Here is a 68,107-nt window from a genome sequence, read left to right as displayed (position 1 = left end):
TAGTCTAAAGAAAAGAAGAAACAGCAGTATTCCAGTGTTTGAGGGGCTGTCACAAAGAAGAGAGAGTCAACTTATTTTCCAGAGTACCAGAAGCAACGGATGGAAATGTGAGATGGCCTCACGAGACCGATGGTTCGTTAAGGTAGCTTTCAAGTAAAAGGCAGCACGCAGGGATGCAATCAGATGAAGCTTTATTAACAATAGAGTAAAAAGAAAGAGTTCCCTGGCATGGAGGCATCCATGCCTGGATTGAGCTCATGGATCATTCCCACAAGAGAGAGCAAGCAAGCATAATAACAAGAGAGAGAGCAGCCCCAGAGCAGAGGTATTTATGGGGGTCCTCAGTCCCTCCCTTACCAATTAACTCTCTCCAATGGGGCTGCAGGGGCCATAGACCCCTGACCCATAAGTGGGAGCAAAGATGCCTCTTTGCTCCCATCTGATGACCTTTTTGGGGAACTGCCATGGCTGGCACAAAAACATCTAACAAATCCCCTTCTTGCCAGCCAATGACGGAGACCAGTGAATGTATGTGAGGGGGCGAGCAGGTGTCATAGGCATGCATATACACGTTCAGAAGACCAAACACAAACGCTTACACAGAAGTTTGTGCCGGTCAATGGGAACAGGTTTGGTGAACAGGTCAGCTATCTGGTCAGTTGTATTACAATGCTCAACATGTATAAACCCCATTTTGGCAAGCTGCCTGACATTTTTATAGCGTATGTCTATGTGGTGGGACCTAGAGCCAACTGCATATGCCCCCGAGATTGCAATTGCAGCCGTATTATCCTCTTGAATTTGGATGGGCAGAGGAGGAGGTGCCCAGATGCTCGTTATCAGAGCATTGAACCAAATCAAATCATTGGCCGTGTCTGACAGGCTGGCATATTCCGCCTCGGCCATGGAGCAAGAAACAAATTTTTGCTGCCTAACATGCCAATGGATAGGACAGCCATTTAGCAATATGAGGAAACCAGAGGTGCTCTGTCTACTCTTAGTGTCACCAGCCCAGTCTGCGTCCGAGTAAGCGGAGAGCTGGGCCGTCTTCCCTTTCTCTGGCTCCAGCACAAGGAGACCATCGATCGTGCCCCTGAGGTACCTAAGTACCCTCTTAACAGCAGTCCAGTGGAATTCCTTTGGGTGTTCCACATGCCTGGACAGTAGATTCACAGCTAAAGCTATGTCAGGCCTGCTCCAATTGCTGATATATAGCAAGAAGCCAATCACAGATCTGTAAAGCTTATTATCTGTGAACTCAGGACCGTCCTTGTGAGTGTGATTGTAATAGTCACTTTGTATTGGGCTATGCATTGGGTTAGATTCTGCCATTTTGCATTTGGCCAATAACTCCTCAATCCTTTCTTTCTGAGATAGGGCAAACCCCTCCTTAGTGGCCAAGATGTGCACACCCAAGTACCTGTCAACACGCCCCAAAGACTTCAGGGTAAACTTTTCCCCCAGGGCCTTGGGAAATTTATCACACCCTTCCTTGTCAGGCCCTACATATAGGAGGTCGTCCACATAAACTAACACCCATTCTGTGCTACCCTTGGAGTTGCGTATGAAAACACATTCATCTGCATGGGATGCATTGAAACCAACTCGTTCTAAACTTTTTCTAAGGCAGTCGTACCATAGTTTCCCCGACTGCTTGAGGCCATATAACCCTTTTCGGAGTAGCCATGTGTTTCCCCCTTCCTGCTGGTATCCAGGAGGGGCCCTCACGTAGATCTGCTGGTCCAGGTTGGCATGGAGGTAAGCCGTCTGGATGTCAAATTGGAAGACTTCCTCCCCCAGAGTGGCTGCAGCTATGAGGGCAGCCTTGACGCTCTCTGCCCGGATGGTTGGAGAGTAGGTCTCTACGTAGTCCTCCATGTAGCGCTGGGCGATCCCCTGAGCTACCAAACGGGCCTTATACAGGTAGAGGCCATTGGCAAGTGGTTTGGCCTTGAAAATCCACCATGTGCCAATGACTTTCCTCTCCTTTGGTGGTTGCTGGGGGATGAAGACCTTGAGCTTTTTCAGGCTCGCCATCTCCTGCTCCATAGCGAGCTACCATTTCTCCTGTTCTTTGATGGGCAGCTCCTGGATGTCAGAGAAGGATTTTGGGGTGACCACAACGCTGTTGACAGACGCGATGTGTCCAATGTCGATTCACTTTGGCGGAATCCCTTTGTTGGACCGCTTTGACCTCCTGACCTCCTGCCACTCACCGCCTTTTTGTTCTGTGGGTTCCTTGTTAGCCGGCATTTCACAACCGGGATGTGAAGACCCTCGGTCCCAGGTGCTGGGTATCGCGTGTCTCTGAGGCGTCACCTTGGGACTGGATGGTTCATCCTCCCCATCTGAACCAGGTAGGATGACATCTTCGTCTTGTTTCTCACTCTCGTCGGTGGCAGGGTATGTGGTCGTCTCAGGTGATGTCGTGGTCGGTGTGTCCTTGCTGGGTCGGTTGACATATGGGCTCAGATCATTTGAGTGAATCTGGGTCCAATTGGAGTCCTCTTCGAAGGAGGCAGATTGGGAAGTTACAATCCTGTCCCCTTCTCCCAGGAAACGGTAGGCCTTGGAGCCAGGAGCATACCCCAAGAACCTTAGTCTCTGGGAGACAGATCTCCCCTTCTTCCACAGTTGCTTGGGGATGTGCACCCAAGCGTAGGAGCCAAACACACGCAAGTGTCCCAGACTTGGCTTCCTACCGTGGACCAGGAAATATGGAGTCTGGTCCACAACACTGCTCCAGGTGCAATTTAAGGTGTAATTGGCGTATTTCACCACCTCTGCCCAGTATGATTCCGCGGCCCCAGCATCTGCAATCAGACTACACACCATAGTTTGCAGGATTCCATTTCTTTTCTCAGCTACGCCATTCTGAGCAGGAGTGAAGGACGCTGTAAGAAAATGGCGGATGCCCTTACGCCTTACCCAGTCCTGGAATTTTCAGGACATGAACTCAGCCCCGCGGTCGCTCTGCAGTTGTGCGATCTTGGTCTTATACTGGGTCTCTACAAAGTTGTACAGTGATCTTATGGCGTCAAAGGCTTCGGAATTTTCTGTGAGGGTATACACATGGCCTTACCGTGAAAAATCGTCAATGGCAGTGAGAAAATACTGTCTTTTCCCTAGGAATGGTGTGAATGGCCCAACCAAATCAACATGTACTAGTTGGTACGGGTATTGGGTCTTACACAGTGACACCTTAGGGATGGGGGCAGCCTTCCTCTTTGCCCTCTTACAGATGTCACTGTCCAGGAACACCTCACAATCCTTGAGCCGGACTCCCTCAGCAAACTCTCCCATCTTTTTAACCACAGGGAAGCTCGCATGGCCTAATCTTCGGTGTAGGAGATGGGCACACTTATCGTGGAGCGGCTTCCCCACTGACACCCTCTTGGCTCTGGTTGCCTTGAGCGGTGCTTTAGGTGCCTGCTGAGGTTCGGGTTTCTTGTCCACACTGCCCTTGGAAAGCCATGGGGCTGGCTGAGGTGGCTTGGGTGCAACCTCTGTGGCTGGGTTCTCAGGGGAGAAGTATGGCAAACCATTTATGATGGCAATACTTCCAATGACCCTCTGGTTCCAGGTGACATGACCTCCCCCTTTGTGAAATAAAACTTCCACCATGTCATCGTCACATAATTTGATAATGCTTAACAGATTGTTGGCAATGGAGGAAGCATGCAGTACCCCTTCAACATTTCCTAGTCTGGGTACAGAGACAGTGCCCTCCCCAACAACCAAAGCTTTATCACCATTGGCCACCTTGACAGAGGAGCTAATTTTCTTTAACCTTTTAAACCCTTGTTTCATATTGGTAATGTGAGATGAAGCTCCAGAGTCTAGTAACCATAAGCCAGTGTGGGTGAGAGCACAAGTACACACAAAATTGGCCTTGGCACTACCTTTGCCCCCGCCATGCCCCCTTCCTTGCCCGTTGCCGCTTCCTTGATTGGGACCATGCTTGGGGCCTTGTTGGTGATGGGGGCAGTCCTTCTTCAGATGCCCCTCAGAGCCACAGATGAAACACTTAAGTAGAGCATTAACCTGCTCTGAGTTGTGGTGCCTCCTGCTGGTTCGCTGGGTGGTGGCTCTGGCGTATTCTCCTGCATCTCTGTGCCTTCTGTCTTCCTCAATGAGCCTCCCTGTGAGGTAGGACAGAGTCATCGCTTCCATCCTGGTCCCCTCCAGTGAAAAAATGAAGCTGCTCCAATTTTTGTCCAGGGAAGCCAGAATGATGGCGACCATGTTCGCATCAGGTACGAGGTAGTCTCTGAATGTGAAGTGAAGTGGGCCTTAGAAAAGCTGAGCAACAACAAAGCTAGTGGAGGTGACAGTATTCCAGCTGAGCTATTCAAAATCTTAAAAGACAGTGCAGTAAAAGTGCTACACTCAATTTGCCAGCAAATTTGGAAAACTCAACAGTGGCCACAGGATTGGAAAAGATCAGTTTACATTCCAATTCCAAAGAAAGGCAGTGCCAAAGAATGTTCAAACTATCGCACCATTGCACTCATTTCTCATGCTAGTAAAGTCATGCTTAAAATCCTACAAGCTAGACTTCAGCAGTATGTGGATCGAGAACTACCAGAAGTACAGGCAGGATTTCGAAGAGGCAGAGGAACTAGAGATCAAATTGCCAACATACGCTGGATCATGGAGAAAGCTAGGGAGTTCCAGAAAAACATCTACTTCTGCTTCATTGACTATGCTAAAGCCTTTGATTGTGTGGATCATAACAAACTGTGGCAAGTTCTTAAAGAGATGGGAGTACCAGACCATCTTATTTGTCTCTTGAGAAACCTATATGCGGGTCAAGAAGCAACAGTGAGAACTGGACATGGAACCACTGATTGGTTCAAAATTGGGAAAGGAGTCCGGCAAGGCTGTATACTGTCGCCCTGCCTATTTAACTTATATGCAGAGCACATCATGAGAAAGGCAGGGCTAGATGAATCAAAAGTTGGAATTAAGATTGCCGGAAGAAATATCAACAACCTTAGATACGCAGATGATACCACTCTAATGGCAGAAAGTGAAGAAGAACTAAAGAGCCTCTTGTTGCGGGTGAAGAAGGAGAGTGCAAAAGTTGGGTTGAAACTTAACATTAAGAAAACCAAGATCATGGCATCTGGCCCTCTCAATTCCTGGCAAATAGATGGGGAAGAAATGGAGGTAGTGACAGATTTTATTTTCCTGGGCTCCAAGATCACTGCAGATGGGGACTGTAGCCAAGAAATTAAAAGACGCTTGCTCCTGGGGAGGAAAGCCATGGCAAATCTAGACAGCACACTAAAAAGCAGAGACATCACCCTGTCAACAAAAGTGCGTATAGTCAAGGCTATGGTCTTCCCAGTTGCAATGTATGGCAGTGAAAGTTGGACCATAAGAAAGGCTGAGCGCCAAAGAATTGAGGCCTTTGAACTATGGTGCTGGAGAAGACTCCTGCGAGTCCCTTGGACTGCAAGGCGATCAAACCGGTCAGTCCTAGAGGAGATCAATCCTGACTGCTCTTTAGAAGGCCAGATCCTGAAGCTAAAACTCAAATACTTTGGCCACCTAATGAGAAGGAAGGACTCACTGGAGAAGAGCCTAATGCTGGGAAAGATCGAGGGCAATAGAAGAAGGGGACGACAGAGAATGAGGTGGCTGGATGGAGTCACTGAAGCAGTAGGCGTGAGCTTAAATGGACTCCAGAAGATGGTAGAGGACAGGAAGGCCTGGAGGATTGTTGTCCATAGGGTCGCGATGGGTCGGACACGACTTCGCAGCTAACAACAACAACAGTCTCTGAACATCAGTTCTGCCCTGAGAGCCTTCAATTTTCCCAGGTGCTCAGCCATGTTAGCCCCAAACCTCAGTCTGGTGGTGTAAAATTCAGTTGTGAGTCTGGTGATCGAACCGATGCTGTCGCTGTTGAATAAATTGTATAATAACCGCCAAACTTCACCAGCTGTGAGCCCATCTGGAATGCTGGGGTACAAGTTAGCATCCAGTGAGCTCAGTAGAGTGGTATATGCTTTCCTATGATACCACTCTTCTTGGGGTCCCCAGGGAAGAGGTGCGGGGTCCAGAACCATCTCTAGAGTCCCTTGCTCTAATAGACATACCTGCACTTCTTTATTTCAACTGCTGAAATTTCCCCCCCCCCCCCAAGACGCAGTTTTTCAAATTTATTTGAGAGTGCAGAAGCAGAAGAGGTCTGGGAATGAAAGAGATTTTCCCCAGCTCTTTGTCCATTTCTATACATCTGAGAGCTCTCCATTGAGGTGAATGGAAGAGGGATCCCTCTGCTGGCAGGTGGTGGTATTTTTCTCTGATTTTTGGATGGCCCTGACTGGGCATGCTCAGGATTCATTTGAGCCCAGGAGGCGGAGAGAGTGGATGTATCTCTCTCTGCCTCTGGGCCTGGCTCAGGCCTAGGCTTGCAGGCCGGAATTTGGGCCCGAAGAGGGGCTGAAGGCCTCTGAAGCCCCGAAGATTCCTCCTGAAGCCCCCCCGGCACTGGAACACTCACCGGGGGGCGAAGGCCGCAGGATGGGGCCAGGATGGCATAGGGACGCCCAGGATTGCCCGGAGGGGCCCATCGCTGGTCCTGAAGACCCTGGAGGTGTCTGAAGATGGCGCTGGAGGAGGGGGCCTCGTCCGGAGGCCCCCCGAAGACCATCTGGCAAGCAGGGTGTCTGGGCAGCGGCAAAAAGTAGGCCGGAGGGCCCGGGGGTTCACTGGGGGCCCTCTGGGGTTGCAGGACGTAGCTGGGAGGCTCCAGGCCGGACGCCTCCCGGCAGTTAGGCCTCGGGGAGAGGATTGGAGGCCCTGGAGCTCCTCTGGGAGGCTCCTGGGTGTAGCAAGGGAGGCTGGCTACCCCCGATGTCGAGGCCTCGGTTGTCTTGGCCTCCAGGGCTGTAACCAGGACCTGGATGGCTGCTTTAAACCCTGCTGCAGTAGGATCGGTTGGGCAGGCTTCGATGCCATCATAGGCCTTGAGGCTTTCCGGTGGGGAAGACCATGGGCTGGATGCCACCGATTGCTGGGCCTCGAGGCTTGGCTGAGGCCTATCAAACCACGTTGGTGTCCTGGGGGCCGCCATCTTGCTTCCGGTTGGCCCTGGAAGCTGCAGATCACAGTTTGGCAGGAAACTTCCCACCAAAAGCTCTGGGGCCCCGGGGTTCCCCAGGGTGGCCGGTGCCATGTTAAGGGGCCTCATGGGTGCTGGGGAAGGACTTACCCGGTGTCCAGAGGCCCCCTGTGCTGGCATCTTTCGTGGTGAGGCTTGTGGCATCCTTTGAGATGCAAGGAGCATTCGGAGCAGCTCCCTGCATTCCCATTCAGTCATCTGGTCCACGTTGGGGGTGGCCTGGTCCCTGGCCGCTTCCCCGGTGTCTGGGCAGTCTTGGGAGGACTGTAAGCCTTCCATGCTTCCCTCTGTGGCTTGCAGCTGTGGGGAGGCATGCGAAGGGGTCCTTGGCGCTCCGCTGGGTCCTCTGGGGGAATAGAGGTCATCTGTGCTCTCACCTGGAGCGAAGCTTGCGTCAGGGGCTGGATGAAGGGCTGCCGTCCTTGATTGAAGACTCCTGGTCACAATCGGGGATCTCCTGCCATCCGTCTCAAATGGGTTCTTGCTGGAACCTCCAGGCATCTTGGTTCTGCTGCTGGCTTGGAAGCGTTGCCTTAAACCATTCTCTCTGCTACCAATTTGTGAGATGGCCTCACGAGACCGATGGTTCATTAAGGTAGCTTTCAAGTAAAAGGCAGCACGCAGGAATGCAATCAGATGAAGCTTTATTAATGACAGAGTAAAAAGAAAGAGTTCCCTGGCATGGAGGCATCCATGCCTGGATTGAGCTCATGGATCATTCCCACAAGAGAGAGCAAGCAAGCATAGTAACAAGAGAGAGAGCAGCCCCAGAGCAGAGGTATTTATGGGGGTCCTCAGTCCCTCCCTTACCAATTAACTCTCTCCAATGGGGCTGCAGGGGCCGTAGACCCCTGACCCATCAGTGGGAGCAAAGATGCCTCTTTGCTCCCATCTGATGACCTTTTTGGGGAACTGCCATGGCTGGCACAAAAACATGTAACAGGAAACTAATCAAGGAGAGAAGCAACCTGGAAATAAGGAGAAACTTCCTAATGGGAAGAACAATTAACCAGTGTTAACTGGAACCACTTGCCTTCAGAGGTTGTGGGTGCTCCATTGCTGGAGGTTTTCAAGAAGAGAGTGGACAGCCATGTCTCAAACTGTATAGCAGGGGGTTGGACTAGAAGACCTCCAAGGTCCCTTTCAGCTCCATTCTGTTTGATTGAAATACATGAGGAGATTATCGTAATCATCTCTCCAAGGTAAATCCTGCATGCTGTCCTCAGTAACAGCTTTACACTGATTTAGGTTCAGGATTCAATGTCCTGATTGTGAAGTCCTTGGGGCTCTCTGAACCTGGTATTTTTTTTCTTGCAGATGTTTCATTACCTGACTAGATAACATCATCAGTACTAAAAGGAGGGCATTTGTGGACTGTAGGAGAAAGAGAAGGGGAGGAGGAGGAGAGAATATTTAGAATATTTAGAATAACAGAGTTGGAAGGGACTGTGTAGGTCATCTAGTGGAACCCCCTGCCCAAGCAGGAGACCCTACACCAGGGGTGTCAAACTCAATTTCATTGAGGGCTGCATCAGCATTGCAGTTGCCCTCAGGGGGTCGGGTGGGTGTAGCCTGGGTGGGTGTGGCCTACTGGGTGGGCGTGGCTAGAGTGCATATGGCCTACTGGGTGGGCATGGCCAGCTCTACCTCATTCGCATCAAGGGTGCCTATGGGGGCCTGGGCAGGAGTGGGACAGATCTGAGGGTCTCTGGAAGGAGGAGGGTCTCTGGGCAGGGGCCAAGGCAGTGGGGGCCGTTCGCACACTGTTTCCAGGATGGTTTTGCGGGCCGCATGAAACCACTTCATGGGCCGGATCTGGCCCCCGGGCCTTGTGTTTGACATGTCAGCCCTACACCATTTGTAACAGATGGCAGTCCAGTCTCTTCTTGAAAGCTTCCAGTGATGAAATTCCCACATCTGAAGACAAGCCACAAAGTTGCCTCTTTGGGTGTCATTATGTTGACCCGGAATTAGGGGACAGTATAGGAAATATCAATTGGGAATGTGCAGATGGTCCTACTGTCTTTGGGCTCTTGCAAAGTCCTGGATGCAGGGTCATGAAAAGCCAGCAAGGAAAATACCCAAAGTCCTAACCCACCCAAGAACATAGGATATCTTTAGGGAAACACCCAAAAGGGAACATGTTTGTTACTTCTGCTCTCTTATCTACAGTATGCCAGACTCAGTGGGTGAAATCTTTATCATATGCTTGTCAGCTTTGCTGGATGGCCTGTATTGTGTAGTGGGTCCGACGCAAGAGAGACGCCAGCCGGTGTGTGAGTTCAGCTCTTTATTGGAAGGGGAAGTGAACTGAGGAATGAGGGCTACCTGGCCTCCTTATATACCTGGCCAGGTAAGCTAACAGCCAATGGGGTTGGCCCTAGGTTTCCCGCCGAAACTGTCCAGGCCAACGCCCCCTGAGGGCTGTTGCTATGCAGATGCCTGCATACATAACACCCCTCCCCCCTTAGAGAAGACCCACATAACAACAACAACATGCAACTACTATAACTATGAGTATATATATAAAAAAAACAGTGGTGTCCTTGTGTGAGGATCACTTGCACACATAGTCCGACAGGTAGGCTGGTGTCCTGTGTGGACGGGTGGATCGTCTGGGTGTGCTTGGCCCCTGGGCTTGGACCGTGGGTTCCTGAGGCCTTTGTGCAGGGCTGCAAGGAGCCGGCATCAGGAAGTCCTCCTCCTCTGGTCCCTGCCCTGTGACGTCCTCAGCTGGGTTGACCCCTCCTGGAGTGTGGTCCTCCTGTTGATCGTGTGCGTTGAGTTCAGGGACGTGTGTGACGCGCTCAGGGGCGTGTGTGACGTGCTCAGGGACTCTTCCTCTGAGCTGATCGATGTGTCGCCTTATGCGTCTGTCCCCCTCCACCCCTACAATGTACGAAAGGGGTCCTGTTTTCCCGACCACTGTCCCTGGAACCCAAAGATGTCCAGCCCCATAGTTCCTTGCCCAGACCAGGTCCCCCAGGTTGAGGACCTTGTGTGTGGATGATGATGGCAATGGTGATGGTAGTGATGCTGGTGGTGATGGTGATGATGGTGATGATGGTGATGATGGTGATGTTGCCCTACCGGTTTCGGCTGCTACCCGGTCTGGGTGTAGGCGGTCCAGCTTGGTGATGAGGCGCCGTCCCCATCGCAGTTCTGCTGGGCTCTTGCCGGTAGCCACGCATGGTGTTGTGTGTTGGGCTAGTAAAAATTTGGCCAGTCTGTGGTGCCAGTCCCCGCTGATGATGCGCCGGAGTGCGTCTTTGGTCGTCCTTACCATCCGTTCGGCCTGCCCGTTGGTAGATGGATGGAAAGGCGCAGAGGTGGCGTGCCTAATCCAGTTCGCCTTCAAGAACGCCTGGAAATCAGCAGCAGTAAACTGAGGCCCATTATCAGACACAATTACGTCGGGGAGGCCGTGTGTGGCAAAGAGAGCTCTGAGCACCTGGATTGTCCTCCCCGAGGTCATGTTGGGGACAGGGACTACCTCTAACCACTTGGAGTGACTGTCCACCACTACTAAAAATAGTTGACCCTGGAATGGCCCCGCATAGTCAATGTGAATGCGGGACCATGGTGTGTGTGTGGCCTCCCACCGGTGTACTGGTGCATGTGGCACTTCTGGCCTGGATCTCTGGCATGTATAACAGGCCTTGACCCGATCCTCAACCTCCTTGTCCAACCCGGGCCACCAGAGGTAGCTCCTAGCCAGTGCCTTCATCCTGACCACCCCCGGGTACCCTTCGTGTAAGGAGTCCAATACCCTGGCGTGTAGTGCGGGTGGAATGATGACCCTGCTACCCCAAAGGAGGCACCCTTTGTGTGTGGAGATTTCATCGCGTCTAATGAAATAGGCCTGAAACTCTGGTCCCGGGGATTTGTCCTGCCACCCTGTGCAAACCCATGAGTGCACCCTGCCCATGATGTTGTCTGTGGCTGTGTGGCTGGCAATGTCCTTGGCAAGAACTGGGCACTCGGGTAGTTCCTGCAGGGCTAGGATCTGTGTGGCTGGTGCTGGGTCTGGGTCGTGTGTGTCTAGGGGGAGCCTACTTAGACCGTCTGCGTGGCCCATCTCCTTCCCTGGCTTGTGTACCAGCTTGCAATTGTATGCTGCAAGGAAGATAGACCACCGGAGCATCCTGGGGGACAGAATCTGGGGGGTTTGCCTGTCTGTGGTGAACAGGCCCAGGAGTGGTTTGTGGTCCATGAAGACAGTGAACTCCCTGCCATATAAGTAATCATGGAATTTCTTGATTCCTGCCACGATTGCCAGGGCTTCTTTGTCTATTTGGGCGTAGTTTCTTTCTCCTCCAGACAGTGTCCTAGAATAGTATGCTATGGGGACTTGTGCCCCGTTGGGCTCAAGGTGGCTTAGGACAGCGCCCACACCATAAGGGGATGCATCGCAGGCGATACAAATGGGCTTGGACTCGATGAAATGGGTTACTGTGGACTTGTCCGACAGCAATGCCTTCAGGGCCTTGAAGCTCTGATCATGGGTGGCCGTCCAGGCCCATGTTGCCTGTTTGTCTAGCAGCCTGTGGAGCAGTTCAGCGATGGCTGCCTTGTGTGGGAGGAATGTATGGTAGAAATTCAGCAGACCCAGGAATGCCTGAAGCTCTGCTTTGTTCTTGGGTGTGGGTGCTAGTTTGATGGCCCTCACCTTGGATTCTGTGGGGTGGATTCCCCTGGCGTCTACTCTGAACCCCAAAAATTCTGTGGAAGGAACGCCTATGCTGCATTTTTCCTTTTTGAGTTTGAGGCCAGCTGTGCGCAGCCTTGCCAGCACTTCCCTAAGCCTCCCTGCCAGTTCCTCTGCTGATGCTCCTGCGATCAGGATGTCATCAAAATAGGGGCAGACTCCTGGAATGCCCTTGAGTGTCTTTTCCATAACCTCCTGGTAAATGCCGGGAGCAACGCTGACTCCAAACTGCAGCCTGTTCACCCGGAACGCCCCCCTATGGGTTACTATGGTTTGGATGTCAGCTGTTTCCCTAGTGACCGTGAGTTGCTGGTACGCCTGTGCAAGATTGAGCCTTGCAAAAATGGCGCCGCCTTGGAGGGAAGCGAGAACGTGGCTGACCGCGGGAACCGGGTAAGCGTGAGGGTTTAGGGCGCGGTTCACCGAGCACTTATAGTTGGCGCAGATCCTTATTTCCCCGTTGGATTTGAGGGGGGTCACGATGGGGGTTTCCCACTCCCCTCCATCTACAGGCTCTAAGATTCCCTGGGCCACCAACTTGTCTAGTTCGTGCTCGATTTTGTGTTTGAGCGCAAACGGGACTCGCCGCGGCCGGACCCTAACGGGGGAGACGTTCGAGTTAAGCTTGAACGATATGGGGGCCCCGGTGTACTTGCCTAATGACCCGTCGAAGACATCGGCGAACTCCCGGCAAACGGCCTCAACGGAGTCCCCCTGGATCCGATGGATCCCGGATACTGAGATTCCCAGGGCCTCAAACCAGTCCAGCCCGACCAGGCTGGCTCTGCGGCCCTCTACCACTACAACATCCAGGTGCCCTTCGCGACCCTTAAACCCCACTGAAATGGTGGCCTCCCCCTTCACCTTGACCGGCGAATTCTGAAAATCGGTCAGGGTTAATTTAGTAGGCCGTAATTTAATCCGTTGCTTGCTCCGGCTAATTATGTGGTTAAGGGTCTCGTCCGAAATAATCGAGACTGCTGATCCGGAGTCAAGCTCCATGCTGCAAGGGACACCTTGCAAATGGATTGTTAATCTAATTTTGGGTTTGAGCAGCCGGCGGCTACCCAAAACCCCGTTTGGTCCCCATGAATCACCTGTTGCAGAACCCTCATCAGTCTATTAGCCAAAACCTTAGCAAATATCTTGTAATCTGTATTTAATAGCGATATTTTAAATATTGAAAAACTTTCTTCCTCTTCTGTGGTGAATTTAGTCCATTAACGTTCCAAGTTAAAAATTTAGTTGCCATGCATATCATCCCAAAGCTCTTGGAGCACTGCTTTGATAGGACTATCTTTTTTAGGCCGTGCTCCTCCCACTGCTTGGCTGTAAGTACGTTGTGGAAGTTCCATAGACTTCTGCTGATCTTGTTCTTTTATTTTTTTTGATCGTTTTAAAGCAGCACGCGTCACCCTCTGCTCTCTAGGATCATCCAAAGAAGTTGTAGCTTGATCTCCTCCAGCACTGTTCTCCTCTGTCTGTCCATCTTCAGCCTCTTGATGTTCTCCTTCTCCAGATCCCTTTGCAGCTTCCAGAAGTGTTAATGGGGTTGCTTTTAAAACGTTATTGTAAAAATCACGCGCTTGCATCACAGTAACCAGACGGTACCTTTTACCTTCATGCATCACCATCAACCCAACTGGAATCTCCCATCTGAACCTTATATCTCTTTGCTTGAGCTCTTGCACAAGAAATGTAAAATCCTTCCTTCTCCTTAAAATCTTTGGAGGAATTTCTTTTAGAACCAAAACTTCTTGATCAGCAATCACAACTTTAGCATCATAGGCAGCTTGTATAACTTCATCTCTAATTTCCCTTTTTGCAAAATAAACCACCACATCTCTAGGCAGCTTTCTCTGTCTAGCAATCCATGAATTCACACGGAACACTTTATCCATGCCTCCTTTTATTTCGGATGCTGGCTGATTCAATACCACTTCGAGAGCCTCAGAAACCAGCTGCTTTAGATCTTCCTTAATATTCTCTTTTAAGCCTCTGATTCTAACAGCAAACTGCATCTGGTAATATTGAGCAAGACTCAATTCTCTATCCATTTTGTCTCTTAAATCTTCATTCTCCAATACTTTTGCTTCTAATATGGCATTCTTTTGAGTCAAATCTTCCACTTTTTCATCCAAATCTTCCACACATTCAGCCACTTTATGCACTGAAGACAAAATGTCTACCTTCATCACACTGAACTTCTGTTCCATCCTCTCTTCCATTCTCTCCTCCAATTTCTCCAATTTCTCCTCCATCTGTGCAAATTTATCACCCATTGATTCCAAAATTACCTGGGTATGTTTTTCAAGAGCATCTTGTAAATCCTTCGGTGTCAATACATCAGGAGGATGCAACGCCTGCAATGATGATTGTTGCACCGGAGAGGTTCCAGCACTCCGAAGAGTTTTAGGGGGAGGTTTAGCCGCCATCTTTTACTTTCAATTGTGACGCACTTTCACTTTAAGTTTAAAAAGTCCATCAAGCTCGAGAGTAAAATAAAATAATCCTCTTCACCTTTTCCTCTTGTACCGCTCTGCCTGCTCTTTTTATTCCATAGTCCTTCCTTCAGGCAGGGGTGGTCGCAGACGCCTGGCTCTGCTCCAAGAAATCCGGAGCAGAGACGCTGACCAGCTGGGAGCGACCCAGGCTACGGGGGAGTTCGATCCTTCAGCCGCCCAAGCTACAAGCTCAGGCGGCCCCGGAGAACTCGACCCCTACCTGGGGCCTCACCCCCTCCTCTTCTCCCGAGGAGGGGGCTTCAAATTCACCCGAACAGCTGATCGGCGCTGTTTCGGGCGAAAATTACTCAGCTGAGCCGCGGGCAGCCCAGGAAGGCTGTCTCCGGCGCCGCGCAGCCACCGGAAGTCCCTCGGGGCCCCAGTACCTTTGAACGGCGGTTCCTCCAGCTGCAGCTCGTGGATCTCCTCTCGGGGGCGGCGGCTACGGCAGACGGCGGCTATGTGGCCTGTTTTCTTGCAGGCCCGGCACGTGGCGGACCGGAACTTGCAGAGGCTGCGCATGTGGTTCCCACCACACCCTGCACACCTCTGGGGAACGGCAGTGTTGCTGGGAGGCCTGGGCCTGTCTGGGCGTCTGGCTCGCTTGTCGGGGGTCGACTTCCGCTGGAGGAGGTCGATGCTCAGGTCGTCCTCCTCTGTGGTCCCTTGCCGGTGGACGCTGGTTGCCTGGTTGCCGGGCCGGGTTCCCTGGCAGGCTTGGACGGCCCCGCAGGCCACTTCGTGGGCTAGGATGGCGTCCTCGGCTTCCTGGAGAGAGACCTCCTCTCTTTCGAACAGGCGCTCCTGCAACCGCCTGTCGCGTAGGCCGCAAATCAGCCGGTCCCGTAGTCGCTCCTCCAAATTTGTGAACCTGCAAGCGACGGCAGCTTCCCGTAGGGCGGCGAGGAAGTCGGCGCCGGTCTCGTCGGGGCGCTGGTCCCTTTTCTCGAATTGTGACCGTGCGGCCACCTTGGAGCGCCGGGGCCTGAAATGTGCGTTGAGCCTGGCCACAAGGTCTCGGTACACGACGGTGTTGATGGCCTCCTGGGGGAACAGGTTTGCGGCGACTTCCAGCAGCGCTGGTCCCCCAAGGCAGAGCAGGGCGGCCGCCTTTGCACCGTCCTCCGATATCTGATTGAACCGCATGTACAGTTCAACGTGAGCCAGGTAACGGGTCCAGGTTTCGGGGCGGCGGGTCTCGAATTTGTGGGGTTGTCCGGCTCTAGCCATGGCGGCAGTTGGTTGTGGATGTGGTGCTTGGCGTTGCCGGTTCGGCTGGCGGTCGTGGGGGGAAGAAGGAAAAATGCCTTTCCCTTCAGCTCGCGGAGCGTTTCCCCAGTGACTTCAGCTCTTGGTCGGCAGCAATCCCACCTTCGTCGCCACTATTGTGTAGTGGGTCCGACGCAAGAGAGACGCCAGCCGGTGTGTGAGTTCAGCTCTTTATTGGAAGGGGAAGTGAACTGAGGAATGAGGGCTACCTGGCCTCCTTATATACCTGGCCAGGTAAGCTAACAGCCAATGGGGTTGGCCCTAGGTTTCCCGCCGAAACTGTCCAGGCCAACGCCCCCTGAGGGCTGTTGCTATGCAGATGCCTGCATACATAACAGCCTGCTTATGTAATCAGAAAGAATAAATACAAGGATTTCTTGTCTTTCATGCCTGCTCTCATTTGGAGGAGCCCATCTTTGTTCAGCTGAATAAAAAATGTAAAGCTTGAAGGCAACTTCTGGTTTCCTGTATTTTTTACCAGCAAAACCTCAGAAACTGCATATCACCCACAGGAAGCTTCTTTTTTTAGAAAAGAAATGGTCACTAAGCCAGACTGGTGGATTTATGGTAAAATAATACTCTTCAATTCAGGTGACCCTTGTCTGTCTGTCTGTCTGTCTATCTATCTATCTATCTATCTATCTATCTATCTATCTATCTATCTATCTATCTATCATCTATCTATCTATCTATCTATCTATCTATCTATCTATCTATCATCTATCTATCTATCTATCTATCTATCTATCTATCATCTATCTATCTATCTATCTATCTATCTATCTATCATCTATCTATCTATCTATCTCTATTTATAGAGAATATAGTCTAGCAGAGCTTTTTTTGTAAGAAAAAGGTGGCTGGAACTTAATCTTTTATTTACCTTTCACATGTAGTCAATCTGCCAAGTTTCCGACGTATGGGCTTTTCAAGTGACTCTGAGGCATTATTTACCTTAAAAGTCCTTTATTAGCCTAATACACCAGCAAATGCTTGCTTGAAGGAAGCTGGAATCTGAAATCTCTGCCCGTTGCACAACATATTAAAACACAATTCTCCACCTTTCTAATTTTGTCATTAATCTTATTCTCCAATTAATTTAAAGAATCAGTTTCCCTTCTGTTAGAAGAACCACTAAACCTTATCTTCTTTAGAGAGACAAATGGCCTTGAAAGTGCAATCCTACTCATTCCCCCCTCCTAACCTTAAACTAAAACAATACACATCTTAAAGCAATACACAAGTTTAACATATGAAATAGCTACTTCTGCATCTCATGTCAAGCAATAACATTCGATGTTAGCAGCGTTGACACAATCACTGTACACACGCCCACACACATCAGTTGTGTAATGAAACGTAAGATCATCACTTGCAGTAAGCACTCAGTGCCTGACCACATGAGCAATCACAAGCCGAGCAGTGCCCCAAGCCAAGTAGCTGGATGAAGTAGGCATGCATTGCATTTGACACGCAAGCAGCCCGCATGCACCGTTTTAATGATTTTGCTGCTGACCTGCTATGATTCAGGCGATTCAAGCTCATGTGGACCAAGCATCAAATTTTCAAAAGTTACTTTTAAAACTTGGAAAATCTGTCAGTATTGGAGAAGGATTTATATTTTAATACAGAAAATCCTTAAAGTAAAAAATAAAGATGAAACCAGAAATTGTCCTTTTGGGTTTAATGGAAAAAGACTTGGAGAAACAGTTTGGAACTTTGACCTTGTATATGTTGATGGGAGCAAGAATACTGTACGCACAAAAATGGAAGGATATTTTGATTTCCACTATGGATGAATGGCTACAGTAGTTGATAGAGTTGGCTAAATTGACTGCTTTGATTAAATAAAAGAATAAAGCTTTTTGTTTCTCCATGGAGACCCCTTCTGGACTTTATGCTTGAGGTGGATCAAAATGAAACTTTGATTTTTGGGTTTTACTCATTAGATTGATTCATTGTTACAGAAATGGCTAGTTTATACTATTATGGCAAAGTAAAAATTTGAGATTTGATGTTAATGCTTTATTCTACTGCAATAAAGGAAGTTGGAAGTCAATGCCTTTTCTTTTTCTGTTCTCTCCCTCACTTTTATTTCCCTCCCCCCCATTGTGTTGTACTATTGCTCTGTAGTTTGTATTTATAATACAACAAAAATAAAATAAATAAATAAATCTGAAGGCAAGCTGTTCCATTGGTTGATTGCTCTCAGTACCAGAAAATTTCTCCTTATTTCTAGATTGTCCAGTCTCTTCTTAAAAACTTCCAGTATTGGACTTCTGGCAGAATTATAGAAAAGTTTGCAAGAGATATTAAGCGATCCGTTGAAAGATATTTGTAATGGACTTTTAAATAGAAGCTAAAATGCCAGCGACATGGATTGAAGCAAACATTTCTTTAATACCAAAAGACGACTCAGATCTGACTCAGATCAAGAATTACAGACCGATCTCACTACTTAATGTGGATTATAAAAATTTTACCTCAATAATGGCGGAGAGATTGAAAAGATATTTGGTTGAATTTATACATCCAGACCAAAATGTTTTTTTTACCAAAGAGATAAATTAAAAGTAACTTAAGAATGATAATAGACATACTGGAATATTATGAATTACATCCAGGGAAACAAATGGAATTAGTATTTTTGGATGCTCAAAAGGCATTTGATAATCTCTCTTGGCAGTTTTTAATTTATCAATTACAAGTAATGGATTTTGGTCAGAATTTTATAAATATGGTAAAAACTGTTAGATGTTTTTGTGCCAGCCATGGCAGTTCCCCAAAAAGGTCATCAGATGGGAGCAAAGAGGCATCTTTGCTCCCACTGATGGGTCAGGGGTCTACGGCCCCTGCAGCCCCATTGGAGAGAGTTAATTGGTAAGGGAGGGACTGAGGACCCCCATAAATACCTCTGCTCTGGGGCTGCTCTCTCTCTTGTTACAATGCTTGCTTGCTCTCTCTTGTGGGAATGATCCATGAGCTCAATCCAGGCATGGATGCCTCCATGCCAGGGAACTCTTTCTTTTTACTCTATCATTAATAAAGCTTCATCTGATTGCATCCCTGCGTGCTGCCTTTTACTTGGAAGCTACCTTAATGAACCATCGGTCTCGTGAGGCCATCTCACAAATTGGTTGCAGAGAGGATGGTTTAAGGCAACGCTTCCAAGCCAGCAGCAGAACCAAGATGACTGGAGGTTCCAGCAAGAACCCATTTGAGATGGATGGCAGGAGATCCCCGATTGTGACCAGGAGTCTTCAATCAAGGACGGCAGCCCTGCATCCAGCTTCGCTCCAGGTGAGAGCACAGATGACCTCTATTCCCCCAGAGGACCCAGCGGAGCGCCAGGGACCCCTTCGCATGCCTCCCCACAGCTGCAAGCCACAGAGGGAATCATGGAAGGCTTACAGTCCTCCCAAGACTGCCCAGACACCGGGGTAGCGGCCAGGGACCAGGCCACCCCCAACGTGGACCAGATGACTGAACGGGAATGCAGGGAGCTGCTCCGAACGCTCCTTGCAGCACAAAGGACTCCACAAGCCTCTCCACGAGGGATGCCAGCGCAGGGGGCCTCTGGACACCGGGTAAGTTATTCCCCAGCACGCACGAGGCCCCCTAACATGGCACCGGCCACCCTGGTGAAATTTCCCACCAAACTGTGATCTCCAGGTTCCGAGGCCAACCAGAAGCAAGATGGTGGCCCCCAGGACACCAACGTGGTTCGATAGGCCTCAGCCAAGCCTCGAGGCCCAGCAATCAGTGGCATCCAGCCGAAGCAGCACAGAAACTGCCCAGTCTTCCCCACCGGAAAGTCTCAAGGCCTATGATGGCATCGAAGCCTGCCCAACCGATCCTACTGTAGCAGGGTTTAAAGCAGCCATCCAGGTCCTGGTTACAGCCCTGGAGGCCAAGATAACCGAGGCCTCGACATCAGGGGTAGCCAGCCTCCCTCGCTACACCCAGGAGCCTCCCAGAGGAGCTCCAGGGCCTCCAATCCTCTCCCCGAGGCTTAAGTGCCGGGAGGCGTCTGGCCTGGAGCCTCCCAGCTATGTCCTGCAACCCCAGAGGGCCCCCAGTGAACCCCCAGGCCCTCTGGCCTATTTTTTGCCGCCGCCCAGATGCTCTGCTTGCCAGATGGTCTTCGGGGGGCCTCCGGACGAGGCCCCCTCCTCCAGCACCGTCTTCAGACATCTCCAGGGTATTCAGGACCAGCGATGGGCCCCTCCGGGCAATCCTGGGCGTCCCTGTGCCATCCCGGCCCCATCCTGCGGCCTGCGGCCACGGTGAGTGTTCCAGTGCCGGGGGGGCTTCAGGAGGAATCTTCGGGGCTTCAGCGGCCTTCAGACCCTCTTCAGGCCCAAATTCCGGCCTGCAAGCCTAGGCCTGAGCCAGGCCCAGAGGCAAAGAGAGATACATCCACTCCCTCCGCCTCCTGGGCTCAAATGAATCCTGAGCATGCCCAGTCGGGGCCATCCAAAAATCAGAGAAAAATACCACCACCTGCCAGCAGAGGGATCCCTCTTCCATTCACCTCAATGGAGAGCTCTCAGATGTATAGAAATGGACAAAGAGCTGGGGAAAATCTCTTTCATCTTTGCTCCCACTGATGGGTCAGGGGTCTACGGCCCCTGCAGCCCCATTGGAGAGAGTTAATTGGTAAGGGAGGGACTGAGGACCCCCATAAATACCTCTGCTCTGGGGCTGCTCTCTCTCTTGTTACTATGCTTGCTTGCTCTCTCTTGTGGGAATGATCCATGAGCTCAATCCAGGCATGGATGCCTCCATGCCAGGGAGCTCTTACTTTTTACTCTATCATTAATAAAGCTTCATCTGATTGCATCCCTGCGTGCTGCCTTTTACTTGAAAGCTACCTTAACGAACCATCGGTCTCGTGAGGCCATCTCACATTTCCATCCGTTGCTTCTGGTACTCTGGAAAATAAGTTGACTCTCTCTTCTTTGTGACAGCCCCTCAAACACTGGAATACTGCTATTTCTTCTTTTCTTTAGACTAGCCAAATGCAATTCCTGCAATTTCTTCATATCTTTTACCTCCAGGTCTTTAATCGTCTTAGTTGCTCTTCTCTGCACTTTCTCCAAAGTCTCAACATCTTTTTTGTAATGTGGTTGTCACGGTTCCGACAGATAAAACTCTTTAAAAGAACTTCGAGGCATTGTTTACCTTAAAGAATCTTTTATTCGAGAAACAAAGTATCGGCACTGCATACTTAAAGCCAAAAACTGAATTCCCTGACCCTGGGCAAAAAGTAGCTAAACACAATTCCCTCCTCCAATTAACGGTCATAAATCACATTCCCCAATTAGCTTGAAGTGTGGGCTTCCTCCCCAGCTGCCCTGCCCACAAAATCTTTATCAACTCTGGGTGCAATAACCTTGGATTCCCATGGCTGAATTATTATTGTTATGACTAACTGGACTCTAATCCATATTCCCCTCCCAGCATCAACTAACTCTAAGAGCAAAAGAGTAAAATGGATGCAATTCCATCTGTTGTCAACGCGAGAACATCCAATGTTAGCAGCATTGACATCGGTAACCAATTTGGATGCAGTATTCCAGTGGAGAAGAGTACCTAATATGGAAACAGAGAGAAGGTTAGAGGGGACTTTGGTGTGACCACTGGAGGGGGAATTCCCACTGTTCGTCTGCATGAGCCCTCTCTTAATAATGCAGGTTAAGTGGCAGTTCAGTTGGGCATTGATGGTACCATTTTTCTATTCTGATTTCTGGCTCAACTCATCCTCTTCTTCGCTGCCCTCTGACTCGCTCCGCACATCCTTTTTCGCCTGCAAGAGAGATACAGATATGTTGCCTCCTTTTAATCCTGCATGGCTAGAATCTGTTGGAGGATGGGGAAAGAGGCAGAAAACTTGAGGGGAGGGGGGCATAGAACTAGTCTTGTTCATTGGGGATGCATGACTTTTATACAACCTGAGGGCCACACCAGGTTTTATGTGCCATGCAAGCAAACCCATCACTTTTTGAAGAAGGGGTTTCATAGGTTTTAAAGGGTCATGGGTGGGGGCTTTAACCCACTGCAAAGCTGAGATATTGGAGAGATTGGACAATCTTTTGTTTGAAAATATTATAGGGTTTCTGGCTTCAGCAGGGGATTAGACTAGAAGACCTTGAAGGTCCCTTCCAGCTATATTGTGATTGAAGAAACAATAGATGGAAATGAACCAAGGAGAGAAGCAACTTGGAATTTGGGAGAAATTTCCTAACAGTGAGGACAATTAAGCAGTGGAACAGCTTGCCACCAGAGGTGCTTCATCGCTGGAGGTTTGTAAGAAAAGACTGGACAGCCACTTGTCTCAAATTGAATAAGGTCCCCGGCTTGAGTAGGGGGCTGAACGAAAAGACTTTGAAGGTCCTTTCCAGCTGTATTCTGATTGATTGACCTTCCAAATTGCACAGTCATCCCCTCTCCTAGTACTCCGGGCTTGAGGGATACCGTTTCAATCCCACTAGTTCACTGCTGGTCTCTGCATTGTATATTTTGAGACCCATTTTACTGTGTATGATGAAATGAAAGGTGGATGTCCCTCTATAACAACTTGTAAAAACGGATCTGCAATTCTGATTCTGCAGCATGGTTCATCTTTCTGGTGACTCCCCATTTATTTCTTCAAAGTTCAAATGCACTTGTTTGGGTGTTGCAGAGGGAAGAAGAAGAGGATCCTTCATTCTGGTTTTTCTTTATGAACATATTTTGCGTTTCTGCAAAGTTTCCTGTTCTTTCAACCACCCACCGCCAAGATCACCCTTATGTGTATATGGTGTTGTTTGGATCTTAAAAGTACAGGTAATTTTTGACCTGTGACCATAATGGAGCCAATTGCAGTCATAAGTGATGATAGTCATTATATGAAATGCCCTCGGTTAACGACCCCCGCCTCTGCTCTCCCTGACGTGGTCCTTAAATGATTGCATGGGTCATTAAGCAGAGTGCAGGGTGCCTCATGCATAACAGAATAACAGAGTTGGAAGGGGTCTTGGAGGTCATCTAGTCCAACCCCCTGCTCAAGCAGGAAACCTTATACCATTTCAGACCAATAGTTATTATTATTATTATTATTATTTATTGAACTTATATACCGCCCTTCTCCCGTAGGACCCAGGGCGGTTCACAAGGCAATTAAAACAACATTACAATACAAAAAGTTAATAGAAATTAAAATAGATTAAATTATCCTTGATAATCTAAAACCCCTATAACTCTGATTTAAAAACCCAATTACAATAAGTTAAAAAATAAAAAATTCTCAGTCCTAGCCGGAAAGCTCAAAGAGCCAGGTCTTCAGGTCCCGGCGGAACGAACGAAAATCAGGGGCAGTCCTAAGCTCTACGGGTAACTGGTTCCAAAGGGCAGGCGCGCCCACAGAGAAGGCCCTCCCACTGGGTGTTGTCCTCCGGCAATCCTTTGCCGGTGGCACCCTGAGAAGGCCCTCCCTGTGGGAATGCACAGGATGAAGGGAACTTGATGCCGGCAGCAGGTGTCCAGTCTCTTCTTAAAAACTTCCAATGTTGGAGCATTTATAACTTATGGAGGCAGGTTATTCCATTAATTAATTCTTCTAACTGTCAGGAAGTTTCTCCTTAGTTCTGGGTTGCTTCTCTCCTTGATTAGTTTCCATCTGTTGCTTGTTATCCCGCCTTTGCAGCAGCCTCTGAGATATTGGAAGACAGTTATCACATCACCCCTAGTCCTTGGGAGCTTTCCCCATCCCTAGATACCCTATGCTCTGCATCCCACCCCTCAAAATCCCTCACTGGCAATGGAGCAGGGTAAAAGGGATTCAAACTTCCTCTTCTCAGGGGTTGCCACAAAGAAGAGGGAGTCAACCTATTCTCAGAAGCACCTGAAGGCAGGACAAGAAGCAATGGATGGAAACTAATCAAGGAGAAAAGCAACCTAGAACTAAGGAGAAAATTCCTGACAGTGACAGCAATTAACCAGTGGAACAACGTGCCTCCAGAAGTTGTGGGTGCTCCAAAACTGGAAGTTTTTAAGAAGAGATTGGACAACTGTTAGTCATATGATTACAGCCTAATTGGTTGGGTTGGCAATATATAAGCCATGATTTGTAATGTATTGTATCCCTTTAAATGTGTAATGATTGGCCAACGCTGTGTTCTTTCAATGGCCATAAGAGGGAGCTAGAAACATAGCTTCTCTCTGTTTTTTAGTTACTCTGTTACATTGCTTGCTGATTATTGTTGATTGTGGTTTTGCTACTGTTTGCTAAACCCTAAGAACTGTGTTTTTGACTTTTGGACTGGTAAGACAATTTTGTATTGGATAACTCTTGAACTGTTGATATAATCTCTGTACCCGTGTATGACCTGGACTGTTTATTCTTGACTTGTGCTACTCCTAAAAGTAAAGGTTTTTTTTCCTTTTTTACACACCTCAGTGTATTAGTGTGGTTGCTGTGCAAAACCTGACCACTCTCAGTATCACTTCTTCTGTGCATTCTCCTTGTTGGCTCAGGAGATATTCTGCACAAACCCTGTCAACAACCATTTGTCTGTAGGGAGTTGGACTAGAAGACCTCTAAGGTCCCTTCCAACTCATGTTCTACTCTATTCCATTCTAAATTATGGGTGGTGTTGTCCTAATCTGACAGACTTATTTTAAAGGAAGAGAAACATACAACAAAGCAATTCAGAGAAAGTAGGGACGTGTTTTGAGTTTGAAATCTTTAATTCTAATTAAAGATTCTAAATTCTGTTTTTGACCCTCCTCCAGCTCACACCTCCCCGAATGCTCAGTTTCTACCCTTACCGCTCCATGGATCAGGAACTGATAAAGCATGCGGATGACCAGGTAGGACCAAAAAACGTGAAGGAGCTGCACGATCATCAGGAGAGCATTGAAGAAGTAGTAGCCGAAAAAAGGCTGGTAGAGTTCCATGAAATAGAAATATGTGTTGTGGAGAATCCTTGGGGGAGGGGCAAGGAGGACGGCAAAAAGAAAGAAGGAAAGGGTTATCCACTCAATATTTTTTAAGGCTGAGATAATTAATCCAGTTATGAAGTCACGATATTGACTAGGGCTTCAAAAATGCAAATGGATGATCTGCTTCAGCCAAAATTGAGGTTGAAGTATCTTAATAAACAACAGCAGATGGCCTGCCTAGGCTAATGGCTTCTAAGAATCTTCTAACATTTTTCTAAATCAGGGTTCCCACATCTGGACTGTGCACATCTGCACAGCCACTAAGTAAAAGTAGATTTTGATCTCTTTTTTCCCCAATGCTGGTCTTATAGATGAATGAAGCACTGACATCCTTAACGTAAGAATTTCTGTACAGATAGACCTTGTTTTACAACTGTTGTCATGCCCCCAGCATGAAATTTGCATTTACTGTTGTTGTTCTCTGGCTTGTGTTGAGTCCCACCTAGTAGCTGGGGACAAATCTTTTGTTGTTTGGAAATTGGTTTGATGATGTTTGAACTTAGAGGGCAACCATCCTCCCACCCTCTCTCATTCTAAAAAGCCAGACTCCATTTTTTAACATTCAGAGGAAACAGAAGCACTACGAAGAATCCAGTCTAATCCATGACACATTCATCTGAAACAAAAATCCATGTCTCATACACACAGCATCGCTTCTGAGATTTGGATTTATCTGTATTTGTTAATTATTACGCTTACTAGCAATTCAATGCTGTTTATTTTGTATTTGGGTCCTTACTGTATGTATTTCTATTTTTCCAAGTTTCACCATCCTGTTGCTTTAATAAAGCATCCAGATCTATGCACACGGTCTGTGGTTTATTGAAGGATAAGTGCGTTTAATTGCATGCCAAGTTGCACACAGGGTAATGTATAGCGAGGACAGAACAACCATAATGGAAGCCAGAATTTCTATTGTAACTCACAACAATCATTTGTTGAGGCGCTTAGATGACCAGATGCAATTTTACAAATATCTTCATAGTGGTCATTAAGCAAATTCTTTTATTTCTATGCGTGGTGTAGGAAGTCAGCACACACACACACACCCCACAGAAAATGAAATATTTTGGGGAATATTAAAAAGGCAGAATAGAATATTTCCCCTAAAGGAGAAATGGAGAAAAATGTTAACAAAGGCAGAAACCAGTCCCAGTCGCCCTGCCTCATGCAGAAACCTGAGGAGGCCAATCTTTAGAAATGGAGGTTTGGTAATCCATTCAGAAAGACTGGGGCCACACTATTCATAAGCAAAATGCCTTCAGCCACAGCTCCTACAGAAGGCTGGAGCTGATGGAATTAGAAAAACAAAGACTCCTAAAATCTACATTATCCACCCAGCTCCAAGGACAGGACATGACCTCCAAGCCACAATGGGAGTCAGGCAACCATAATTAGAATCACAAAAGGGCACACTCAAGCACAGGTCAAAATACATTTTACAATAGGCATCTCAAACACAAAGCCCTAAAGAATGCATAAAAACCCATCTACCCTCAACTCCAATGACAGAATGATCTCAGTTCGAAGCCATGGCAAACCATTCAATATCACAGTAGTTCAGGTCTATGCCCCAATGACTGGTGCTAAAGAGGATGAAATTGACTGGTTCTATGAAGCCCTACAGCACCTTATAGAACTAACACCAAGATGTGATGTCCTTATCATCATGGGGGATTGGAATGCTAAAGTAGGAAGCCAAAGGATAACTGGTATAACAGGCAAGTTTGGCCTTGGAATACAAAATGAAGCAGGGCACAGGCTGATAGAATTTTGTCAAGAGAATACAATGGTCATTGCAAAAACTCTTTTCCAACAACCTAAGAGATGGCTCTACAGATGGACATCACCAGACAGTCAACACAGAAATCAGATTGACTCTGTGCTCTGCAGCCAAAGATGGAGAAGCTCTATACAGTCAGTAAAAACAAGACCAGGAGCTGACTGTGGCTCAGACCATGAGCTTCTCATTGCAAAATTTATGCTTAAACTGAAGAAAGTAGGGAAGAGCACTAGGCCACTCAGGTATGAATTAAATCATATCCCTGTTGAATATACAGTAGAGGTATAGGGGATTAGCCATATTGGATTTAATTCTCACTAACAGAGATGAAATGATAGAAAGTGTCAAAGCCACAGGAACCTTGGGGGGAAGTGATCATACAATATTGGAATTCAACATTATGGAAGCACAAGCAATAGAATACAGCCAAACTAGAGTCTTGGACTTTAAAAGAGCTAATTTCAATAAACTTAGAGAGACCTTGGGAAGAATTCCATGGATGAGAATCCTAAAGGGGAAAACAAGTCAAGAAGCTTGGGAAATTTTGAAAAGTGAGATAATAAAGGCCCAGTCTAGCACAATACCAACAGAGAGAAAAATAACAGCTTTCAAAAGAAACCAGCATGGCTGCATAAAGAACTCTCTGATAAATTGAAAGATAAAAAGGACAAGTATAAGAATTGGAAAGAGGGGCACATAACTAAGGCAGAATATGAGCAAATAGCCCGTGCCTGCAAAGATGAATTGAGGAAAGCTAAGGCTGAAAATGAACTAAGGCTTGCAACCAAAATCAAAAATAACAAAAAAAGCTTCTTTAAACATATAAGAAACAAGAAAAATGTTAAGGAAATGATTGGTCCATCAGTGGGTGAAAGTGGCAAGAAGGTGACAAGCAACAGGGAGAAAGCAGAACTATTTAACTCGATTTTTGCATCTTTCTTTACACAAAGGGAAAAAAACAGTCCAACCTACCAAAACCAGTGCCATAAAAAATAGAATAGAAATGCAAGTTAAGATAGGTAAAAAAAGTGAGCACCTGTCCAGCCAAGACGAGTTCAAATCGCCAGGACCAGATGGATTACACTCCAAAGTTCTCAAGGAACTGGCAGACGTGATCTCAGAACCACTGAACTATATTTTTCAAAGATCCTGGAGCACTGGGGAACTACCAGAGGACTGGAAGAGAGCTGACGTAGTTCCCATCTTCAAAAAAGGGAAAAAAATAGATCCAGAAAACTATAAACCTATCAGCCTGACCTCAATACCTGGGAAGATTCTGGAAAAGATAATCAAACAACAAATCAGCGAATACCTTGATGCAAACAAAGTCATCACTAAAAGTCAACATGGGTTTGTCAAAAACAGATCATGCCAAATCTTATTGCATTGTTTGACCAAGTGACAAAATTAGTGGTCCAGAGGAATGCTGTAGATATAATTTACTTGAACTTCAGTAAGGCATTTGATATAGCAGATCACAATCTTCTACTTGATAAGATAGAAAAATGTGGGTTAGATAGCAGGCCGTACTCAGCGTGTGGTCCTCAATGGAACTGCATCTACATGGAAGGAAGTGTGTAGTGGGGTGCCCCAGGGCTCTGTTCTGGGCCCAGTGCTCTTCAACATCTTCATCAACGATTTGGATGAGGGGATAGATGGGGAACTCATCAAATTTGCAGACGACACCAAGCTGGCAGGAATAACCAATACTCCAGAAGATAGGCTTAAAATACAGAAGGATCTGGACAGACGTGAACACTGGGCACTATCTAACAAAATGAAATTCAATGGTGAAAAAAGTAAGGTTCTACATTTAGGCAGGAAAAATCAAATGCACATATATAGTATAGGTGGTACCTTGCTCGATAGTAGTAACTGTGAGTGAGATCTCAGAGTCCTAGTGGACAATCACTTCAATATGAGCCAGCAGTGTGCTGCAGCGGCCAAAAAGCCAACACAGTGCTAGGCTGCATTAACAGAGGGATAGAATCAAGATCAAGTGAAGTACTAATACCACTTTACAATGCCTTGGTAAGGCCACACCGGGAATACTGCATCCAGTTTTGGTCACCACAATGTGAAAAAGATGTCGAGACTCTAGAAAGAGTACAGAGAAGAGCAACAAAGATGATTGGGGGACTGGAGGCTAAAACATATAGGGAACGGTTGCTGGAATTGGGTATGTGTAGTTTAATGAAGAGAAGGGTGAGGGGTAACATGATAGCAGTGTTCCAATATCTCAGGGGCTTCCACAAAGAAGAGGGAGCCAAGCTATTATCCAAAGCACCTGAAAGCAGGACAAGAAGCAACGGATGGAAACTAGTCAAGGAGAGAAGCAACCTAGAACTAAGGAGAAACTTCCTGACAGTTAGAACAACTAACCAGTGGAACAACCTGCCTCCAGAAGTGGTGAATGCTCCAACACTGGAGGTTTTTAAGAAGAGACTGGCCATCCATTTGTCTGAAATGGTATAGGGTTTCCTGCCTGAGCAGGTGGTTGGACTAGATGACCTCCAAGGTCCCTTCCAACTACTACTACTTCTTCTTCTTCTTCTTCTTCTTCTTCTTCTTCTTCTTCTTCTTCTTCTTCTTCTTCTTCTTCTTCTTCTTCTTCTTCTTCTTCTTCTTCTTCTTCTTCTTCTTCTTCTTCTTCTTATTATTATTATTATTATTATTATTATTATTATTATTATTATTATTATTATTATTATTATTATTATTGGAACTAGATCTGATAGACAGAGTGCCTGACGAACTATGGACAGAGGTTTGCAACATTGTAGAAGAAGTAGCAACTAAAACCATCCCAAAGAAAAAGAAATGCAAGAAAGCAAAATGGCTGTCTGAAGAAGCGTTGCAAATAGCTGAGGAAAGGAGGGAAGCGAAAGGCAAGGGTGAAAAAGAAAGATATGCCCAATTGAATGCAGAATTCCAGAGAATAGCTAGAAGATATAAGAATGCCTTCTTAAATGAACAATGCAAAGAAGTAGAAGAAAACAATAGAATAGGGAGGACCAGAGATCTCTTCAAGAAAGTTGGAGAGATGAAAGGAATGTTTCATGCCAAAATGGGCATGATACAGGACCAAAATGGCAGGGACCTAACAGAGGCAGAAGAGATTAAGAAGAGGTGGCAAAATTACAGAGAAGAACTATACAAGAATGAGCTTAATGTCCCTGATAATCACAATGAGGTGGTCACTGACCTCGAGCCAGACATCCTAGAATGTGAAGTGAAGTGTGCCTTAGAAAAGCTGAGCAACAACAAAGCTAGTGGAGGTGACAGTATTCCAGTTGAGCTGTTTGAAATCTTAAAAGATGATGCAATAAAAGTGCTACACTTAATTTGCCAGCAAATTTGGAAAACTCAACAGTGGCCACAGGATTGGAAAAGATCAGTTTACATTCCAATTCCAAAGAAAGGCAGTGCCAAAGAATGTTCAAACTATCGCACCATTGCACTCATTTTACATGCTAGTAAAGTTATGCTTAAAATCCTATAAGCTAGACTTCATCAGTATGTGGATCGAGAACTACCAGAAGTACCGGTAGGATTTCGAAGAGGCATAGGAACTGGAGATCAAATTGCCAACATACACTGGATCATGGAGAAAGCTAGGGAGTTCCAGAAAAAACATCTACTTCTGCTTCATTGACTATGCTAAAGCCTTTGTGTGGATCACAACAAACTGTGGCAAGTTCTTAAAGAGATGGGTGTACCAGACCATCTTATTTGTCTCTTGAGAAACCTATATGCGGGTCAAGAAGCAACAGTGAGAACTGGACACAGTTTGGTTCAAAATTGGGAAAGGAATCTGGCAAGGCTGTATACTCTTGCCCTGCCTATTTAACTTATATGCTAGATGAATCAGCTAGATGAATCAAAAGTTGGAATTAAGATTGCCGGGAGAAATATCAACAACCTAAGAAATGCAGATGATACCAATCTAATGGCAGAAACTAAAGAACTAAAGAGCCTTTTCATGCGACTGAAGAAGAAGAGTGCAAAAGTTGGCTTGAAACTTAACATTAAGAAAACCAAGATTATGGCATCCGGCCCTGTCAATTCCTGGCAAATAGACGGGGAAGAAATGGAGGTAGTGACAGATTTTATTTTCCTGGGCTCCAAGATCACTGCAGATGGGGACTGCAGTCAAGAAATTAAAAGACACTTGCTTCTGGGGAGGAAAGCCATGGCAAATCTAGACAGCACAGTAAAAAGCAGAGACATCACCCTGTCAACAAAAGTGCGTATAGTCAAGGCTATGGTCTTCCCAGTTGCAATGGATGGCAGTGAAAGTTGGACCATAAGAAAGGCTGAGCATGAAAGAATCGAGGCCTTTGAACTGTGGTGCTGGAGAAGACTCCTGCGAGTCCCTTGGACTGCAAGGCGATCAAACCGGTCAGTCCTAGAGGAGATCAACACTGACTGCTCTTTAGAAGGCCAGATCCTGAAGCTAAAACTCAAATACTTTGGCCACCTAATGAGAAGGAAGGACTCACTGGAGAAGAGCCTAATGCTGGGAAAGGTTGAGGGTAATAGAAGAAGGGGACGACAGAGAATGAGGTGGCTGGATGGAGTCACTAAAGCAGTAGGTGTGAGCTTAAATGTACTCCAGAATATGGTAGAGGACAGGAAGGCCTGGAGGAACGTTGTCCATGGGGTTGCGATGGGTCAGACACAATTTTACAGCTAACAACAACAACCCTCAACTCCATTTTGTCAGCTGTCCCAGAACTACATGATGTTGATGAGGTTCTGCTCATCAATAAATAGGAACCCTCTTCCCTAAGCAGCCTCCACTTTATTTCCAGCATTTTAGCCTCCATTTTATTTCCAGTGCCTTACTTCTGGCTTCGAACTGGACCTGATTTTTCTTTCAACAGTGGTTTTGACAGAAATCAGCCCCAAAGACCAGAAACTAGCAAAAAGCTAACTTGCATTTTTTTGCCTGCATCAACTTCCAACTCACATTTTGCCAGTCAGAAATGGGAGAGGTGGAGGCTAAAGAATGCATCAGAGTCTTCTGCCACTGGAGATAAGATATCCACGAAGGTCAAGTTCTCAGAGCTACCAGCCAGTGTAGGACTGTTTTCCCAAGACAAAAGTACAGAATATAATTGGTGGACGATGAACTGTGGGTAGCCCAGGGATGAAAAGGGTTTTTTACCTATGTGAGTTTTTACGTGAAAACCTCAGAGCTGACCTTGCTTCCACTTTTGCTTTGACAATGATGTTTCTGGAGAACTTCCGGTTTGCCGCGAGGCCGCCATGGACAGCTGGGAGACTCTCTCTCTCTCTCTCTCTCTCCATCACGGCTGGGGACCCCTGAAAAGGGCCGAAAGTCACCCCAAAGAGGTGTCCACCAAGGAGGGGCATTCGCTGGAACACAGGAGAGTCACAACTCTCCCATTAGACCTGGCGATCCCTCCAAACTGGTGAACGAAAGGTCCAGCCATAAAAATATGGCTCGTCCCTAGGCTGCAAACAGCTGAAGTCACGTTTTCCACCAGGCAACCTTAAAGCAGCATGGAAGAGACTGGGTGAGATCTACCTCTTTTACACTCTAATTATTTTTGTACCTGCTTAAGCTGCTAAGCATTTTTCCCCCTGTGGTAAGGAAAGGGGTATTTTAGCCCTAACCCCAGAAACAGTGGCGATTGACCACCCAGGGGAGTTTAAAACATTAAAAAAGTAACTAGATCCCAATTGGAATTTTATTTCCTAAAGCTTATGGAGCGAAATATTTTTTACTTTTTATTTTTCATTATCTATTTCTGTTGAAAATCTGGGGTTTTTTCCCCTTATAAATAAGAAGAAAAACTGAAAAGACTAAAATAATTCTGCGACTCAGAGGGAAACTTTAAAAGGTAGAGGCAATGCTGTGTGGTCAAATTTGGTATTTTAATCTGTTATTTTTCAGGGGCTTGGCTGACAGCCCAGGGAAATAGATATGACACATAACTTTGAAAATTTTAAAACAACAGCTGTGAAAGGCTCTGTCTTCCTTACCCAGAAAAAAAAACTTTTCCTTTCTTTTGGATTTCCTATGTCAAGTTTCCAACGTGTGGGCTTTTCAAGTTACTGAGGCATTGTTTACCTTCAAAGTCCTTTATTAGCCTAATACACAAGCAAACGCTTGCTCGAAGGAAGCTGGAATCTGAAATCTCTGCCCCTTGCACAATATAATTAAACACAATTCTCCGCCTTTCTAATTTTGTCATTAATCGTATTTTCCAATTAACTTAAAGAATCAGCTTCCCTTCCGTTAGAAGAACTGCCAAAGTCTTATCTTCTTTAGAGAGACAAATGGCCTTCAAAGTGCATTCTTACTCTTCCCTCCCACCAATTTCAAACTAAAACAATACACAAGTCTAAAAGCAATAGACAAGTTTAACATTTGAAATAGTTACTTCTTCATCTCATGTCAAGCAATAACATTCGATGTTAGCAGCGTTGACATCCTAATTGTAAAGCCTTTAGACTACAATACTAATATGGAAGAGGATCAGGAACAAAATCTTCTTATGGATAAAGATCAAAAAATTCTCTCTATGTTGAAAACAATAATTCAAACTCTCATCACAGCCAATGAAAAATTAAGAAGCTATGGGAAGGAAGAAAAATACCATGACAGAAGAATTAATTACTCAACAAATATTGACATTTGAAAATCCAGAAAAGACACCAACAACTTGGAAAAAGGAAAAGGTTTCCTATATAAATCAGAAGGAATTGGAGGATCCAGAAAAAGAACAGTTGGATGAGAAGATAAACAACTCAGAACAACCACATCGATATGGAAGAATAAAGAGACAACCCATCAGATCTACAAGTCCTCTCAAAAAAATGCTGGCCGGATGGTTTCGCCAACATCATATATATGACATTACAAGAAGATTGGTTTGATGACCCAAAAACAAGGACATAGAAGACAATTTGACAAAGGAAAAAATCTAGAATAAGACTGAAGAAAAATGGAGTTTCGACCATCTTATCAAAATCTAAAACAGAATATACTCAGATAGATGTGCATGTTGAACATAAGACATTGTTATGAATTGAGATAAAGAAAAGGTTTTGGTCATTAAAACTTAGCAGTATACTGTAAATATTAATAGCTAAATTTGAATGTTGATTTGTGTATAAAGGTTATGTAAAGGTGAATAGGATGTAAAGCTAAAAATGTATTGATGAAAGTAATAAATAGGTCTATATGGAACATCAATAACAAAAATTATTAGTTTAAGCATGAGAGCAGACACAAAGAGGAAGAGAGAGGAAGCATTAAATACTGAAATAAAAAGAAAATGTGATTACTACTTAAAAAAAATTGAAAACTAGCAGAAAGGAAAGTTATTGTATTACAAATTTGCTGATATAGAGGATGAGAAGTTAAATAGGTAAGATGTGTGTTGGTGATAGAGAAATGGCACAACTGTGTTGTCAAAGCCCCATCCTTTTTGCATGATTCCTGAAACTTACTTGAAAGGAAGAATCCACATACAATTGAACAGGAATATTGCTGAGAATGCGATAAAGAGTGTGTCACAAGTTTTCTCCCACTTCAGGTACTTAAACGCCTTTGCTGCCTGAGAAAAAAAGAGAAAAAGAAGCAGTGATTGTTGAGTGACTAAGGTTCCTACTTTGTGACTTTCAGGATACAACGACAATATTCTGACATGATAGCACTGACATGGTAGCCCTGGTGACATGATAGGACTGCTCCAATATTTGAGGGGCTCCTACAAAGATAAAGGGGTCAAACTATTTTACACCAAAAGGCAAGACAGGAAACAATGAATGGTGACCAGCTAGACGTCTTGCAATACTTAAGGGCCTGCCACAAAGAAGAGAGAGGTTCAACCTACTATTCAAAGCACCTGAAGGCAGGACAAGAAGTAATGAAGGAGAGAAGCAACCTAGAATTAAGGAGAAATTTCCTGACAGTGAGAACAATTAATCAGTGGAACAGCTTGCCTCCACAAGTTGTGGGGGTTCCATCACAATAATAATAATAATAATAATAATAATAATAATAATAATAATAATAATAATAATAATAATAATAATAATAATAATAATAATAATAATAATAATAATAATAATAATAATAATAATAATAAGAAGAAGAAGAAGAAGAAGAAGAAGAAGAAGAAGAAGAAGAAGAAGAAGAAGAAGAAGAAGTTAGAAGGGACCTTGGAGGTCATCTAGTCCAACCCCCTGCTCAGGCAGGAAACCTTATACCATTTCACGCAAATGGTTGTCCAGTCTCTTCTTAAAAACTTCCAGTGTTGGAGCATTCACCGCTTCTGGAGGCAGGTTGTTCCACTGGTGAATTGTTCTCACTGTCAGGAAGTTTCTCCTTAGTTCTAGGTTGCTTCTCTCCTTGACTAGTTTCCATCCGTTGCTTCTTGTCCTGCTTTCAGGTGCTTTGGATAATAGCTTGACTCCCTCTTCTTTGTGGTAGCCCCTGAGATATTGGAACACTGCTATCATGTCACCCCTAATTCTTCTCTTCATTAAACTATACATACCCAATTCCAGCAACTGTTCCCTATATGTTTTAGTGTCCAGTCCCCTAATCATCTTTGTTGCTCTTCTCTGCACCCTTTCTAGAATTTCAACATCTTTTTTACATCGTGGTGACCAAAACTGGATGCAGTATTCCAGGTGTGGCCTTAAAAAAGCATTGTAAAGTGGTATTAGTACTTCACGTGATCTTGATTCTATCCCTCTGTTAATGCAGCCTAGCACTGTGTTGGCTTTTTTTGTAGCTGCAGCACACTGCTGGCTCATATTGAAGTGACTGTCTACTAGGACTCCGAGATCCCTCTCACAGTTACTACTATTGAGCAAGGTACCACCTATACTATACCTGTGCATATGATTTTTCCTGCCTAAATGTAGAACCTTACTTTTTTCACCATTGAATTTCATTTTGTTAGATAGCGCCCAGTGTTCGAGTCTGTCCAGATCCTCCTGTATTTTAAGCCTATCTTCTGGAGTATTGGCTATTCCTGCCAGCTTGGTGTCATCTGCAAATTATCGTTAATGAAGATTTTGAAGAGCACTGGGCCCAGAACAGAGCCCTGGGGCACCCCACTACACACTTCCTTCCATGTAGATGCGGTTCCATTGAGGACCACACGCTGAGTACGGCCTGTCAGCCAGCTACGAATCCATCTGGTGGTGATGCTATCTAACCCACATTTTTCTATCTTATCAAGTAGTAGGTTGTGATCTACTTTATCAAATGCCTTACTGAAGTCCAAGTAAATTATATCTACAGCATTCCTCTGGTCCACTAATTTTGTCACTTGGTCAAAGAATGTAATAAGGTTTGTCTGGCATGATCTGTTTTTGACAAACCCATGTTGACTTTGAGTGATGACTTTGTTTGCATCAAGGTGTTCGCTGATTTGTTGTTTGATTATCTTTTCCAGAATCTTCCAATACAAGACTGGGCAGGGGGTTGGACTAGAAGACCTCTGACATCCCTTCCAAGTCTATTGTTCTATGTTTTATGTTCTCTGGCTTTAAATTGCAGCACCTCTCTTCCCTCTATTAGAGGGATGTTCTAGGTTGCTTCTATCCTTGATTTAGTTTCCATCCATTGCTTCTTGTCCTGCCTTCAGATGCTTTGGACTTGACTTCCTCTTCTTTGTGGCAGCCCCTGAGATATTGGAAGACTGCTATCATGTCACCCCTAATTCTTCTCTTCATTAAACTAGACATACCCAATTCCAGCAACTGTTCTTTATATCTTTTATCTTCCAGTACCCTGATCATCTTTTAGCCAGTCCCACTACCGCTGGCAGGCTGCTGGCAAGAGGCCAGCATAAATTCCTTTCTGAAATTATTTTTTTCCCCATAGAAGAAGTTATTTTAGGGTGGTGGGGTGAAAAAGAAGAACGTTTACTGCCTTCCTGGAGTAGGGCAAGAGCATTTCTGAGCTTAACTTACCTCCATGAGATAATGCAAACAATCAACTATAAATAAGATAAGTGAACCGATACGGATGTAATTGAAACAGTATGAGAAGCCAATAAGGAAAATTGCGACTACATGATGGACAATTTGCTGATGAAAGTCCTGCAACAGAAGAAAGGATTGAATTGATGGATTTTGCAAATGGTGGATGGGGACCAACTACCTTCATTATTATGGAGAATTTAAAGTGAAAGTAGGCAACTGTGCCCTCTGAGTCATTGTTTCAGAGATATTTCTTACCTTGGGGAACTGGCAGGGAGCAATGGAAATCCTTTCGGCCTTCCTCTCCTTCCCTCCCACCCTCTCTCCCTCCCTTTCTTTTCATATTTTCTTTCCCTTTTCCCCTTTCCCTCCTTCCATGCCCCTTCCTCTTTTCCTTCCCTACCTTGCCCTTCCCTATCCTTCCCAGCAGGCAGGTAAATGGCTTCTGCTGGATGGGAGAAGGGAACAAGGGATTGTGTGACTGGCTGGGAAACTGTCACAGAATACTGAAAATGAATCTCGTAGCAGCACAGCAGTACAGCAGCAGCCTAGAGCATTGAAGGCTCATAACCCATTTCCTCAGGAGTCATTACTCCTGGAATTTAGATGTATTCTGAATGTTAGCCCATTTGAGGTTGCCTGCTTCAAAAATTGTTGCCATGTTATGTACCATTTCGCCTAGTTAAAGGTCATGTCCACAAGAATTGCATCTGAAGATGCACGGAACTAGTGTCTTTGTCTTTTACTTTTTTTTCTTCATTTCATTGATTGCGCAGTTTTAAAATTAACCACCTGAGTCATATTGATGAGATGGCAACCACATAAACTGAGTGAAAGACGTAAATGCTGCTGATGCAACAAAGGAGGGACCATGTTCCCTTCTTGAATCTGAATGGGGCTCCCCGACCAGCTCAACTGCATCTCTTCTGCCAGAGACCACTCACCTTCTGTTTGACATCAAAAGGAAGAGTGATGAGCAAGGAGCAGTACGAGCTGAACTGCATGATGTAGTAGCCAAAACTGCTCAGCTGGAGAGGCTGTAATGCAAAAGGGGAAGGGTTGAATGAAGAGAAATGGTGTCATGTCAACTCTCAACTTCCAAAGCAAAAATAAAGTCCTAGAGTGGTGTTTCTCAACCTCAGCAATTGTAATGGAATGTGTGCGTGACTGTCAGGTCCCCCAAACCCTCATTGTTTCCCCTGCATATATATATTCTATTTTTGGGGTCTGCCATTCTGCTGGGGGGAAGGGAGATGCTTTTGCTTTCTACTTTCCCTCCTCTGCCTCTATCATCTTGAGAAAGGAATGTGTCTCCCTTATCAGGGAGATGGTTACGGAGAAACAAAAGCTGGAGAAGACCTTGAGATGCGCGCCAACTGTATCAGCCATCCAGGCTTCATGCCACCTGTGGATTGGACATTATGACTTTGGTCAGAGGAGGAGATTAATTGAAGTGGGTCCTTACATAAGGTGAGATCTGCATAGTACTCACCTGGAGAGGGTAAAAGTGACAATGGGAGGTTTGTGCTTTTGAAATTGCCACGTTCTGTTAATGTAGCCTTATTGTAAAGTAGAATTAGTATTGATTGTACAATTACGCAGAAGAAAAGCCTTCCTCCCTGGCCTCGTATAAGCTAAGGAAAACTTCAGCAGGCCTGAATCTTTCTGAACCTTTCAAGGAAAAAAGAACTCCTTGCTGGCCATCAAGTTCAGGGGAGGCTCTCTTAGGGCTGAGGTACATGCAGCCTACGGACCAGGAAATATTGTATGGCTGGAAGGAAGAATAGTTTCAACTAAATATCCAGATATCCTTTAGGGAATGGCCCAAAAAGCCAGCAAAGCAATTGAAGCTGAAAAGGGACAATTCAGCAAGACAATAGTCCGAAGATTTTTTTCCCCATTTTGTTCTATAAAACTAAAGGGTTGAGCAGGCATTGGAGAAGGTATCTCAATGGTCTTTGTGGTCCCTAAACCTAAATAACACTGCAAATTTGAAAAGGGACCTAACATGCAATACAGGCAAGGAATTTGAAGAATATTTCTCAGCTATGAGAGTTCTGAAAAGAGGAATCAGATTTTTTTTAAATTCTACACAACTGCACAGAAACAGTAAGCAGACATCCAAATTTGCAGAAAGATGTGGTATTCAACTTTTGTTCAGGAGGAACTTGTGTTCACTTAGGAATTCAGTGACATGTATAAACTTTTGAATGGTACTCTAAGAACTAATAAGAAATTTCCGGAACAATGAATCAGTGGAATTGCTTGCTTCCAGAAGTTGTGAATGCTCCAACAATGGAGGGTTTTAAGAAGAAACTGGACAGCCACTTGTCTGAAATGGTATAGGTGGTACCTTGCTCAATAGTAGTAACTATGAGAGGCATCTTGGAGTCATAGTGGACAATCATTTAAATATGAGCCAGCAGAGCAGTGCAGCTACCAAAACAGGCAACACAGTTTTAGGGTGCATTAACAGAGGAATAGAATGGCTTACGGTTTGCCAAGTCAGCCATTAATGGACATTTGGACAATGGTTTCCATCTTCCACATCCAGATTCTCATTGCTGGGGGGTCCTAAAAGGACCGAAGAGTTGCCCTGGTGGGGTGACCAGACAGAAGGGGCTTTTGCAGAAATGCGGGGGAGCTGCCACATTCCCTGCATTCCCTTTGTACTGGCGGATGAAAGACTGACCATAGGAATATGGCCAGTTACTAGGCTGCAGACAGCAGAAGTCAAACTTACCATCAGGCAACATTAAAGCAGCATGGAAGAGACAGGGTAAGATTCCTCTCTTATACTTTAATAATCTTTTCACCTAATTAAGCTGTTAAGTACTTTTCCCCCCTGTGGAGAGGGAGGGGGAAATTCAACCCTCCCTTCAAATAAGCACGAGCAAGCCCAGGGGTGTTTTTTTTAAAAAAAAATGTTGAAGAAAGAAAAGGAGTAAAAGAAAAGAATTTTCAGAGTATTTGGGGGACACCCAGTGTCTAAACGTGAAATTGCAATCTGACATTCTCTTTAAAAAAACCAAGAAAATATTTAAGACAAACAAGATAAGAGTAACCTTGAACACCAGATGTGAAACTTCACAAATCCATGCTATGTGGGAAATATCTTACCAAACTTATCAATTCCTTTCTACAGCTGGCAACGAAATAAGAGCTTTTGGAAAAGAATTAGAAAGCATCTTGATGAAACAAATTCAAACTCAAATTGTGACTACAACTAATACTTTATTGGGACAGAACTTAACAGAAGAAATTAAACAATCAAATACACTAGCAGAAGAATTAAATATTCAACAAATACAGGTCTTTGAAGATTATAAAGTAAAAAAGATGGAAAAAATTTATTTAGACCAGGACAATTATATCAAGAGGTGAAAATAATGAGAAGATTTGGTATTGTTAGCAGACTCTTCAATCCTTCAAAAGTGGAGACTGCAGGGCCACTTCATTATGATATAGCAACACAAGAATGCTTTGATGACCCTGAGGCAAAGAAGCGAAAAATGACATAGCAAAGGAAGAAAGCAAGAATAAGATTGAAGAAACGTGAACATTTTTAAGGGGCCTGAAATAGATAATATCAAAATAGACAGGATTGTATTGGGATTACCAGAGATTGTTTTGATGAGTAGACAAAAATATTGATTAACTAAAATAAAATAAAATAAAATACACTTGTGTGAATACCAACATTGAAATATTGAGTTCTTTAAATGGGTTAAGATGTATATATGCTAAAAATGATAGAATGTAACTAATATACTTGGATGTAAAGACATGAGAGGATGTATTAAATGTTGAAATGGAAGAAATTTTTGTTAATTTTTAATATATGGAAACTATAAATGAGAAACAAGAATATTATATTGTCCTCCTCTATTTTCTCCTCCTTGCAATTGGTATTATAATGACTACTATTTTAAATATTGTATGATTGAATATGGATATGGAAATGAGATAAATAAGAACTGGATTACATTATTAGGTATTGGAGAAAATTGTGTAAAGGGAAAGGCAGTTATTTAGCAATATGAAAATGAGAAATCTTAAACGTTTAATTGCAGTATCAATGTAAAATTAAAGCTAGAAAAATATATAAGGTGTTTGATGTTTTAAAGATGGAATGTTAAAATATAAAATATACTAGCCCATCCACTCAAAACACCCCCCCACCCAATCAGAACACAGCCCCCATTCAAAACACACCCCCACCCAATCAGAACACAGCTAACCCCCCACCCAATCAGAGCACACCTCCACCCACAGAACACCCCCCCTCTGGCAGTTTAAAAAAGAGGAACAAACAGCCACTACCACACACTTCTCCCAGAAGAACGAAGCTGAAGCCACCAGCCTGAGGATGACGGATGAGATTTCGTCGAAACGTTGCTCTTACACCTTCAATTCTACGTGGGGAAAAACCCGAATGACCAAAGATCCATATGTGTGTGTGTGTGTGTGTGTGTGTGTGTGTATGTGTAGATCTTTGGTCATTTGGGTTTTTTCCCACGTAAAATTGGAGGTATCAGGGCAACGTTTCGACGAAATCTCATCCGTCATCCTCAGGCTGGTGGCTTCAGCTTCGTTCTTCTGGGAGATCAGTGGACTGGCTAAAACATATAAGGAACGGTTGCTGGAATTGGGTATGTCTAGTTTAATGAAGAGAAGGACCAGGGGGGACATGATAGCCATGTGCCAATATTTGAGGGTGTGCCACAAAGAAGAGGGAGTCAAGCTGTTGTCCAAAGCACCCAAAGGCAGGACAAGAAGCAACGGGTGGAAACTAATCAAGGAGAGAAGCAACCTAGAACTAAGGAAAAACTTTCTGACAGAACAATTAAGCAGTGGAACAACCTGCCTCCAGAAGTGGTGAATGTTCCAGCACTGAAAGTTTTTAAGAAGAGACTGGATAGCCATTTGTCTGAAATGGTATAGGGTTTCCTGCCTCAGCAGGGGGGTGGACTAGATGACCTCCAATATCCCTTACAACTTGCATTATTATTATTATTATTATTATTATTATTATTATTATTATTATTATTATTATTATTATTATTATTATTATTATTATTATTTTATTTATAAAACATGAAACTCATTTAACTGAACACTCAAACAGACTGGCACTAATGGTTGACACAGGTTGCTGCCCGCATCCTAGGTATCAACCAGGTATCTCCTTAAAATGTAAGATGTTCTGTGTAGTGTAGTTTTTTGTAGCTTTGGTGGAGTTATTGCAGGAAGTTGCAATTTCTTGATGTGTTTTGCAAAGTTTTTGGACATAGTTCTCAGTGCCCTGATGACAATGGTTATCACTGTTACATGTTTCATCCATAATTCATTATTATTATTATTATTATTATTATTATTATTATTATTATTATTATTATTATTATTATTATTATTATTATTCTGTAATTCTATTCTATTCTATTCTATTCTATTCTATTCTATTCTATTCTATTCTATTCTATTCTATTCTATTCTATTCTATTTTCATGGTGGTTAGGTTTCACCTCTCCTCCTGCTACCGACACCATCCTATGGTTTTGCCCAGGATTTGATGATGGCTTGCTTGCATTTGGTCTCATGTGGTGTCCCTTATTATTGTTTCACCATTTAGGTGTGCTGCTTTTTACTGGAAGTGGAAAGAATTGTATTTTTAATGCGTGCAGAAACATCTTTGGGGAAGGCCAGGCAGGATGTACTGCAGTTTCATATGCTAATTGACGAACACTTTTTCCATGGAAATGTCAAATGTCTCTTGACTCCTTACCTGCTTCGGATACCCATGCCAACAATTGCGGAAATCCCAGAACCAGGGTTTCTGAAAGAAGACACCGTTCGTTAGGAATCGCATCACACCAGCCCACCCACACTTCTCTGTAGCTGCCATTGAATGGGACGATGGAAGGGAAAGGAGACCACAAAGCAACTGCAGTCACTAAGATATTTGAAAGATGTTGAAAACATGGACCCCTTCTGTCCCCACACTCCCAACTTTTTCTAATAAAAAAGGAAAGCATTAAATGTAGGAGGCTGGAAGGCAGATGAGAGTTGTCCACTGAATGACATGTAGCAAAATATCTGTTGACAAGAAGTAACAAAAGGGGGGAACTCACGTCGTAAAGGATGGCCCACCCCATGCAGAAGGCAATAATAGAGTAGGTGGCTCTCCAGCTGGAAAACAATGAGAAAAAACATCAAAACAATTGGACAGCAGGTTCAGGAGATTCAGGGCTTTGAAAGCTGGAAGGGAATACAAAGGTCATCTAGTCCATCTGAAAGAGGTGCAAGATATCCACTACTCCAACAGCCCTCACTTCCACCTTCTGAAGCACTAAATAACTTTTCCACAGTTTGTCATTTCTTCTACTTGAACCCCTTGTTCAGTGGTGGGATTCAGCCAGTTCGCACCAGTTCAGGAGAACTGGTAGCTAATTTTTTGTTGCCCAGGCCCAGAATGGACTTCTGGAAGCAGCATCCACACAGAGAACCGGTTGTTCACGTATTTGAATCCCACCACTGCCCTTGATCCAGATTCTGATGTCTAGAACAATCCAATAGAATTCTTCTCTTCCCTGAATGTGATTCTTAACTTAAAGGTAACAACTTCTGGTGATGTCATGGATGGATCTATATATTATTTTTAGTTCTTGGCCAGCACTGCTCTTTTTTCTGAGATGCTTTTCCATTTCTGCTCTAGCTGAAATAAAGATATATTACATCTACAGGGGGTTGGACTAGAATACCTAGGATACAAAATCAACAAAGAAGAAAAACAAACAAATAGTGCATCATAAAAAGGAAGGTTAGACTAAAAAAATAAGATCAGCAAGTTAAGATCATATGCAAGGAAGCTAGAACAGATGAAAGAAAACAAGCTGAAGAACAAGAAGACCACAGGATCAAGAAATGCCACTTAGAAACGAGGAAGATCAAGGAAGCACTGGAAATAATAAGGCAGCAAATAATATCTATAGCCAGGAAAATGAGTAGATACGAAGCTCAAATTGCAAATTCTAGGCAGAACCTCCAATTTCAATCCAGTCAGAAACGTTTCTACCAATCCATCAATGGAGAAACTGCAATGAATCAGTCAGTCCCTGACAAGGAAGAAAAAGTGCAGTTCTGGAAGCAGATATGGGATAACCCAAAGAAATACAATAAGGATGCGGCTTGGTTAAAAGAGGTGGATGCAAATTAAACAGAAGCAGGTCAATGGTGAGAGACTGGGAGAGGTTAATATCAAGAGAGGAATATTTCAAGGAGATTCATTATCACCACTACTAATTCTTATTGCACTGTTTCCTCTGTCAACAATACTGAATAACTCAAGACATGGCTATCAAACATCAAAAACATCTGCCAGACTATCCCACCTCCTTTACATGGATGATCTGAAGCTGTGTGGAAAAACATCATCTGAAATAGAATCGCTGCTGAACACTATCTATTGTGTAGTGGGTCCGACGCAAGGAAGAGACGCCAGCCGGTGTGTGAGTTCAGCTCTTTATTGGAGGGGGGTAGTGAACTGGGGAATGAGGGTTACCTGGCCTCCTTAAACACCTAGCCAGGAAAGCTGCCAGCCAATGGGGTTGGCCTTAGGTTTCCCACCGAAAGTGGGTTTCCCGCCGAAACCGTTCAGGCCAACGCCCCCTAGTGGCTGTTGCTATGCAGGTGCCTGCATACATAACACTATCCGTATATATAGCCAAGATATTGCAATGGGGTTTGGCTTGGACAAATGTGCCACACTTACTCTCAAACAAGGAAAAACAGTGAAAACTGAAGGAATCAAGATGCCCCACAAAAATAACATTAAGAGTCTGGATGAGGATGATTACTACAAATACTTGGGTATCCTCCAAGCTTTCAACATCAAGCACACTGAAGTCAAAGAAAAGATTAGAGGTGAATACTGTTATGTATTGGGCTTGTGGTGTTATACAACATGCATTACTGGAACAGCTAATGGCTCTCCAGCAACCCAGACAGGTCGTCTCCGGTCCTGCAATTGGTTAGCCCCTGGCAGCAAGAGTGGGTTCAAACGTATTGTGGCTGCTTGCGGTCCAATTTCCAGTACAGTTCTACCAAGAATAAAGTATGTGTCATCTTGTACTCAACCTCATGTCTTCCTTCCTGCACCAAGAGCCCACAACATAATAAATACATCAAGAGAGTGAAGAAGATCTTAAAGTCCAAACACAATGGAGAAAATACTGTGAAGGCAATCAACACCTGGGCAATTCCAGTCATTAGATACACAGCTGGAATAGTGGACTGGACTCAAGCAGGACTAATAGCAATGGATAGGAAGACCAGAAAAATAATGAATGAATAATGAATCATGCCCTTCAGCCACCCAGTGACATTGATAAATTTTATCTACCAAGGCAAATAGGTGGACGTGGAATGCTACACGTCCATCAGATGAAGAAGAAAAAATGGCTTTGGAAGAATATCTGAAGGTCAGTGATGAAGATGCACTGAAATTAGCATATCAGGAAGGCTTACTGACTACTGGAGAGACCAAACTGGCCTACGAGAAAGACCAAATGAAGAACAGAATAGAGGCATGGGAAGACAAAGCACTACATGGCCAGTACATTAAAAAAATAGCTGGGACAGCAGATAATAACAAGACCTGGCAATGGCTAAGAGCAGGAAAGTTGAAGAAAGAGACTGAGGGACTAATTCTGGCTGCACAAGACCAAGCCTTAAGGACAAATGCATACAAAGTCAAAATTGAGAAGACAGCAACAGACAGTAAGTGCTGCCTATGCAAAGAAGCTGAAGAAACAGTGGACCACCTGGTAAGCTGCTGCAAGAAGATCGCACAGACTGACTACAAGCAGTGGCATGACAAAGTAGCAACAATGGTGCATTGGAAGATCTGCAAGAAATATCATTTGCGTGTAAGCAAGAACTGGTGGGATCATAAAATAGAGAAAGTCATAGAAAATGATAAACTGCTCTGGGACTTCAGAATTCAAACAGACAAGCACCTGCAACATAACACCCCGGACTTAACAATTCTCGATAAGAAAGACAAAAAAGTCTGGATAGTGGATGTGGCAGTGCCTGGAGACAGCAGAATAGACAAAAAAGAACTGGAGAAGATCACCAAATACAAAGACCTACAAATAGAAATAGAAAGACTGAGGCAAAGGTAAGCAAGGGTAGTACCAATAGAAATAGGCACCTTGAGTGCAATCCCAAAACAACTGGAGCACCACTTGAACACCATCATCAGCACTGACAAATTTGCCATTAGTCAATTGCAAAAGGTGGCCTTACTAGGAACTGCTTCCATCCTGCGACAAGATCTGTAATACCCTCAAACATCCACATCTGCCTATCCCAGGTCCTTGGTAAGGACTCAATAGGTAGACAAAAATGCCGAATCCAGTCTGAACATCTGGCTGACTGTGCAATGACCAATAATAATAATAGAGTTGGAAGGGGTCTTGGAGGTCATCTACTCCAACCCCACAATCTTCTTTAAAAAGTCAGATGAGGCAGAGATCCTACTGGGTGTTAAGGATGTTCTGGTGCCCATGGGCTGTGGGTTGATTATTCTGCCCCAAGAATTTCTCTACTCACCTGGCTTGACAGAATTTCTTGGTCAAGCTGGGCCGATCCTCATTCAGCCGGTATCTAAACCACCTTTCTACCTGTCTTGGTTGGAGATCACACTGCTTCGCTAAGCCATTAACTTCTTCCTGGAAAGCAGGACACAGAACCAGATGATGACGATGATGATGATGATGAGTGGCTATGCTCAGCTGTTTGAGGTCTACTTTATAACACCCCTGAAAATCAGGAGTATTATATCCAAGGCCAGAGTTTTAGCCACCTGTAGCCACTTTCCAAAATCTCTGTGTGGAAGAAACTCACCTTTGGGGGACTTTTCCTCCACTTTCTGTAAAAAGCTTCCAGGATGGGGTTTGGAGAAGGTTTCTGCCTCACCTTCTCTGGCAGACCCAGTTTTTTGCTCAACGGGGCGCAGATCCTCCTGGGAAAAGGCAACAGTTTGGATCAGACAAACACACACTGGCTAAGTTCAGAGAAGAGCAACAAAGATGATCAGGGGACTGGAGGATAAAACATAAGAAGAATGGTTGCTGGAGTTGGGTATGTCTAATTTAATGAAGAGAAGGATGAGGGGGGACATGATGGCAGTCTTCCAATATTGGAGGGGCTGTCAGAGAGGAGGGGGTCAAGCTATTCTCAAAAAGTCCAAAGCACCTGAAGCCCAGACAAGGAACAATGGATGGAAAGAGATTCAACCTATAAATAAGGAGAAATTTGCTGACAGAAAATCAATCAACAGAACAGAAGTTTCATTCAGAAGTTATGGGTGCTTCATCAACTCTGTCTATTCTACTATTCTATTCTATTCTATTCTATTCTATTCTATTCTATTCTATTCTATTCTATTCTATTCTATTCTATTCTATTCTATTCTATTCTATTCTATTCTATTCTATTCTATTCTATTCTATTCTATTCTATTCTATTCTATTCTATTCTATTCTATTATCCTATCCTATCCTATCCTATCCTATCCTATCCTATCCTATCCTATCCTATCCTGTGCTGCCACCATGTGGCTGTTTTGGGAAATTATACATTATGCTAATGGGCCAGTTATCCCTCCTTGTGATGTATTTCTCCTCTTTCTGATCTAATGTCTTCCTTTTTGTTGGCTCTGTGCCTGATATCCTCCATAACCAGCAGATATGTGACAACAGCAGACATGTGCTCCAGATTCATGTGCAGACGCTGGGAGTTATTACCAACTTCTGACCTTGGAAATACTGTTCAAACATCATCTTAATGCACCCCACCTGTAGTATTCTATTCTATATGCAATAAAGGTATTTTTAGATGATAAAGAGTGTTTCTACGAGTTCAGCTATCTGGAGAGAGAGCTGTTAATGGTAATGGCATCTGCTTATATAGACCATAGAAGTCTTAACAAGGGATTAATTACAGTACAACGGCTTTGATCCAGAATAGTCAGAAGTTGATATTTGAATTCCTTTTGTCTGCAATCTAAAGAAAGCATGTTTTCTGCTGGAAGCTTAGTCAGAAGGTGTAATTTGAATTCCTTCTGTCTGCTTCTAAAGTGTGCATGTTTTTGTGCAAGCAAAGCTCAGTCAAAAGGCGCTTCGAAATAGTGCATGCCTACAATAAAAAAGGAGATGAGTAATTCGTCATTCTCCAGCTGATTCTGCAAGAGACAGAGCCGTGTTTTCAGGATTTGAGTTTCTGTGAATTGATGTTTCTTCCTGTTTTTCCTGAGGAGACCAGCCAATAAGCTTGTTAAAATCTTACTGCCTCCTTGCCAGCTATTTGGAGAGATTTTGAAATGCAAATGAATTCTGCTAAGATGTACTTTGAATGCTACAAATGTTCCTAATTGCAAGAGAGACTGTGTTTGTAAGCTTGAGCTTAGAAAAGCGAATGCAGGATCAAAAGTTCCTGCCTGTCTTTTCCAAAATTGCCTTTCCCCAAATTTGGCTGGAAAGTTCACAGAGATCTTGTGTTGCAAATCCAATCTGTGTTCAGAGCTGACTTTTTGCTCAAATGGAAAAAAAACTCTGCCAGTTTGCTGGGCTCTCTTTATTCAGCAGACTTCTGAAAGCAACCATAAAAGAGCAATAAAACAATTAACTTCCTTGGCAACCAAGCCCCCCCCCCCCCCGTTTACTGATGAGTGAAAAAGGCCCCCACCCTTGGACTACAAGGCTAATACAGCAGCTCGCTAGCTTGGATTTCTGTTAAAGCAGGCAGCATGAGAAGACAGTGATTCACACTTATGGCAAGCCAAGAAAGCATATATATATGCTATAAACAAAGGAACAAGGAGCAAATTAACCTTCATTGACAGCACACTTTACAGCTTACCGTCGACACTCTTAATATGGACAGAAAGTTCCTTAAGGGTTCCAGACCGGCTTACAACTTGTGGTCCTAAGAAGATGCAATTTGGCTGATCTTGTGTCCAAGTGAAGGCTAGGGACAATAACAGTCTTGTATTTGCTCATGCAGAACAGCACATTCCCCAGTGGCTGATCTGCAAATAACAGGCTTGTTCCAAACAGCGACCTCTAGTGGTCAAGGGGTGAACTTCATTGAAGTACCCACATACGCAAGCAACACCCCGGTGGCTGCTCAGCAAATAAAGAGCTCGTCCCCAGGCACGTGTAGAGTGCCCCCTAGTGTTCAAAGGGTGAACTTCCCTGAAGTCTCTAACCATACAGAAGGTGCCCCCTAGTGGCCAAAGGGTGAACTTCCCTGAAGTCTCTGACCACTTTTTGGTGGTCAAAAAGTGAAGTTCATCGAATTAGTTAAAAATACCTAGGAAGTTTTCTGTACCTATCCTAGCCATGGCGGAGTGTCCCACTGATTCAGAAGAGCTGGTTTGCCCAGACAACCCTGATATGTACAAAGATCCTGTTGTAAAGCCTAAGTGTACAACAAATCCAACCCAGAAACTCAGAGAAAATTATGAGGTAAATAGAGATGAACTTTCCAGTCATCTGTCAGAACTATGGAACAGAACTGAATACTGAATGTCAGTTTTGCTGAGCCTTAAGGATAATCCTGCTGAATTAAGAGACTCTATAGATCACCTATCTGCAGTTTATGAACATTACCAGCAGCTGTCTGGAAAATACACAGGTTTTTTGAATGACTATAATGTAGATGATTCCTCAGCAGAACTAACCAAGAATGAGGAACTGAACCAGCAAATAGATCTCCTAGTGCAAGATGCAAAGAATAAGGCAAAAATTTATATTGCTGAACTGCAGGAGACCAGATCTCATAGGCCCACATCAAGTAGAAACACAGTACGCTCCGCTAGATCCTCTCGCTCCATACATGACAAGCTAGTAGAGGCCCGTGCGCTTGCAGAAGAAAAGGATGTGCTTGTTTCCTTTGCCTGAAGGGAAGCTAAAATGAAGCCCAGAGCAAAGCCTGTCAAGGAGAGGAGGAAGCCCAGAGCAAAGCCTGCCAAGCAGAGGACGAGGCCCAAATGAAAATTCTGCAAATAGAATAGGAACGAGCAGCTGTGCGAGCAAAGCTGAAGGTCTATGAACAGGCGATGTGGGAAGACACTGATCCAGATTGTTCCATCCCAATAGAAGTGGAAGATCCGATGGAACGCACCAGTCAATATGTGTTAAGGCATAAAGTTTGCAACGATGCAGAGCCATTTTCTGCACCTCCTATGAACAACGCTGTCCTGACTCACCACTCAGAGACCACAGAACTGCAAGGGCCTACACCTCTTCAACACAACGCAGGTGCATCAACTGTGCTTCCTATGAACAGCACAGAAGCCCCACGCCTGCAAGGGCCTACACCTCTTCATCAACACAACGCAGGTGCATCAACTGTGCTTCCTACGAACAACACACAGAACCCAAGCCTACAAAGGCCTGCACCTGCTCAACCCCACATCACAGGTGCGCCAACACTTCAAACTGCATCACCTCTTGCCAATGAGAACGTAACTACAGATCCAGGAAAGCAACCTTTAAAGCTGTTGTTGTTGATCTCAACCTTACCACCAGAGAGGAACTCGATCTACTCATAAAGTGGCTGGGGCCAGGATCAACAGATCACGTTAAAAGACTGAGATCAGTGCATGTTGACTCTCCAGATGCAGGTCTTTCTGCTGCGTGGGCAAGGCTTGAACAAGCTTTCAGAAACGCAGAAGCATTAGAGAATGCTCTATTCAAAAGACTACAAAACTTTCCGAAGATAGGCAACAAAGACAATCACAAGCTCCAGAAACTAAATGATCTCCTCATGGAGATAGAATTGGCAAAAAGAGACCCACGTCTACCTGGACACCTCCCATGGTGTCAATCCAGTGGTGTCAAAACTGCCATATGGCCTGCAGGTGGACTGGAAATGGCACGGCTCAGACTACAAACTACGCAATAATGTTTCCTTTCCCCCATTCTCATATTTTTGCAGGTTCATAAGCCACCATGCCTGGATGAACAATGATCCCAGCTTCGACTTCGATGAACCCAGTGTGCCTGCTCCATCATCACCATCAAGGTATGTTAACACAGCAGCTCAACACAGAGACTCACGTGGAGTTGTGTCTACAAGAAAGATGGACATTTCACCTCCTGTACCATCTCCTCCTCTATGGAGTGATTCAGGTGGTGGGGATGAAGATCCTAATCATCAGTGTCCTATTCACAAAAAACCTCACCCTCTTAGAAAATGTCGTGAGCTTAGAGCTAAGAGTATACAAGAGCGGAAAGAGGTTCTCCAAAAACTTGGAATATGCTACGGTGCTATGCATCATATGACCATTTTGCTAAAAATTGTAAAGCCTTTGTCAAGTGCACAGAATGCAATAGCGACAAGCACGATACAGTTATGCATCCTGCTCCACTTCTAGGCAATCCACAGCAATCACCTGTATCCAACCCTGCTTCAAATTATGGCAGGGAGCAACAAGCTCATGCTCCAGTCACAAAGGTCTCATCTTCACCCCAATCTTCAAGTCAGAGACCTTGTTCTATTTAAGGACCATCAAGCTCAAGAATTGAAAGGCACCAAAAACTTTCATCAGACCATCGCAGAACTTGTCTTGCCTTTGCCTCTTGAAGACTGAATTCGTCGCCTTTCCTGGTTGGATTCTGACTCCAAGAAGAAAAGTTATTTGCACTTTAATTTAGACTACTTGCCACCTGTAATGACAGTTTCTATTATTGCAATATGTATGCATGTTTATTTCTTATATCTTTCAGGTTTTTATGTTTTATATAGATCAGGTTATCTATATCACTCAGGTTTTATGCCATTTATATCTCATGTTTATTTCTTATATATCTCAGGTGTTTATGACAACAAGCAAACTGCAAACATGTATTTGCATTGAATAACTACCGTTATATGATTTTATATGGTGGTATTATGAAATACCAGATAGGGAGTGTGCTGCCACCATGTGGCTGTTTTGGGAAATTATACATTATGCTAATGGGCCAGTTATCCCTCCCTCTTTGTGATGTATTTCCCCTTTCTGAGCTAACTTCCTCCTTCTTTTTGGCTCTGTGCCTGATATCCTCCATAACCAGCAGACATGTGACAACAGCAGACATGTGCTCCAGATTCATGTGCAGACGCTGGGAGTTATTACCAACTTCTGACCTTGGAACTATTGATCAAACATCATCTTAACGCACCTCACCTGTTGTATTCTACTCTACATACAATAAAGGTATTTTTAGATGATAAAGAGTGTTTCCACAAGTTCAGCTATCTGGAGAGAGAGAGCTGTTAATGGTAACGGCATCTGCTCATATAGACCATAGAAGTCTTAACAAGGGATTAATTACAGTACAATGTCTTTGATCCAGAATATATCCTAGATTATCCTATCCCATTCCATTCCATTCTATAATTCTACTCTACTCTATTCTTCTTCTTGGACAGGGGGTTGTACTAGAGGACCTACAAGGTCCCTTCCAACTCTAGTCTTCTAATTGTAATTATAAATTTAACTGGTCCTAGGTTTCCTTGTTTCATGCTGTACTCAAGAACAAGCACATAATACCAAAGTTGTTGAACATAACCTGCCTTTAAAAAAATGCTGAAATATAACAAACAAATAACAAAAAATGGTTGCAGTAGAGTAAAATAAATTTTAAATACTGGTGATTAGAAATCATACTTAAGGGGGAAAAGACAAAAATACAATATTTATCTAGCATAAAAGTAATCTGTTAACGTATTATTAAATCTAGACCTATTGAAACATGTTGTTCTTGCCTTCTCATTTTTACAATATAAAGCCATTTTAAAAAACTGATGAAGAGATGGTGCTTTATGTCAATGAAGACCAGATCATCTAGTCCAAAGGTCTCCAAAGGTTGAATCAGGGCAACTGGACCAAATCCTGAGTTTGATCCAGTGGTCATGATTCAACCTGGACACAGACAGTGCTTTTAACAGAATAACAGAGTTGGAAGAGGCCTTGGAGGTCATCTAGTCCAACCCCCTGCTCAAGCAGGAAACCCTATACCGTTTCAGACAAATGGTTGTCCAATCTCTGCTTAAAAATGTCCAGTGATGGAGCATTCACAACTTCTGGAGGCAAATTGTTCCACTGATTAATTGTTCTGTCAGGAAATTTCTTCTTAGTTCTAGGTTGCTTCTCTCTTTGGTTAGTTTCCATCCGTTGCTTCTTGTCCACCATTCAGGTGCTTTGGAGAATAGGTTGACCCCCCTTTTTTCCTTTGTGCTAGCCCCTCCTATACTGGAACACTGCTAGCATGTTACCCCTAGTCTTTTCTTTTCACTAGACTAGACATTCCTGCAGGAATTCTTTATATCTTTTAGCCTCCAATCCCCTAATCATCTTTGTAGCTCTTCTCTGCACTCCTTTGTCTAGAATCTCAACTTCTTTTTTTAATGTAGCTCGGTCTATATGACTGAGTCCCCTCCTTCCACTGCTGCTTAGTTTCAGCTGGCCAAGAGCTTGCCTTTCGAAGAAGAACCGGACGGCAATCAGGACGAGAGTGAGAGGAACGCAGAGGAGGAGGTGATGGGGTTGTGGATAGCGGACTTCCTCCGTGTCCTGTAGGTCCTCCCAGGTGACCCCTGGAGGTAACCAATGTTCCTGTTTCCAAAGCCATTGTGCGAGCTGTGCCATCTCCCTGGGAAAGACAAGAAAGAGTGTTTCCAGAAGAATGGTCCCCACCTTAACCCTTCCTCCTCCAGCAACACTATTCCATCTTCTCCCTTTCTTGGAAATAGCCCATGTCAGGGGACAGACAATGCAAGAACTCTTCCATGATCAAGTATCACAGCATAATCTTGAAAGTCTGCCACTCCATCTTATACCAAAGAGAATCAAGAAAGACTTCCCTTGACTTTCTTTCTCACCTGTTCTTCTTTCTCCGTGGAATGCCACAGGTTTATTTCCGGTTTCCAAGTCTTCAATCCCATCATTCATGTCATGGGCAGGGATTGAAAGGAAAGCTTACCGATCATAGAAGTCATAGAATCACAGGGCTGGAAGGAAGCTTGAAGGCCTTGAAATCCAACCCCCTGCTCAAGGCAGATGTCCTTATACCATCCTAGACAAATGGTTGTCCAATCTTTTCTTGAAAACCTCCAGTGATGGTGCAACCACAACTCCATTGTTCCATTGTTCCCTTGCTCTCACTATCAGGAAATTTCTCTTTCCAGACTGCATCTTTCTTTAATGGGTTTTCACCTGTTTACTGAGTTTCCACCTGTTGCTTCTTCTCTTGCCTTCAGGTACTTTGGGAAATAAATCCACCCCCTCATTTATTCTGCTCAAGTATTGGAAGACAGCTATCATGGCTTCAAAAACACTGGGAAAGGTCATTTATTTTCATAGGTTAGAGAAATAAGCTGGACATAACAGAACAGGTTTTCCCAGAAATAAACACAGAGACCACCAGTGAAATAGGATGGGAAGCTTGACAACAGCACAGGTAAAGAAGATCTTAGAAGAACTTGGCTAAGAAGTTGAAAGGGAGTTGAAAGTCCATGTTGCCCAGCGACAGCCCCAAAACATCACTGCTCTAGAGGAGATCTGCATGGAGGAATGGGCCAAAATACCAGCAACAGTGTTGTGAAGACTTACAGAAAACGTTTGACCTCTTGTCATTGCCAACAAAGGGTAAATAACAAAGTATTGAGATGAACTTTTGTTATGGACCAAATATTTATTTTCCACTATAATTTGCAAATAAATTCATTAGAAATCCTACAATGTGATTTCCTGGATTCTTTCCCCCCATTTTGTCTCTCATAGTTGAGGTATACCTATGACAAAATTACAGGCCTCTCTCATCTTTTTAAGTGGGAGAACTTGCACAATTGGTGGCTGACTAAATACTTTTTTGTCCCACTGTAAGTGCTGGTGGTAAGTGGGAAGGAAGGAAGGAAGGAAGGAAGGAAGGAAGGAAGGAAGGAAGGGAGGGAGGGAGGGAGGGAGGGAGGGAGGGCAGTGGTGGTGCAGTGGCTAGAATGCAGTATTACAGGCTAATACTGTTAGCAGCAGTTTGATTCTGACCAGCTGAAGTTTGACTCAGCCATCTATCCTTCCGAGGTCAGTAAAATGAGGACGCAGATTGTTGGGGGGGTGATAGGCTGACTCTGGAAATTGCTTAGAGAGGGCTGCAAAGCACTGTGAAGCAGTATATAAGTCTAAGTGTTAATGCTATAGTTCTTTTCATTGAATAAAGCAATCATCAATTCAACCTTTTATATGGTATAGGGTTTCCTGCTTAAGGGGGTGGTGGTGGACTAGAAGACCTCCAAGGTCCCTTCTATTCTGACTGATTTCTACTTAACCAGCTTGTTCTCCTAACTTTGAGGTAGACATCTAGGGAGAAAGAGCATCAGGAGAAAATTCCTCCATTGCCTGCAGCTGGTCTGGCAAAGGGTGTCATTAGAAGCAGCTTCAGCTAAGCATCTCCTGATGTTCCTCAGCTAATCTTCTCTTCTCCTCTTTCCCTTCCCCCCTCTCTCCCCCTCACCAGCCCCACAGTGCCATTGGGCGGCTTGCCCACCCCTCAAAGAGCCTTTGGATCCATTGCACAGAGATCCCAATTTTTTTACTCCTCTCAGCTTATCAATGGGATTTACCAGGCACAAAATAATCATCACCACCACTACAAGCTATGTTTTTTTAAAAAGCGGGGTGGGGGGCGGGGGTGCTACCTATACTTGCCAAAACAGACACAGAAGATGCAGAGCGGGCTGGGTCCTGCTCATATCTAATTTGCATTGGCCCCAAACTCAGCCAATCCATAAATCCAGAGATTGGATTGAGCCCAGATCAGTGAAATATTTTGTTTAAAGGGGAGGAAGGACTCCTGCCCGATTTGAAGAACCCGTCCTCCACTGTTGCAAACACTTCTGATCGTCCCGGACTGAGGGAGGGAGGGGTCACTGCGCCTCCGTTTGCCTGTCTCCCCCCACCACAACTCCAGTCTCATCTCCACCCTCCCCACCCTCCGGTTGATGCTGCAAACCACACCGCTTCTCTCTCCCTACCGACACCCACCACCGACCACCTCAGCCACTTTCGGCCCGTCGCCTCTTCCCAAGACCCAGAGGCTTCCGGGAGAGCAGTCTCGAATTCCCTCTGGCCACTTCCTTGCCTTTCCCTTGCCGGCTCTGAAGCGGAATTTTCTGCGAGGGATGGATGGATGGACCTCGGGCGCCGAACTGGCCCTTCTGGGGTTTCAGGCGCTGCCCAGGACCTCCACCTTCCGGCAGAACTAAGGAGAAAGGACGGTGAGAACAATTGATCGGTGGGACAACCCGCCTCTAGAACTTGCGAAAGTTGCGAGACTTTGTGGGATGGACCTGAAAGAAAACCTGACCGGGGACGACCCCACCACAGGGGTCTACCTCGAGACTCCGACTCGGGGAAGAGACACGAAGCTCGGCCGGGGATGGAGAAGCCCCCTTGCAGCTCGAACGGAGGACGGGGGTGGGGGGTCTCTCCCCCTCCCGTAAGAAGACTCCGAGGCTCATTCCGGTCCCCATCGCTCCCGGCCACTTCTCCAGGAAGAGGGCGATGGGAGTTGGAGTGCCACACGCGAGGACCCATCTCTTCCCTCCTCCCCCATCTTCCCCTCTTGCCACTCCTGCTTGCGCCCAAGCCAGCAAAGGATGCGCGCCAGGGAGCTCCCGTTTCTAACCACCCACCCCCCCCCCCAGAAGTGAGACGCTCGAGGCTGGCGCCCCAACTTCCCCAGTAAGAAAAGGGGGGGGTAGCAGAATTAGGGCCCCGGTGCCCGAACTGATGCTCTCTGGGGAATCCAAGGGCATCTCGCCTACCTTCTCCGTCGCGATGCCAAACCGTCCACCTTTGCTGCCCTCGTCGCCTGCTCCTTCAGCTGCTCTGTGCCCGGTTCCGATCCTGGGAAGGAGAGACGTCGATTGTCCTCGGAGGGGTGGAGCCCAACGGGGGCGGGCCGCATAGCCTCTGAGCCTAGGCAAAGTGCCCAGGGACCTAGAAGGGCAGGGACGCGTCCTGAAACTTAAGGACTCTGCAAACGGACACCCGCCGCCTCTGAGAACGTGCAGAGGGCGAAACATGAAAGAAGTATCTTCGCACGGTTCTGTCCATCGTCTGTCCGATGTCCAGGCATTTTTCTTCGCTTTTTCGCCAGTTCTCTTCCAGCTAGAGAGGCAAAGCCTTGTCATTTGCATCTGCGTGGCCTTGGATGTCCTTCACGAAATGATTTCCAAGTTGGCCCACTTCGGTGGGGCGCTTTCAAGAGACAGCCTCCCTGTGAGTTCTCTTTTCCTCCACCCAGCTCCAGACATTTTGTGCTTCCCTTTTTTTTATTAGTTTTACAAAAACAAAATTTTACAATATATCCCCAAATCCCTCCCACCCCAAACCCCCCACTTCCCCCCCACTTCCCAGAGCTAAATACAGGATTATAGTTACAATAATCATATTCTAAATAAAAATTATGCATAATATACAATTAATCAAATTCATAATGTGCTTTAACTCTCCTTTAACATTTAAGATAACTACAAAATTTAACATTTCTAACCCAAATTATCTCCCAAGTGTCCAACGGAATTGGTTCCTGAATATTTTGTGACCACTTTATCATACAGTCTTTAACCAGTTCCGTTTCTGAATCCAATTCAATTAAAGCATTATATATCCTCTTTATATGTGCACAATTTAAATCTCTAATTTGTTTTACTAAATTTTGATCTGTAATTGTGATGCCAACCTTTTGATCTGACTTCCACCTAACTTTCAATTGGGTATATTGAAACCAAGAGTAACTTATGTTTTCTTGTCTTAACTCCTCTAATGATTTAAGTTGCCAATCAGTCCCTTGCAATCTAAGTAGTTCCTTATAAGAAACCATATCCATACTCACTCCCATAGATACGCCCTCTATCACGTGTCCAGGAATTCCCCAAATCGGTATTTTATAATTTAACTTATAATAATACTTTTTCCAGACACGCAATAAAGCACTTCTAAGAATATGGGATTTAAAAGCCCTGTCCACCTTCTTATCGTAAAGCAAATATGCATGCCATCCATATACCAAATCCCATCCCTCAAGATGAAGTATTCTCTTGTTAGTTAAATTAAGCCAATCACTAACCCACGTCAAGGCAACCGCATCATAATACAATTTCAAATTCGGCGCCTTGAGTCCCCCTCTTTCCCTAGCAAGAAAATGTCCATGTTTCAACCTCTTCCATAGACTATAGAATGATAGGGCAGGAAGGGACCTTCAGTGGCGTAGCGTGGGTTGTCAGCACCCGGGGCAAGGCAAGTAATTTGCGCCCCCTCCAACTTAGCCTCCTCCATACCTCCTACTAAACGATTGGAGCTTCGCGTTCATCACAGAGAGACAGCATCTTGGGCAGCGTCCTGGGTGTGCGTTGAGCTCAACGCCCCCCCCACCCTCCCCGCTCCCAAATGGTCCACCTCAGGGCGGGGAAGGAGCACTAGCCCGGCCGGACGAGCTTGTTCCGGACGTGGGTGGGACCTCCCCGTAGCGGCTCCCGCTGGCCAAATAGGGGAGCGAACAGCCAATCGCCGAGCTTCGCTCCTTAGAGGGCCCACCCTGCTCGCTCTCTCTCCGCCGCACGCCTGGCATCACCCCCCCTCCACAGAGGGCGGGGCGGCGACCCGGCGGCGGCTCGGATCGGATTTGCACAGCACTGCAGTGAGAGAGAGTGAGTGAGTGAGCCAGGCAGGGGCAGAGAACTGCGAGTGTGAGCGCGCCCCCCCCGATGTTGCGCCCGGTGCGGCCGGGCCCCCCCTACACCCCCCACGCTACGCCACTGGGGACCTTGAAGGTCTTCTAGTCCAGCCTCCTGCCATCCTGGTCAAATGGTTGTCCCGACTATTTCTGAAAACCTGCAGTGATGGAGCAGCCACAACTTCTGGAGACGAGCCGTTTTACTAGAATAGAATAGAATAGAATAAATAGAATAGAATAGAATAGAATAGAATAGAATAGAATAGAATAGAATAGAATAGAATAGAATAGAATAGTAATAATAGTTATTATTATTATTATTATTATTATTATTATTATTATTATTATTATTATTATTATTATTATTATTATTATTTGGAAGGGACCTTGGAGGTCATCTAGTCCAACCCCCAGCTCAGGCAGAAAACCCTATAACATTTCAGGCAAATGGCTGGCCAGTCTCTTCTTAAAAACTTCCAGTGTTGGAGCATTCACCACTTCTGGAGGCAGGTTGTTCCACTGGTAAATTGTTCTGTCAGGAAGTTTTTCCTTAGTTCTAGGTTGCTTCTCTCCTTGACTAGTTTCCATCCGTTGTTCCTTGTCCTGCTTTCAGGTGCTTTGGAGAATAGCTTGACTCCCTCTTCTTTGTGGCAGCCCTCAGCAACCATTCCCTATATGTTTTAGCCTCCAGTCCCCCAATCATCTTTGTTGCTCTTCTCTGCACCCTTTCTAGAATTTCAACATCTTTTTTACATCGTGGTGACCAAAACTGGATGCAGTATTCCAGGTGTGGTCTTACCAAGGCATTATAAAGTGGTATTAGTACTTCACGTGATCTTGATTCTATCCCTCTGTTAATGCAGCCTAGAACTGTGTTGGCTTTTTTTGGTAGCTGCAGAATACTGCTGGCTCATATTGAAGTGACTGTCTACTAGCACTCCGAGATCCCTCTCATAGTTACTACTCTTGAGCTAGGTACCACCTATACTATACCTGTGCATTTGACTTTTCCTGCTTAAATGTAGAACCTTACTTTTTTCACCATTGAATTTCATTTTGTTAGATAGCGCCCAGTCTGTCCAGATCCTCCTGTATTTTAAGCCTATCTTCTGGAGTATTGGCTATTCCTGCCAGCTTGGTGTCGTCTGCAAATTTGATGAGTTCCCCATCTATCCCCTCATCCAAATCGTTGATGAAGATGTTAAAGAGCACTGGGCCTAGAACAGAGCCTTGGGGCACCTCACTACACACTTCCCTCCATGTAGATTCAGTTCCATTGAGGACCACACGCTGAGTACGGCCTGTCAGCCAGCTACGAATCCATCTGGTGGTGATGCTATCTAACCCACATTTTTCTATGTTATCAAGTAGTAGGTTTTGATCTACTTTATCAAATGCCTTACTGAAGTCCAAGTAAATTATATCTACAGCATTCCTCTGGTCCACTAGTTTTGTCACTTGGTCAAAGAATGCAGTAAGATTTGTCTGGCATGATCTGTTTTTGACAAACCCATGTTGACTTTTAGTGATGACTTTGTTTGCATCAAGGTGTTCTCTGATTTGTTGTTTGATTATCTTTTCCAGAATCTTCCCAGGTATTGAGGTCAGGCTGATAGGTCTGTAGTTTCCTGGATCTAGTTTTTTCCCTTTTTTGAAGATGGGAACTACATCAGCTCTCTTCCAGTCCTCTGGTAGTTCCCCAGGATCTTTGAAAAATATAGTTCAGTGGTTCTGAGATCACGTCTGCCAGTTCCTTGAGAACCTTGGGGTGTAATCCATCTGGTCCTGGTGATTTGAACTCGTCTAGGCTGGACAGGTGCTCACTTACCATTTTCTTGCCTATCTTAACTTGCGTTTCTATTCTGTTTTTTATGGCACTGGTTTTGGTAGGTTGGACTGTTTTTTTCCCTTTGTGTAAAGACAGATGCAAAAACAAGTTAAATAGTTCTGCTTTCTCCCTATTGCTTGTCACCTTCTTGCCACTTTCCCCCACTAATGGACCAATCATTTCCTTAACTTTTTTCTTGTTTTTTATATGTTGAAAGAAGCTTTTTTTGTTATTTCTGACTTTGGTCACAAGCCTTAGTTCATTTTGAGCCTTAGCTTCCCTCACTTCATCTTTGCAGGCACGGGCTGTTTACTGATATTCTGATTTAGTTATGTGCCCCTCTTTCCAATTCTTATACTTGTCCTTTTTATCTTTCAATTTATCAGAGAGTTCTTTATGCAGCCATGCTGGTTTCTTTTGAGAGCTGTTATTTTTTTTCTTTGTTGGTATTGTACTAGACTGGGCCTTTATTATTTCACTTTTCGAAATTTCCCAAGCTTCTTGAGTTATTTTCCCCTTTAGGATTCTCATCCATGGAATTCTTCTCAAGGTCTCTCTAAGTTTATTGAAATTATATTATATTTATATTTATTATATTTTTATACCGCCCTTCTCCCGAAGGACTCAGGGCGGTGTACAGGGCAATAAATATAAAAAACGGAATAGAAAAGTTAAAAACGATTAAATATTATGCCCAAGTTTATAACAGTAATTAAAAACATATTAAAACCCCAACCCTAACCCATCAAACCAGGTCAGATTGCTCGAATAAATAAGTTTTTAGATCGCGCCGGAAGGAGCGAAGGTCGGGGGCCATCCGGAGCTCAACCGGCAAGCGGTTCCACAGGTCTGACGCACCCACAGAGAATTAGCTCCTTTAAAGTCCAAGACTCTAGTTTGGCTGTGTTCTATTGCTTGTGCTTCCAGAATGTTGAATTCCAATATTGCATGATCACTTCCCCCCAAGGTTCCTGTGGCTTTGACACTTTCTATCATTTCATCTCAGTGAGAATTAAATCCAATATGGCTAATCCCCTAGTTACCTTCTCTAATTTTTGGGAGAGAAAGTTGTCTGCTAGGTTTGTCAGGAATCTGTTTGTTCTTCCACTTGGCGCAGAGTTTGTCTCAAGGTTGATATGAGGGTAATTAAAGTCCCCCACTACTATTGTGATATGCTTCCTACATACCTTAGTTAGCTGACTAGCAAAAAATTCATCTATTTCCTCTGCTTGGTTGGGTGGCCTATACTATACACCTATGGCAATGTCATTTCCCCCCCTTTTATATTGACCCAAATGCATTCAAGTTTACAGTTTTCATCATTGTTGTGCTCTATTTCTGTAGAGATAAAGTTATTTCTTATATAGAGAGCAACTCCACCTCCTCTTTTGTTTAGTCTGTTTCTTTTAAATAGTTTAAATCCCCGTAGCTGTGTGTTCCATTTGTGGGTTTCTTCCCACCATGTTTCCATAATGGCAACAATATCATATCCGCCCTCATTTACCTGAGGTAGTTGGAAGGGACCTTGGAGGTCATCTCTATTTCTTAGGTTAAATGGTATAGATGCCCTGCTATAGAAGGTTTGCAATTGTGTAATATTTGGCAATAGAATTCCAGAGCACTAGGAATGCCAGAATAATTGCTGACAAGGTTGTGTCATGAGCTCTAGACTAGCTTATACCATCTCCCTAGTGGACAATCACTTAAACATGAGCTAGCGAGGTGTGGCAGCAGCCACAAAAGCTAATGCAATCTGAGGTTGCATGAACAGAGTGATAGAATCAAGATCATGTGAAATAGTAGTAGTGCTTTATAAAGGCGTTGTAAGACCACACCTGGAATATTGCATCCACTTTTGGTCACCTTAATATAAAAAAGAGGTTGCTACTCTGGAAAAAGTTCAGAGAAGAGCAACAAAGATGATTAGGGGACTGGAGGCTAAAACATACAAAGAACGGTTGCTGGAATTGGGTATATTTAATCCAGTGAAGAGAAGGACTAGAGGTGGGGATATATATATGAATGTTTAATGTTAATGTTAACGTTGTTATTAGTTATTTGTTTAATAGTTGGTTACATGAGGTAAATATGGCTGACAGGGAAACACGCGGCAATTTGACAGCTGTCAAATTGCCGCCGGCTACAGTGCAAGCGCGAAAGCTGACAGTGCAGCACGAGGACTCTAGCTGTCAAGAAGCCAACCCAGCCGATTGGCCCAACGGCCCTGGCGGGAGAAGCCGGGTCGCCGATTGGAGGAACCAACTTCCAGCTGGCTATATAAAGAACTCAAACTGGCAGAGTTCTGCCGGGTGTACCTCAATAAACACATGTAACCGAGCCTGCTGTCTCCGCGTAATCCTTGCCATCGCAAGCCACTTCACTGGCGACGAAGGTGGGATCTGCTTGCTGAGCTGAAGTCGCTGAAGCCTAGGAAGGGCAACCTTCTGGAGGCTCAGAGCTAGTCACTAGGGAAGTTATAACTTCCACCTTACGGCAAGCAGCGCGAAGAACCGAGACCGCATGGCCACATTCGGTCAGATCCGCAAATTTGACACCAGATACCCCGAACGCTGGGAATCGCACCTGGGCCAAGTGGAAGGGTTCCTGCTGGTTAGTAAGATAACCGAAGACCGAGCCAAAGCAGCAGCCCTCTTGTACTTAAGCGGACCCGCCGTGTACGACGTGGCCGTAGGACTGTGCAGCCCAGAACCGGTCGCACAGGCGACCTACGCCGAGCTCACCGAGAAGCTCAGCAAACACTACATGCCGACGCGGGCCAAGATTTACTGGAGAGTCCAGTTCGCGTGGCGACACTAACTACCCGGAGAACCAGCAGCCAACTTTGTAGCGGGAGTAAGGCAAGCCGCCCGATGGTGTCAATTTCCGGACCTGGAGGACCGGATAAGGGACCAACTGGTCATAGGATTGAGAGATGAACGCCTCCAGAAAAAAAATATTGCTAAACCCACCCTGAATCTAGCTGAAGTCACTAGAGAGATTCAGGCATACAAGGATAGCCACCCGGGAGACCTCGCAAAGGCTGGAAACGGACAAGCTGGAGCAGTGAACCAGGGGGAGATAGTCCCCAGGGACGGCGGGGAGCTGGAAGACCTAACCAATGTGGACGCCATCCACCGTCGGTTCAAAAGGCTTCAAACACGCAAAAGTGAACGAGGAGATGGGGCAAGACCAAAGAACAACACCAGAGAACCGTGAACCACCTGCGCCAGCTGCGTGGGGAACCACATCAGATCCTCCTGCCGGTTCAGGAATGCCAAGTGCCACAACTGTGGCAAATCCGGACACATCAAAACAGTGTGCCGAAGCTGCAATCGCGAAGACCTCCACAAACTCGAAGCAACATCCCCAGGTATGAGATCCCCGCCACCCCCAATGGCCGGGCCCCCCAGGTACCTAGTACAGGCAGTAGACAAGGATGGGGAAGGGGGGGAGGGCCACAGACTAAATCCTAAGGTTAAAATCAAAGCCAGGCTACAGGGACTACCGTGTGAACTGGAGGTAGACTCCAGCTCCTCAGTCACCCTAATCTCAGGAAAAACATTTAAGGAAATTTGCCAAAGAAACCGTACACAAATTCCTTTAAAACCACCCAAAATTTTTCTGGCGGACTATCAGAAGTCCCCGATACCTCTGAAGGGTAGAGCAAAAATTTTCATAGAATTTAAGAATTTCCGGGGACCCCTCAACGTCCTAGTCACCCAGGAAGACCGATCCAAATTAATTGGGTTGGATTGGTTCAAAGCACTAGGCATAAAACTAACAGGGGTAAACACCACACAGGCCACAAGCCTCGACGACGTCTGCAAACAATTTGCAGACGTCTTCGATGGTTCCCTTGGAAAATATACAGGGCCCCCAATTGACCTTAAACTAAACCCGGGGGTCCCACCCATAAGAATAAGAGCAAGAAGGGTCCCATTCGCCCTCAAAAAGAAGATTGAGGACGAATTGGACCACCTTATCAAAATAGGAGTCCTAGAGCCCACCGACGGAGGAACCTGGGAAACTCCTATAGTGACACCTATTAAACCCAATGGCCAAATTAGATTATGGGCCGACTACAAAGCTACTCTAAACCGGGCATTAAACGCACATGCTTACCCGGTCCCCACGGTGAAAGATGTCCTCTCTTCCGTCCGTTCCGGCGCCATCTTTGCCAAGCTTGACTTGGCGCAGGCGTATTTACAGCTCCCTGTAACTCCTGAAACCGCAGATGCGCAGACCATCGTTACTCACCGCGGGGCTTTTAAAGTTAAACGCCTCCAATTCAGCATTTTGGCAGCCCCAGGAATTTTCCAAGAGATAATGGAAAAAACACTGAAAGGGATTCCTGGGGTATGCCCTTATTTCGACGATGTCCTCATCGCCAGGGAAAATAGGAAAAATTTTGCAGACCGGCTGTCAGCTGTTCTGAACAGATTCAGAGCAGCGGGTCTCAAATTACAAAAAAATAAATGCGAAATAGGGGTTCCCTCGACCGAGTTCCTCGGTTACAAAATTGATGCCCTGGGAGTCCACCCTACCGACACCAAGATCAGAGCTATCAAAGCTGCCCCTACACCAAAAAACAAACAAGAGTTACAAGCGTTCTTAGGACTCTTGAACTTTTATCACTCATTCCTGCCACACAAAGCCACCTTAGCAGAACCATTACATCGGCTTTTAGACAAGGGACGTCCATGACTCTGGACATCGGAGCACGATGCCAGTTTCCAAACACTAAAAAACGCACTATGCAACAGTTCTACGGTCACTCTATTTAGAGAGGACCTTCCCCTATGCATCGCATGTGATGCATCCCCATATGGGATAGGGGCTGTTCTCAGTCATCTGCTGGACACAGGGATTCAAAAACCGATAGCATTCTATTCCAGGACTCTCACTAAAGCAGAAAGGAATTACGCCCAAATAGATAGGGAGGCCCTGGCCATCGTCGCCGGGGTCAAAAAATTCCATGATTACCTATATGGTAGGAGATTCACTGTTTACACCGACCACAAACCCCTTCTTGGCATATTTACCTGGAATAAATTAACCCCACAAATCCTTTCACCAAGAATATTATGATGGTCAACTTTTCTGTCGGCCTATTCGTTTGAACTAGTCCACAAACCGGGGAAAGAACTGGGACACGCAGACGGGCTCAGCAGACTGCCCCTGCCCGATTCAGACTCTGACCCGGCTCCGGCAGGGCATATTTTAGCGATCTCAGAACTGCCGGAATGCCCCTTGACGGCAAAGGACATCTCCTCTGCCACAGCCACCGATAAAGTCTGCAGCAGAGTGCTACAGTGGGTCACGGCAGGATGGCCGGCCACATGCCCGGGTCAGGAATTTAAGGCGTTCTTCACAAGAAAACATGAACTGTCAGCCCATTTAGGAGGCATCCTTTGGGGAAACAGAGTAGTAGTTCCGCAGAAACACAGAGAAAGAACCTTGCTTACACTACATGAGCGACACCCAGGGATAGTCAAGATGAAAGCCCTGGCAAGGAGGTATGTATGGTGGCCAGACATAGATAAGAACATTGAAAACCATGTTGCAGGCTGCTATCCCTGCCAGTTAACACGCTCAGCTCCACCTCAGAGCCCTACACATAGATGGGAGACAACCAAAAATCCTTGGTCCAGGGTTCATTTAGACTTTGCCGGACCATTCTAGGGACAAACATTCCTGATCGCAGTGGATAGCTATTCCAAATGGTTAGAAGTAGTACCAGTCCACAGCATTAATACTGCCACCACAGTACAGGTACTTCGGGGGCTTTTTGCCACACATGGCCTCCCTGACATCTTGGTTACCGATAATGGCCCCCAATTTACCTCTCACGAATTTCAGATATTCACGAGGGGCAACTCTATTAAGCACATTACATCGGCTCCGTTCCACCCCTCGTCCAACGGATTGGCAGAAGTTATGGTGAAGTCCACCAAAGACGCCCTTTGAAAAATTGTTAACGGCAACTGGCACCGTCGACTTTCCCAATTCCTGCTTGCCCAGCACACCACCCCATGCACCACCACGGGAAAATCTCTGGCTGAATTACGATGGGGACGTCGGCTCATCACTAGATTGGATAAGATGCACCCTGATAGAACCAATGCCGAAGCTGATCAACCCCTACCCCCGAGGTCCTTTGCAATTGATCAAAATGTGTGGGCCCGGAACTATGCTGAAGGACCTAAGTGGCTACAAGGAGTTGTCATCGACCAGACGGGGCCACTCTCATACTTGATAAACACAGAATACAATGGACACATCCGCAGGCACACTGACCAATTGGGAAGCCGGCAGCCCCAAAATATCACACATCCACCGCAACCCAATCGGGCAGGGCAACAACAAGAACTCGAACCCCTTCACCTCACTGCAATTAACAAACCAAGACTGGGGGAAGGGGTACAAGAGAACGAAAGACCCCCATGTCGCTCCAGCCAGACTAGACAGCTGTCAAATTGCCGCCGGCTACAGCACAAGCACGAAAGCTGACAGCGCAGCACAAGGACTCTAGCTGTCAAGAAGCCGACCCAGCCGATTGGGCCAACGGCCCTGGTGGGAGAAGCCGGGTTGCCGATTGGAGGAACCAACTTCCAGCTGGCTGTATAAAAAACTCAAACTGGCAGAGTTTTGCCGGGTGTACCTCAATAAACACATGTAACCGAGCCTGCTGTCTCCGCATAATCCTTGTCATCGCAAGCCACTTCAGGTGGCATGATGGCAGTCTTCCAATATCTCAGGAGTTGCCACAAAGAAGAGGGAGTCAAGCTATTCTTCAAAGCACCTGAAGGCAGGACAAGCAGCAATGGATGGAAAGTAATTAAGGAGAGAACCAAACTAGAATTAAGGAGAAATTTGGTGACATAAGAACAACTAACCAGTAGAATAGCTTGCCCTCAAAAGTTGTGGGTGCTTCAACACTGGAAACTTTTAAGAAGAAACTAGATAGCCACTTGTCTGGAATGCTAGAGGATCTCTTGCCTAAGAAGGGGGCTGGACTAGAAGACCTCAAGAGCCCTTCCAACTCCTCTGTTATTCCAAAATCCCCTTAGGAAGAGTTTAAGCTTAAACCTCATTAAAGGTTTATGGAACAAATCAATGTTCCTATTTCAAAATTTTGCCAAGATATCTCTGTGAGTTCACGGTGTACTTTGCAATGAAGGCGTTTTCTCCACCTGCCCTCTGAATGGGTGAATTGTAAACTGAAGCAGTATCCTGAGGCTTGTCCTTGGCTGTTCCCATTACTATTCTGAGTAAGCTCTTGAGCAACTGCTTTGGGGAGTGGCTCTGTTACCCATTTAGTTACATGAGTTTCCATTGCAGCCTTAAGTCCATCTATTTTCTGATCAACACCTCGCAGCCGATCATTAATTGCATTCGCCCTTTTTGCAAGTAAGGTAGTTCTTAGTAACCGAGTCCACATCTGTCTTTAAATTATTTGCAATTTCAAAGGTCTTCTCCCCTCTGTCTCATACAAAAGCCTTTTCTTTGCTACAGTAGAAGAGAAATCATCAACTTCCCAATCAAATAGGATATACTGGGGAAGATTGCAAGGGCGGAAGAGGAAAGGGAAGGCGACTTACACTGGAGTAAATCAGTTTCAGCTATCTGGGGGTGCTGTAGTAGGTTAGGAATGCATGAAAATTTCTCTTTAAGTCCCTGCAAGAGTGAAGAGCTGACTGCAATGTTGTCACTTAGTGGCCATGTTACTAGGCCCTCCCCCGCCCCCCCTTTGGATGTCTGCTTAGGATTTCTGTGCAGTTGTGTGCAGATTCAAAGTGAAACAACAATGGTGAATGTGGTAGTTGCAGAATTTTGGATGCTCTACCCATTTTGTAAACCCCACCACTTCTCTCCAAGGGTCACTTCACTTTAGGATGTGTGGACATTTAATGAAATGCATTCTTCCTTCAAGCCACACAGTCTTTCCTCGCCCATAGGTTGTCTGCAACCTCACACCTAGGAGAGTATCTCCTGTGCTTGTGGGTCAGTAAGGGGTTCTGCTTTCTTTGAATGGTTTAAAAAGTCTTTGGCATATTGTGGTTTTCCTTTCTTTATACGGGACCGGGGAGAAAGACCTTCCTTCTGGGCGATTGCACAAGCAATACTAA

General features: G+C 45.1%; 1 protein-coding gene across 1 annotated transcript; it reads right to left on the bottom strand.

Moving 5' to 3' along the window:
* Window positions 1-21,353: 21,353 nt before the first annotated feature.
* On the bottom strand, window positions 21,354-47,147 carry LOC308660509 (ceramide synthase 2-like; the record flags this gene model as incomplete). The annotated part of the gene is made up of 10 exons (XM_081314902.1): window positions 21,354-21,425; window positions 24,428-24,584; window positions 33,870-33,976; window positions 36,351-36,479; window positions 37,304-37,396; window positions 42,145-42,195; window positions 42,491-42,548; window positions 45,975-46,093; window positions 46,269-46,386; window positions 47,089-47,147. The coding sequence occupies 10 exons, from the start codon at window positions 47,145-47,147 to the stop codon at window positions 21,354-21,356; spliced, it is 963 nt and encodes a 320-aa protein (XP_081171028.1).
* Window positions 47,148-68,107: the final 20,960 nt, after the last annotated feature.

This window comes from Vipera berus, assembly GCF_964194415.1.
Source record: "Vipera berus genome assembly, chromosome: 1".
NCBI lineage: Eukaryota > Metazoa > Chordata > Lepidosauria > Squamata > Viperidae > Vipera > Vipera berus.
Note: the sequence above shows the minus strand (reverse complement) of the source record. Positions and strands in the feature narration are given on the sequence as shown.